This window comes from Nuphar pumila, chromosome 8, assembly GCF_984573655.1.
Source record: "Nuphar pumila chromosome 8, dmNupPumi1.hap1.1, whole genome shotgun sequence".
NCBI classification, from domain to species: domain Eukaryota; kingdom Viridiplantae; phylum Streptophyta; class Magnoliopsida; order Nymphaeales; family Nymphaeaceae; genus Nuphar; species Nuphar pumila.
Window position 1 is genome coordinate 25,488,557 of NC_143256.1, and position 72,089 is coordinate 25,560,645.

A 72,089-nucleotide genomic window follows, 5' to 3' on the forward strand; every position below is an offset into this window, starting at 1 on the left:
AGTGGTTCGCGGTTTTCTCTGTAATAGGGGCATATTACATTTTCCATGACGACATCGACACCAGAAAACTGGGTTGTTCTTTTTTTCAACTTGAATGGAAGGTGATGCATTATATATACTTATCACCTTTTTTTGATATATTCGCCAGTAAGCATTTAGATATGAGCTATGTGCCATGCTTAAAGTTTACCGATTTCATGATGCGGACCTTTGCTTGGAAATCATCATGCATATTTCCAGGTACACTTTCTTACAACTCTCTTTTGAATGAACATGTCGTTATATAGAAAAAAAAAAGATCTGGGAGAAAATATATGGTATGTTATAGTTGGAGTGAGATAAAAATGGATAAGGGATCAAGGGGGGAAAAATTGGATCTATGTCCAACAGATCACACCTACATTGTTGTTGTTGTGTTGTGTATGGAGATCTCAATCAACACACACATCTCCCAACATTTGCTTTCTTTGGCGTATAGGCCAAAGGATCAGTTATAAGTCTGATACGACGTAGTTGGGATCTGGTCGAGGAGTTTGTCAGATGGCAAACTTTTTATGGATGACTCAGGACATATCATTTGTGCGGGGATGTAGGCACGATCAGAGATCATAGATCGGATTGAGGAGCTCTAGTCTGTTGATCCAGATTTTGAGAAGTTATGCGTGAGTGCCCAGAAGCTAGATGCCGAATTTCATCATGAGGAGGGCAGGACCATCATGTTTGGAGACAGATGGTGGATCCCGAAGGTACTACAGGAGGAGCTGATGACTGAAGCCCATAGGTCTCGATATTCGGTTCACCCTGGTTCTACCAAAATGTTCAAGGATCTTAATAGGACTTATTGGTAGAATGGGATGAAGTGGGGTATCACTGAGTTCGTGTCTCGGTGTCTCACTTGTCATCAAGTGAAGATTGAGCACCAGAAACCTGGAGGACTTCTACAACCACTAAACATTACAAAGTGGAAGTGAGACGATATTTCGATGGATTTCATCGTAGGGTTGCCAAGGACCTGTAGACAACACAATGCCCTATGGGTGATAGTGGACAAACTAACGAAGAATGCCCACTTCCTGACGACCAGGATCAACCAGAGCTTAGTTGAGCTTTACGTGGATAAGATAGTCAGACTTCATGGAGTGCCACGATCTATATTGTCAGATCAAGACCCTCGATTTATGTCTCGATTCTTGCACCAATTGCAGAAAGCCCTTGGTACTGCGTTGAAGTTTAGCATGATGTTTCATCCATAGACTGACGGACAGTCGGAGCGTACGATACAGACACTCGAAGACATGTTAAGAGAGTGCGCTTTGGATTGGACAGGAGACTAGGACAAACATGTGAAGATGGTAGAGTTCTTGTACAACAATAGCTATCATGCTAGTATTAGCATGGCCCCGTACGAAGTTCTGTATGGCAGACCATGCAGATCCTCAATGTGCTGGGATGAGGTTGGAGTAAGAAAGGTAGAGTCTTCAGAGGTCATCCAACACTACATTGATAAGGTGCGTTTGATCCAACATAAGTTGGTTGCAGCGCAGAATAGGCAGAAGAGCTATGCTGACCAGCGGTGTAGGGAGCTCAACTTTGATGTCGGCGATCACATGTTTGTATGAATCTCGCCTATGAAGAGTGTCTTGAGGTTCAAAAAGAAGGGGAAGTTGAGTCCTTAGTATGTGGGACTCTTTGAGATCCTTGAGTGTGTTGGGGAGACCGTATACCGAGTAACACTTCCTCCTCAGTTTTCGCAGATCCATAATGTCTTTCATATCTTGATGTTAAGGAAGTACGTGTCTGACCCTGTGAAAGTGACAGAGGAGAGACCGATGAAGATTGTGGACCACCAAGAGAGGGCACTATGCAATAGGACGATCCTGTTCATGAAAGTGCATTGGCAGCATCACGGGCTGGACGAGTGCATCTAGAAGCCAGAAGCGGATATGCGTCAACACTACCCACACTTATTCAGTACGTTCTAATTTCGTGGATGAAATTCTTTTAAGAGTGTAGGGGTGTAATATCTTGTATTCTTATACTTAGTTGAATTTGAGTTTTTTCAAAAATTTGGCTAAGTATAGAAGAAAAGTCAGGTAAACCTCGATAATAGGCCTATGTTCTTTGAGTTTGGAATCGACCCAGGTCTCATCGACAAGGTCTAAATGAGCCGATTAAAAGGTATGAAAAAGTTTTATTTCTGACCTTTAAATTCAAGCAAATTTCGAGCAAAATTTGGGTTAAATTTGGGTGAACTTAGGAAGAGAAATTCAAAGTATGTGCCATTGGATGCACTTGGAATCCTGAGTCCAACAATATTTTACTCTTCCCAATCCGAGCTACGGTTGGCCAGAAAATCATTTTTTTTCAAAAAGGGACTGCTTTGATGGGATGGGTCCAGATTTGGATTGGGTTTGATCCAATGTCTTTGATCCAAATTAACATGGATCTGGACTACGTCCAAGACCCATAATTAATTAGGATTTGATCCAACCCAAGATCCAAATGGGGTTTGGATATAGATTTAGATCTTGGATTCAGATCCAACCCATAACCAATAATGATATAGCTGCAAATTCATTTTTATATTAAATTTAAAGTTAAAAAGGCCCCCAGATGGATAAGATACGCTCTGTAAGCTTCTGGATGCGTATTTAGTAAGAAATAAGTCATAAATAATTGATTTATTAGTTAATAAGTATTAATTCCAAATTACAATACTTACCTTATGGTTATTCTTGAGAAGATTCTACCCTAACCATGGAATGAGGAGAGAAAAGGTAAGTAAAAATGGATAAAGAAGAGCAATTAGTGAAAAAGGAAAAGTAGTAAAAAAGGTTTGAAAAAGTTAACAAAAATGGTTGAGGAAAAACAGGGAAGGTGGGATTTGGAGATAGAGTGAGACTCTATTTCTAGCCCACCATATGGGGAAACCCTAGAGGGGTGTCACCTCTAGGGGCTTCCTCAATAAAAAGAAAAAAAGGGAAAAGAAAGAGAGGGAGAGAGAGAGAGAGAAGAAAAAGAAGAAGAGAGAAAGAAGAAAGTGGGATTTTTTCACATCTCGAAAAAGGTACGGGTCCTTCTCTCTTCTCAAATGAGAAAACGAAGATGTAAATCAGATTCTACGAAGTATAAATCCGATTCATTCTCCTTTAATATCTCGTTATAGATTCCTATTTCATGAAAGTAAAATCTGAAAAAAAAGAAATTTGAATATATGAAATTGTATGCAGATCTATCCACTTTTACAAGAAAACAGATTTGCACAGATCAACCATACGTAGTGTGGGCCAATCTGGACTGGTCTGACATACATACGCATGATGCAGTTTGAAACAAATCGACCATGGCTGCCATACGTAGATCTGGCCCAGATCTACTGTAGGGTAAGATTAATATAAAAAAATGTGTGTATAATGAATCTGTAATTTATAGAAATAATATGCAATGCATAGTGAATGCTAACTTGATACATTACAAAGTTCTCATTCAATGTATAATGAATCTGTAATTTTCTAGAGTTTATGTGCAATGCATAGTGAATGCTAAATGGGTAATTTGTAGGATTGTCATTGAATACAAAATAAATTTATTATTTCTAATGTTGTGGTTCAATGCATAACAAACGTTAAATTTGGGATTTATATATACTGAGATGTATCATACTGCCATAGTTCAACTCTTTACATATTTCTATTTTTGTGCAAGTTTAGATCATGGGATGTCAAAGCATATCGCATGCAAGTTCATGTATTAAAAACAAATTCTTTTTCTTTTATGATATATATTTTTTATCAGGCCCAACCGAACCCTGAGTTTTGGCTAGGCATATGCATGCGACTGGATCCTGCCTACTGTATTGGCTGGGTAAGTCTTAGCAGGGCACAGACCGAGCCGAACTGGATTCGGATAGGCCAGGTGCATGCAAGTAAAAAAAACCACATATACGTGATAAAAGATATTCTTGGTTATCATATAGCATTTTTTCGCAACCCAACTGAACTGGGTTCAACTGGGGAACTGCTGAGCCTGTTAGGTCCAGTTGAACCCAGTTCGGTTGGGAAGTTATAGGGCCTGTCAGGCCCAGCCAAACTCGGTTCAGCTGGGCCAGATGGTGATGGCTAGTTCGAGTCGAACCATTGTCAGCTGAGGCTGTTTGACATCCTATCAAGTCCAGCCAAATTGGGTTTGGCTGGAATCCTGTTAAAGAATATATATATATATATATATATATATATATATATATATATATATATATATATAGTGTTGAGAAACTCGGTTTTGATGTCACATAATATGATACACTGTCTTATTTGATTTTATATGATATGATAATATGTTCTCTTGAAATAATGTTATATTATGACTGAATATGTTTTGCCTTAAATCTAACGAGTATTTGATGCAAGGATATCTCACCCAATAAGGATGGAGACTTCCTGTTCAAGTACAACTATGGTGCAATCATACTCCTTGAAGAAAAAGCTTGATGAGCCATGCTTTCCTAAAGTTCAAATGAAGAAATCGGCTACCTCAAGATGAAGATTTTTTTCTTCTTTAGAGTCATATGTAACAGAACCTTCAGGAACTTGCATATTGCATATTACATACTCATTCATACATACTATATCATAAAAGTATACGATAGTTTCAAAAAGCTTCTTTTTTTGAAAACCAATAAGTGTACCTTCTTACAACCTTTTATGAAAAAGATATTTTGTCATATAATAATTGTACCTTCTTACAACCTTTTATGAAAAAGACATTTTGTCATTGTACCTTACACTATATACAAGACAACATGAAAAAGGAATGTAGGAAAAAGACAAAAACATAAAATCGGCTACATAAGAAAAACAAATAAAATATGTTTTTGAAAAGACTTTAGTTATCTTCTTTAATGAAATGTTTTTTTATAGGAAGAAGACAAAAACATAAAATCGACTACATAAGAAAAACAAATAAAATATGTTTTTGAAAAGACTTTAGTTATCTTCTTTAATGAAATATTTCTTAATACAAGAAGAAGACAAAAACATAAATCGGCTACACATAAGAAAAACAAATTAAATATGTTTTTAAAAGGACTCTAGTTACCTTTTTCTCATAACCATAGAATGTCGACTTACTTGAAGTCATCATTCTCTCTACAAAGCATTAAATGCCTTCTGTAACAAATCCTTTCTAAATATCCTTCCCAAAGAATGTCGACCTTCTTTTTGGTCCTCATTCTCTCTGGAGACTTTGAAATATACTACATAAAGAATACACTTGACATGACTATGTACAAATAAATATCTCAAAGCACTCATTTAAAGTAAAGAAGTACTAATGTACCTCAAATCATTAATTAGAATAAAGACAAAACTACAACCCAACGTTCAAATGTACTATTATAAGAAATAGACTTTTTACATAAAAATATGTTTTACCTAAAACAATACAACGACTAGTGTACCCTCTATTTCACCTTTATGGAAAAAGGCATTCTCGAACTTCTCTAAAAGATGGTTTTGAAATGACCTAACATTTCACATTTCAAAAAGTTACAATTCCAAAATGTAACGACTACTTTTTATAAGCTATATAAACACACACACATAAACTATTCAAACAAGAGGAATGGAATAGACGTGTGAGCTTACAAAGAGAAAAATTTCTATTCGTGATTTGAAAAGAGAGCCTTGAAAAAGAAAGAGAAAAAGAAAAAGGAATAAAAGAGAAAAAGTCAAGTCCAGCTCTTTGACAAAGAGTATCCTCTGAGTGACAAACAGAACATTCTTAGAATCCTTCATTCGTGCATTCATATCATTCTGAAGGTTCTATAGGAAGTATTGTAACTCTGTTATTCACTGTATTCCTTCTTTGTTTAAAGAAGTAGACCTCTGTGAAAGAGGGTGTTGCCCTTCTCTGTTGAGAGAAGAAGACCTCTTGGGAAGAGGGTGTGCCCCTTCTCTGTTGAGAGAAGAAGACCTCTTGGGAAGAGGGTGTTATACTATTTATCTGGTAACTCAGATGTTATAGTGGAATCTCAAGTGGTTTGCTTGGGGACTGGATGTAGGTCTGGATATTGACCGAACCAGTATAACTTCTGTGTTTTATGTGTTGTGCCTTATTGCTTAATTATTTTATTTTATCGTTTAAAATCATATTTCACTATTCACCCCCCCCCTCTAGTGGAATTTCATATAGGTATGTTACCTTTTTTGGCAAACAACGGACTTATCAAACCCAACCAAAAGGAGTTTCGGCTGGGCAAATATAGAGGCCTATTTAGGCCAAGCCAAACTGTGTTTGGCTGGGCTGAATAGGGTCTGTCAGGCCGTGCCAGCCGACCAAAGTTGGCTGGGCAGAACCATTTTAACAAAAAAAATATGTATATCTACATATTTGGCTGCCTGTTAATGTTTCCAGAGTTATGCATGTAAAAAAAAGTTCATATGCTGATTTTTGCAGGTTAAAACATTCAAATTTTCTTTGTTATATGTTTAGCTTTTTGATGTGATAAACACTCAGCTTGTGCACACAAATACACAAATTTAAGCATGTATAAGATTCTGCTTTAATGTATTATCATTGTCTAGATTTACACGTTACATATGCTTAGATTTTAGAGGTTCAAATTTACACACATAAGTTGGATGTTAGTTGTATACATGATTGATGTTTTATGTATTATGTCAGGCCGGTTGTTAGGTGACCAGAACACATATTTTCTTATAGATTAGGCATGCATATGTGTGATATGGTGACAAAAATTGTGATATATATGATGCAAGATTTAGGCTGACAGGCATGCTTCGATACATTCGCTATACATACCTTTGCATGCATACTCATGTGCCACAAAGTGTCATCATGCTTGTACATGGCTTAATGTCATATGAGACACTACATACGTGCAAAATTTTCATGGTATAAATATGCATAATTCTGATGGCTGAATTCTTGAAAGTAGCTTATGAAGCATTAACATAGGCATGCACAAGTTAGAATGAAATACACGACACAAATCCTGTGGAATAAGATGTGTATTTCCAAACCTATGATCATATGCTTATGAATTTATCTAAACATGTACCCTCTTAATGTGTATGAAAGTAAATGCATTTGTGAGCATGCATAATGGTTGCATAAATTACATGTTCACCATGGTTTTTGCATTTGATGCATCAGTGGTCAACAATGAACCACTGTACGTCGTGTGGGCCTTGAGCAGATGTTGCTTCATATTTAGTTTATGCATCAGAGAAATCAACTTAATATTTTAAACTAATTGTACTGTTTCATGTGATAATGGGCTGTGGTCCGTGATGAGTTTCACATGTTGAATTGCGAAATGAATGTTTGGCTTGTGCATGCTGAATTGCAAAACAAATAATTGAAATAAATTATTATTTAAATGAAAAGATAAATGAGAAAATAGTGTAATTAATGTTTTTCTGGATGTCTTTTTTTTCTAGTGTGGGAATCCTGGACTACAGTTTTGGGGAACCGTGAGGATACTAAAACCCTGTGTGCAATTATGCCCCTGAACTCAACTAGGTGGTTTACCTCCCGACTACGATTTTAAAGAGATTCTGTCACTTTGTTTGAGGGTGGTGTGTAGACATAACTGTAGTCATTGGTATACAAAGAATGTGACATTAATAGATGTTGATTTTCCTAATGTTCCGACATTAGATGTTGAATTCTAATGTTCTGATGAATGACGCTGAATCCTAAAGTCGGTCGAGGGCTAAGTAGGAAACCTAGTACTAAAATACCAATTTGTGTGTTAAGCTACAACTAAGGATCCAACTTAAACTCTGAAATTATTTACCCATTTTGAGTATCTGCAGGTTATGATAATAAAAAGAGAAACAAAAATGTGTGAATTAAATAGGGACATGCATACATAAAGAAAACTCTGACAATAACTTAATAAGTTATTCATGCATGTGCATTGAATCCATACATTTTACTGTTCTGTATTACATCATGCAACATTATTGTTTTTCTGAAATATGAGGTTCCTGATTACATAATTCTTGTTCTTAGAATGCATTAATGATCAATTGAAGCATGAGATAGTTGTTATATTTTATCTATTATACTACATAAATCTTATTTGTATTCTCTTATTCTTATTTGAGTTGATAGAGGGATTCATACTCTGGATCTTGCATTTCGACACCCTATTTTTTGTGTTTTTCACAGTTGCTGAAACTCAGTGATGAGAGTTGCTATTCTAGAAAGTTACGAGATTTACATAACTGCTAGACAATGTTCAGTTTGGATAGAGGGGCTCCACTTTTGAGACTATTTATTTTTGTTATTGTGATTGTTATTATTGCTCATGTTCGCGTCTCTAAACATTTCATATTTTATTGAATAAAATTAGATTGCTTTCGGTAATGGTAGTGTAAGATCCCTTGTGGTTGTAGATGTGGTTATGACTGTAAGGTCTCGGGTCTCTGGGATTGTTTCCATAATTGTTTAAAAAAATTTGTACCACTTTTTAACGAGTCGGAGTTTGGGTCGTTACAATCTACCCTCTCTAAGGTAGACCAACACTAGATGGGAATCCATTTCTTTTCTTTTTAATATAATTTATTCAGGTTACCTGTACAATCCTTTTTTGGACAAACCAGGGTTTCGAGAACCCAAGTACCACTCTGGGGTACACACAAAACTTGCTTGTAAGGAAAGAATACATACTACACAAAAGAGGTAGTCATGAACAATTATATTTTTATTTGGTACGTTCAGATCCCCCATCCTGTGAGCTCGTGGTACATTTAAACCAACGAGTACCGAAAGAATGCCCTAGTACGTTTAAACTGGCCAAGCATTTACTTAGGTTTATGCCCATGTAGTTATTTAATTGAATAATTTGGGTGTACACATTGTACCCCATTGGTCTTTTTCAACCCATATGCCCAGTCCTGGGTAAATGCACAAGTGTACGAAATAACCCACTGAACCATACTACAGAGTTTGTAATGCACACAAAATATCATAAGTGCTCGTGTGACACCTTAAAAGGTTTTGCGGAACCTCATGCTCATTTGTATGCCTTTCCTGTAACATATCCATCAAGAAATCATTGTAATAGAATATATAAAAATCATGTAACTAATAGAATAAGGTTTCTTTTACATGCAAAATAAAAAGTACAATTATCAATTTTATGTATTACGCAACACAACACAAATAATAAAGTATGCAACTTTTGTGAAAACATGTCCATGTACATATTTCCCATGAAATGGTGGCCAAAACAATGAAATAGGTGCATTTCAATGACTTGCTGAATAGAACAACATATTTCGGATCATGTGTAACTGAAATGTGCAAACTTAAGACCTTGGACATTGAATAATCATACTTAAGGGTTGGTGTTTCATGCACATTAAAAGTGTTGAGAATTGAATAAATAGTTTGGTTTGACGGCATATATATATATACAGACTGAGCTGTGACGAACCACCTTCGGTCAGACCGTGTGCCCGTTACGGATGGGAGGTACACTCACAATCATATTATATATATCTATATATTTTATTTTTCTGTTATCTCTTTCCCTCTCTCTCTCTCTCTCTCTCACACACACACACACACACACACACACATATATATATATATATATATATATATATATATATATATATATATTGAATGGGCTGCGGCAGACTCTATCAGGCCTGCAGCCCTCTACAGGCCGTGGTTGGCAGTGGACCAGCAGGGTGGCATGCCCTGCTGGTCACCCAGACAAAGAGGAGGACGGTTGGATCGGGCTGACCTCAGCCTGTCGCACCCAACAGGGTGCAGTGCTGCTGTGCGCCTCAAGAGCAGCAGCAGACTGGGGCTGGGCAGACCTCTATTTGCAGCATCCCAGCCGCACTCTGTTGCCCTGTTGATGCAGGGCAGGACCCGATTGGGCCCATCGTGCCACTCGATCCACCACATAGGGCAGATGAAGAACCCCGTGAATATGACTCACTTGCAGGGACGGAGCCACGACGCAGGGAGGTACCCTGCGCACCTACGTCAGGCGTGGTGGAGCTCGCACGCCCCAGAACCAGCTGCAAAGAGATACTGACCCGGGTCGTGGGTCGGATCCAAATCTGGACCCACGACCCAGTCCAGCAAACAGTCTTTAAGAAGCCCTGTCTAGGGTTGCGTGAAGGCAGAGAATATTGAAACTTCAGCCGTCTTCTATCTTCTGCAGTTTTCCTGTTTTTTTTCTTTCTGCCCATCGTCTTCTTTATTTTCATTCTTTAATTGTTATTGAAATTCCTTCTGTTAGTGAAATCTTTGTTGAGTTTAATAAAAAGGTCAGCCACTGTTTCACGGTGGCCATTGTTTCACGCCTTCTCCAATACGGCTGCATCAAAGTGGTATCAGAGCCGCACCCTTTTCTTCACCAGCGACATGGCTATTGAAGCAGGGACCGATCCGGTACGCAGCGAGGAACGTGAGGAGGCTCGCAACGAAGACCCGATGCTGCGTGTGATGGATGTACTTACAAAAATCCAAGAAAATGTGTTGCGGATGAGCAGGGATGTTGCCAGCCTATCGAAGAGAATGGATGGCTTCAATGATCGACTGGTGGCTCTTGAAGCATCCGAGCCGCAACCCCTAGTCGCAGGCACAGATCGGGTGGGTGGCGTAGCGACAGGCGTGAACCCTGTTCAGCCTTCGAACTGTCCGTCGACCCAACTCCAGCACAACACTGTTTCTTCGCTCCTAACGGCACCAATGCAGATCCCTAATCCGGGTACTTGCCAGCAACACCAGGGAGCCCCGATGAGCAGCAACCCCCTGTTAACAGCCCCATCGTCCAAGCCGCGCCCCCCTGCGTGGGGTTCACAGGTAGGACCGACCTTGCAGGACCCCAGCCGTGTGCAGGAGACACCTGCTGGGCCCAGCGAGTGGTCGCGCGTGCCTGGGGCTATGCTGCAGGTCGACCCAAGCCTGCAGGGTCCCAGCTTTACGCTGGGCCCACCTACAGGTCCAGACTCATGGCCGGGCACCACGCACGAGGCGCAGCACTTGAACCTGGGTCGATAGGGCCCCAGCGTCACGCTGGGCCCAGTTATAGACCCGGGTTCGTCTGTCCGAATCAGGGGAGAACCATTTCCCCCTCCCGATCCCGCACGGAGAAGCTCCGAAATGGTACCTCTACGAGCGGGAGCGGGCCAGACCCATTTGGAGGGACCTGATATCAGAGGGTCCAACTCGGGTTTTGTTCAAACAGGGCACAGGCCCGTTTCATTGGGACCGACCCTTGGGTCCCAAGGAGCGGGTTTGGGGCTAGGCCACCCGTACCCAACCTACCTAGTTGGTTTAGGTGCGCGGGCAACCCCGCACCAAAACCAACCCAATAATTTTGACCTACAAAGTAGATCTCATGCCGACCCTAGCCCATATCGGACCCGGACGGAGCTCCAGTTTGGATTTGAGCTGGGTCAAAACCAGACCCATAATCTATTGGATCGGGGATCGAGTTCAGACCAAGACTATTATCCCCAAAACTCGAACCTCGATCCTTCCCATCCATATCTGGGTCCGACGAGTAGTGTAGGAGTGGACCCGAACCACATCCCATCGGGCGAGTCAACCCATCCATATACCCATCAAGCCCCATACCCATACTCAAACCCAAACCAACCTGGTTACCCAAACTTGACCCAAAACCCAATCCAGTATCTGGCCCAACTCCATACTCCTAACCCACAACCATATCATACCAATTCTACCCGTCCGGAACCAGAACCTCAACCGAACCCTCCCCCAAACCTTGGACTTCCCGTCATTCCAGTACCACAATACCGGCCGCAGATGGTGCCCGCCCACGGGCAAACCCGACCGAGGCAATGTCAGCAGGAACCGGCGCGCCCCGACCGCCGACCCCCCATCGGGAGAGGTCGACAGCACCAGCATCCCGGCGAACAATACCGCCATACGGGCAATGAAGCAGCATGGGACGGCGACCTTTTCTGGAACGAGCATCCCGCAGGAATAGTGGAGCCGCGACAACAGAGACCACCAGACCATTCCTCCACCTATGGCGTGAAATTGGATCTTCCGGAGTTTGCGGGACGATTCGACACGGAACAGTTTTTCGACTGGTCTTATGCAGTACAGTTCTTCTTCGATTATCACACAGTTGCTGAACATCGCCGTGTCTCGTTAGCTTCTACACGATTGAGAGGCCTAGCACATACATGGTGGGTGGAGCTACAACGATCAAGGGAGCGGCAGGGATTAGAGCGCGTACAGTCGTGGGAGGAAATGCAAAGACTGATGCAGTCAAAGTTCGTGCCTTCGGATCACGCTGAGCGAGCCTACAAGGAATACCTGACCCTGCGCCAAGGTTCCCGAACTGTAGCCGAGTACACCGCGGAGTTCCATCATCTTTCCCTGCGTGTGCAGATCGAGGAAACGGCTCGTCAGCAGGTCACGAGGTACATTTCGGGTCTCCGCCCTGCTATCTCTGATGATTTTAGTTGTGTCACAGTCGAAACATTAGATCAAGCCAGCAGTTATGCCATGAACATCGAGGACAAGCTGAAGCGGAGGCAGGAATATCAGACAACCCGTAATGAGGCCTCCAGCCGACCCAAGCCCAGTTTCCCAACCCGGGGAGCAAGCTCCCCTAGTGATTCAAAACCTAGGACAGACCTTAGCAAACCTGACCAGTCAGGTCCAGCTTTCCACACCCGGTCCAAAGCCAAACCTACTGAGTTGACCCTTCGTTGTTTTAGGTGTCAAGAGTTAGGACATGTCGCGTCCAAGTGTCCGACCATGAGCAAGAACACCCATCTGGTTGAAGGGATTGTCGAGTCTGCAAGTGAGAGTGATAGTGATGACAATTCATTAGTTGAGGTTGAGGATGAGAGGGGAGTTATAGAGTTCGACAGCAACGTCGAAAGTTTGTTGTCCATCCGTCATGTGTTGACCACACCCCGAGAATCGGCTCCATCCAAATGGCTAAGGAATAACATTTTTAGGACCCGGTGCAACTGTGAGGGTCACGCTTGTGATGTCATCATTGACACCGGAGCATGTGAGAACATGGTGTTTGAGAGTGTGGTGTCTACCTTGAAACTCAACACCGAAAAGTTGTCCCAACCCTATAAGATGGCCTGGTTCAAGAAAGGAAATGAGGTTCCCATCACTCAGCGTTGCTTAGTCCGGTTTGCCATGGGAGAACACTACCACGATGAGGTGTGGTGTGATGTGGCCCCTATGCATGCGTGTCACATTCTTTTGGGACGTCCCTGGCAGTTTGATCGCCAGACCATTCACGATGGCCGCAAGAACACTTACTCTTTCATCTTTAACGGCCATAAGATCGTCCTTCTCCCTATCCGGGAGACGGGTTTCCCCACAGTGGATAAACCTGAGCGAGTCCCCCGACTCGCAGGTCTCTCGTACCGGCTTTTCCTGGACCACTGCCAGGAAGATGGATATTGTTATGCCCTGGTGGCTAAGCCAGTGATGAGTTCGTCTGTGTCCATTCTCACGGACGTTGCCCCTCTTCTCGAGGAATTCCGCGACGTTATGCCAGATGACCTTCCTGATGGATTACCTTCAACAAGGGTGGTTCAGCATGCTATTGATTTTGTGCCCGGGTCGAGTCTACCCAATCTTCCCGCTTATCGCATGAACCCCTCCGAGCACACTGAGTTGTTAAGACAGGTTCAGGAACTACTGCAAAAGGGTTTCATTCGTGAGAGTGTTAGTCCTTGTGCCGTGCCTGCCTTACTCACTCCTAAGAAAGATAGGTCCATGCGCATGTGTGTCGATAGTCGTGTGATCAATCGCATCACAGTCAAATACCGTTTTCCCATTCCTCGTTTAGATGATATGTTTGATATGTTATCCGGTGCCTCCATTTTCTCTAAAATTGATTTAAAAAGCGGATATCATCAGATTCGTATACGCGAAGGAGACGAGTGGAAAACGACATTTAAGACACGTGATGGATTGTACGAGTGGTTAGTCATGCCGTTTGGGTTGTCTAATGCCCCCAGTACCTTCATGAACATGATGACCCAAGTCTTGCGTCCGTGTCTTGGGAAGTTTGTTGTCGTCTACTTTGACGACATCCTGGTCTATAGTTCTTCATTGTCTGATCATTTGAGTCACCTGCGTCAAGTCTTAGATATTTTGAGAAAGGAAAAATTGTATGCCAATGCCAAGAAGTGTGAGTTTATGACATCCAGTGTCGTGTTCTTAGGGTTTATTGTGTCTTCCGATGGCGTCAAGGCAGACCCTGCTAAAGTCCGAGCGATTGTCGATTAGCCTACCCCAAAGACTATAGGAGAAATCCGTAGTTTCCACGGGTTAGCCACCTTTTACCGATGTTTCGTGAGAAATTTTAGTACCCTTATGGCCCCCATCATGGAGTGCCTAAAAGGTACTAGCTTTCATTGGACGCCAGCGGCTAGCAAAGCCTTTACGATCATCAAGGACAAAATGACCAGTGCTCCTGTCTTAGCCCTCCCAGATTTTAGTGCAGTCTTTGAGGTTGAATGTGATGCCTCTAAAGTGGGGATTGGCGTCGTCTTGAGTCAGAATCGTAGGCCTGTCGCCTTCTTTAGCGAGAAACTCACTCAGGCCAGGTGCCAATACTCTACTTACGATGTCGAGTTCTATGCCGTTGTACAAGCCCTTCGTTATTGGAGGCATTATCTCATTTATAAGGAATTTGTCTTGTACACGGACCATGAGGCATTGAAGTACCTGAACAGTCAGAAAAAGTTGAGTGCTCGTCATGCCAAGTGGGTTAGCTTCTTGCAGGAGTACACCTTTTCGCTTCGGCATCAATCGGGTACCCTGAACAAGGTGGCTGACGCTCTTAGTAGGAAGAACAGCCTTCTGATGACTATGTCGGTGCAGGTCATTGGTTTTGAGCAATGCAAAGAGTTGTACCCTACGGACCCTGATTTTCACAAAGTCTGGGAAGGGTGCACCTCTTCAGATCGCAACCTCGACCCCCGTTTTTGTATTCATAATGGTTACCTCTTCCGTGGTAACCAATTATGTGTACCCAATTTCTCCCTTAGACTTCAGTTGATTTCTGAATTATATGAAGGAGGGTTAGCAGGGCATTTCGGGCATGATAAGACGTTCGCTCTATTAGATGAACGATACTTTTGGCCCAAAATGCGCAAAGATGTTGTCAAGTTTATCCAAGGCTGTCATGTGTGTCAAGTGTCCAAGGGTCATCGTCAGAATAGTGGTCTATACACCCCGTTACCCATTCCTGAACGACCGTGGGAGCATGTATCCATGGATTTTATCGTGGGCCTTCCCCGCACACCACGTCGTTTTGATTCCATTTTAGTAGTTGTTGACCGGTTCTCCAAAATGGCTATCTTTGTTCCATGCAAGCGCACCACCGATGCCTCTTTAGTCGCCTCATATTACTTCAAGGATGTTGCCCGTTTCCACGGTCTACCTCATACAATCACTTCCGATTGCGACACGCGTTTTATGAGCCACTTTTGGAAATCGTTATGGGCCCTGTTGAAAACTAAGCTTCAGTTCAGTAGTGCATATCATCCCCAGACTGATGGCCAAACCGAAGTCGTGAACCGCACATTAGGAAATTTGTTACGGAGTCTAGTGGGCGAAAATGTCAAAACTTGGGATCTCGTATTGCCCCAAGCCGAGTTCGCCTATAACAACTCTGTTAACCGTTCTACTGGTAAATCTCCGTTCCAAGTAGTGTATGGTCGGTCTCCCACCCATGTCGTTGACCTAGCCCCTGTATCAGATCTCTCAGCTCCAGCTCCGGATGCCTTTGATGCCGTTGAGTATATGTGTGACGTTCACAGACAAGTTCGGGCCAAACTTGTTGAAAGTTATGAGACCTACAAAGCTTTCATAGATCAGAGTCGTCGTGATGTCCAGTTCGAGGTCGGTCAACTCGTCTGGGTGTATCTGCGTCCAGAGCGTTTTCCTGTAGGCACCTATAGCAAATTAAGTCCTAAGAAGTATGGCCCTTTTAGGATCCTTCAACGATTGGGTTCGAATGCTTACCTCCTTGAGCTGCCCGATGATTGACATATTTTCCTTATTTTCAACGTGGCTGATCTATATGCTTACTGTGGCAACAACAAGTCGACAGAGCCGACTTCTTCCCAACCAGGGGAGAATGATGCAGGGCAGGACCCAATTGGGCCCATCGTGCCACTCGATCCACCACATAGGGCAGATGAAGGACCCCGTGAATATGACTCACTTGCAGGGACGGAGCCACGACGCAGGGAGGTACCCCTGCGCACCTGTGTCAGGCGTGGTGGAGCTCGCACGCCCCAGAACCAGCTGCAAAGAGATACTGACCCGGGTCGTGGGTCGGATCCAAATCTGGACCCACGACCCGGTCCAGCAAACAGTCTTTAAGAAGCCCTGTCTAGGGTTGCGTGAAGGCAGAGAATATTGAAACTCCAGCCGTCTTCTATCTTCTGCAGTTTTCTTGTTTTTTTTCTTTCTGCCCATCGTCTTCTTTATTTTCATTCTTTAATTGTTATTGAAATTCCTTCTGTTAGTGAAATCTTTGTTGAGTTTAATAAAAAGGTCAGCCACTGTTTCACGGTGGCCATTGTTTCACGCCTTCTCCAATACGGCTGCATCACCTGTTGTGCTCTTGTTATGTCCAGCTACGTGCTTTAACTCCTATTTAGTACCAATGTGGTTTAGCAGAGACCCATTACTCTCTCTCTCTCTCTCTCTATATATATATATATATATATATATATATATATATATACATATATAAAGTGGTAGTTGTGCAACCCTTAGGTGAGCAGCTATCAGGGAAAATACAGTGACCATCCATCGCAGCCTTGATGGACGGCAAAAAAGAAAAGCAAAAAAAGATGCTAAAATGCGCTTTTTCATGTTTTAGACCCTTTAGCAATAGTTTTGACTGTTACTAAAGGTTCCAGCGAAAAATGGGACCTTTAGTGGTGGTCAAAATACTGTCACTAAATGCCCCAGAGAAAAACTGGGCCTTTAGTGGCAGTATTTTGACCATCTCTAAAGGTTTCATTTTTCATTGGGACCTTTAGCGACAGTGTCAAAACATCGCTAAAGGGTCTGAAATGCAAAAAAAGAGCATTTTAACATTTTTTTGTCATCCATCAAGGCTGTGATGGATGGCCAGCAGAGTTCCCTAGGTAGCTGCGTACCTAAGGATTGTGTTTTTTCAATAAATAATATGATTTTTTAAGCCTTGAATATTTATGAAAATCTTAGACCGTTGCAGCTGCCACCTATGTATATTAGTAATGAGTAGGTGCTAATCGAAATATGCTAAATGATATGTGTTAAATGGGTTTTCCTGCTTTTTTCCGTAATTTTTTGCAGTTTCAACCCTATAAATGTGTTGGGCATAGTTGATTTACGAGGAATCTACACCTGGATCATGTGTTTTCGATGAAAAAAATGATATTTGGAGCCTTAAAAATTTACAAAGATTTCGGACCATTGATTTTTAGAACCTTATAAAAACTCACCCGAACACTTAAAAGAGCTGATTCCTATAAAATCAAAGTATATAGATCACATCTGTACGGTTAGAATTTAAAAATAAAACAAAAAAACCATTTAGCACCAACCCATTACTCTCTCTCTCTCTCTCTCTCTCTCTCTCTCTCTATATATATATATATATATATATATAAACATTTGTTTTTATCTTGTTAATATTGGGATAAAATATGGTACTTTCAAAATAGGTGACATGTAGAAAATGTCGCACTTTTTCAATAATGTGTGCCTTGGAAAATAACGAGATATGCTGATATTTTCAAAACATCACTAATATTTGTTGCATAGCTATATATATATATATCACTCCAAAAGTTCATATATTTGGCCTGGAAGCATTTCACACACTAGATACATGTACATGCATATACACGAACAAACTTCTTGGCATGTACATGCAACAGATAAAAACAAGCACACGAAAATCTAACACCAAAAAAAGGTATCAAACGCCACTGAATCACAGAAAAAGAAACCGTAGCAGCCTTGGATGTGGTAGGATTTATTAGAAATTTGATAAGGCAACATAAATATCACTAGGCTTGAACAGAAAAAAGCTTATTCAACTCTGTTTATTTATTCTGTTGCATAAAGTTGGAAACAAATACAAAAATGAGCTTCATCTACAACAACACGTGTTTGTGCTACTGAACAAACTGAATCTATAAATACATTTGCAGCCAGATGAGTTCCATGTCTGCATAAGAGTTCTATGTTTGCACAAGGAAACACACACCGACTAATCACAGAGTTGGTGGTACCCAGATATAGCCGCGAGTCTGCACGTAACCGGCCTTCTCAAGTTGCTTATCTGCTTCATCTGGACCCCGACTTCCCACTTTGTAAGGAATTGGCTTGAATTCCCCATTATCAATTCTATGCAGCAAAGGAGTAAATATCTCCCAGGCCGCCTGAAAGAGAAAACCCATTAGATTTGTCTGCTTCTGAACTAACCCTTCCTGAGAATCATTACCAAATCAAAATAAGAGCATAGATTACCTTTAACTCATCCCTGCGGACGAAATGTTGCTGGTCGCCTCTTATTCTGCAAGTATCACAATGAATTTCCACATCTCAACGTGAAGTCAAAGGCTTAAATAGCAATCTGACAAATATACTGAGCAAACACCGCCATCAAAGCATCTTAAATGCAGTACATTTCAAAACTTTTTTTTTAAGTAATATTGGTGTGAAGCACTAATAATGTTTGCTGGCATGCCTGCTCATTTTAAAATTCATGAATGTTAAGATATTCCTCTCATTCTTGTGTTCATGCACGTGTCTCTAAATTTAACATCACCCATGGTAAGTAGTTGAAAGAAAATGGAAGCAAACATGACAAACATATGCAAATGAAAGTATAATAAACATATAACTAGCACAGGATAATGACTGAACCATAATTACAATTCTTTATACAATAAAATAAGTTATTGCAGAACGGAAACACTGAACAGAAGATTATCATGAAAGTCCTCGCTAGTTTAAATTGTATATGGATATGATGGCTTGTGACCATATGCCTAACTAATATTAAGCCACCCAAAGAGGATGCAAGAGACAAGCTCATCACTTACTATCTTCTTAACCAAGGCAACCAGGTTGTTTAAAACTTGCAATCAGTTTGTACCATTTGATGCCCATAAAGGTTTGCAGCAGTAAATGTTCTATGGAAAATAAAATAAATATAGAAGTTTTGAGCATACGTGTCCAATATTAGCCTTTCATATGCCTCAGGAATTGCAACCTCCTGATAACGTTGCCTGTAAGATAAGTCCAACTCACTCTGACTAGTTGACATTTCCAGTCCAGGCTGCTTAACCTGCACAGACGGAACAGGCAGTCAAGATTGTATGACAAGCACAATTCTTGCCTTATCGCCACTTTCTGCAATCATCAACACAATTAAGATACCAAAGGCTTCAAATAATTTTGACAAGAAATGTTCAACACCCTGATCTGGACCTAGCATGTCAACATAAATCCATCAGTAAATGCAGTGAAATAGTTTCTAAACATTTCAAAGTTCTATTGCTAAAATCGTTTTTTTTAACTTATTAAAGTGTTTCAAGCGAGTACATCTACTTTATGATATGTATGATATAGAATTGGAAGAAAACAAAACCACAAAGTTCTAATTTGGACAGCCATAGAGATCAATAGCATCATCAAGCAATCACTAGAAGCTGTCATACATTGGATAAATAGGCCCATCCACAAGATTTTTCTGATCAAATGGGTAATTTTGTTAGTATGGCATTTTAACTTATCAAGTCCTTGTTTGAATGATACAAAAGTTGGTGGATGACTTAGAGTGGTAGATGGTACGAGATTCACGAATCAAAGTTTGAATATATTCTCATGTATACATGATCAGACAACAAGAATATAAAATAGCATATATCATTCAGGAGGTTTTCTAAAAATTATATAGAAGACATACAAGTGGTATGGATATTGGTCAATCAGCATTATTTTCTTAAAGTGTCAGACTTGAACCTGGATTAAAGGAACATCCAAACTAGGTAAAGTTTACTTGATGCAGCCTACATGTACAAATTCATAAATAAGGATGTATCAATTTGGAAGGATCCATCTATATTGATGACCTTGGCCCTGGTCCAGATTTTGTCCATATGAGGTTCGTTCAGATCCATAATAGGATCTGGTATGGATAATATGATTTGCATAAATACACCTGATCTTCCCTATTAACTAATTAATAAAGTTAAATGAAAAAGTAAATATGAGATACACAGGCACCTTCAAATTCAATATATGTTGAGCACAGTAAACTGAGAATTGGCAGGATTCTTTCTATAATAGTATACAGAGATTTATATATCATAGCAATTAAATGACATTATTCTAATAGATATATTATGAGACAGAGTTTGATAATGCAGCAGGTTGTCAATTATAAACAGAATAGAAGCCTTGGTTCCTAGCCAAAAAAAGTCATCCCTTCAATATTTCACATCCTAGAACACACGTATAACAGAAACATGAGCTCCAATATGATGCATGGTTTTGATACAATAATGAAACTTTCAGGATGAACAGCTTACTGTAAGTTTCATGTACATGGCCTCAGAAGGTTGGAGTCGGATGACAAACTCATTTCTATCTTGCTTTTTTCCTGCATCAGGCAAGCATCAATAAATAAAACGAAGAAGATAATTCCATAACCTGAATTATCAAGAATTTAAGACAAAATTGAATGAAATAAAAAAAATAGACTAAGGTTGCCAAATTCTAAAGGAAAACTCTGACCTGTTGTACATGCACAGAGTCAAAGATATGAAGGTCATGAACGAAGCTATGGAAGAAATTGCATTAGAACATAAGCAAATTGACAGTTAAGATAAAAATTCTGTTTATTGTCTCCAAAAGTGTTTATTCATAGCTGTGCTTGAGAGGAATAAATGTCCATTGCTCTTGGGTTGCAGTTTATCTGTTATGTTGCCCTTTGCAACTCTTCTAGTGCTAAGAAAAAAAATTAGTATTCACACTGTGCTTCTTCAGTGGGATCAAGACTGTCATGAAGTTCATTTAGTTTGTCTCATTCCCAGTTTCTTGTCTCATTTGGTGCCACATGACCAGATGAAGACAGTAAATACTATAAGCAATCCATCAAATTAAACTATGCAACCCTTCCCTCCCTCCCCTCCCCCAACGCCAAAAACCGAAAAAAGAACAAAGAAAAAACTGCAATCAGGATAGCTCTCCCTGTTCTTCCCTTTAGTCAATTTTAGGATTTTGTTGTTTTTGTGTTCAATACATTATTTCTTTGTGAGGCATGCTTTTTCAGGTTTTCTGATATGTTTCCATGTTCTAGTAGTTTTCACAAGAGATCGTTAGGTTTTTCTGAGTTGTCATCAGTTCCTTCTTGCAATCCTAGTGTTTGCACTTGATGTCACATAAATTATGAGAGAATGTGGGTCACAATGACATTTTAAACCTATTATCCACTATTTAAGGTTTTTACAAAATTTTTGGTGTTAAAATTCAGAGCCTACAACACTCATCTTACCAACAAGCATCTATATACATCATAAGTCATCCATACAGTAAGGGTGTTATATAGTATACTACAGATTACATTGATATGGGTGTGGTAACTATAGTTCCAATGTCTGTCCCCTGGACGGGGGATCCTTCTTCTCCCAATTCCTTCCATTCTCTCCTTTGTTAATAGAACATATTGATGTAGAACAGCTAAGCTTCTACATGTCTAGTAGATCCATTGGGTGTAGTGGGATGCAAGAAGCATTGATCTGTATAAACACACTTTAAGCATCATCAGAAACGACCTTATATCTATGCATAGTTCTTAATGGGTCATACACAGCCATAGACGTCCATTGATCAACTTGCCAACTCCATGAAAGTCATTCCCATCTCCTCACTTTCATAGTCTCCTCAACAAACTTCTCTTCATACCATCATCCTTAATAAATGTCAATTCATACGCTGATTTAGGACAGTGAGGGTGCATAGTTTTTTCACATGTCCCATGTCATGGGAGGTTCTTTATTGTTTTTTCCATAGTTTTGCACCATAGAATATATTCTTTACTCTTAACAGTAATTTTGTGTTCCCTGTTGGAAGCTAGAGCTATTCGATCTTCTTATGAATCTATTTATCATATTATGTATGATTAGTTCTACTCATGTTTTCTTCACTTCTCTTGTAAGACACTCTAACCAAAAAATATCTTTTTTATTTTATTTTTATAAATCAAGTTAAATTTGCACTAGATTGCCCCAACTTCGACTTTAGTAAGTGTTAGATTATGTTAGGCCGTCTTTTGATTTCCAGTCAAGGTCTAACCTGAGCTCAACCACAAACCAAAATTCACAGGAAGTTGGTCAGGTAACCTACTGCTCTAATAGTGAAAAATAATTGCATTGCAAAGGGAAAAAAATTGAGGCTACATCATTAACATGAAAAGTAGTCTGATGAAAGTTCTACTAACATAATTGTAAGTGGAATTAGGTGAAGATGCAATAGGTGAGGGAAGAACAAGGAAAGTTTAGACCATAGTCACAAATATCGGCGATATTTTCAAAATATCGCTATATTATAGTTGTAAATTCAGAAAACGATAATAATATAGGTAAAATATCGCGATATTATCACGAGAATATTTCGATATTCCCATAATATTATCAATTAGTTTTACTGTTTTTATTTATTTTTTACATTTTAAATATGTTTTTTCTTTATTTTACATTTTTTACTTATTTCTTTTATTATTTATGTATTTTTTGTCTAAACATGATATTTTCTTACTTATTAATTTTTATTTTTTATTTTTTTTAAGCCCCAAGATTTATCACCAAACCTATAATATCACGAGAAATAGCCTCGCCGAGATATAGCCACCAATATTTGTGACTATGGTTTAGACCTATAAGGCCACTCTCCACAGATGAAACTGGCATGATGGCTAAATTTCAATTTGAGGTACATGACTAGCAAAGAGTGTGCAACATTAAGCAAATTAAAGTGCCTAGAACTCATGCCAATTTCAATATTTTTAGCAAGGACTGATAAAAAATATGGATATAAAAGTCATACAGAATAATGATAAATCAGGATTAAAAGTCATATAAATGAATAAAGAATGATGAATATCATACTTCTGAATATGTTGCCAGGAACATCCTTGAATTGAATGCGGATTTCTGCTTTCCTTGAGTTTAACGCTTTTCCTGCCTTGAGTATAAAAGGTACACCTGCCAATAATCTAGATTAAGTTGAAAAACCTGGAAAGCTATGTCACACGGACTCTTCTAACATGGCACCGCACCCGGGTGGGTGTGACACTTGGACACAGCTTCCTTTGTGTTAGTTGAAGTCAACCGAGGTCCATTTCTATCCAAAAGTAGATTCGGTTAACCCTAATCAAGTCTATTTTTATTTATATATATATATATATATATAAATACATAAATTCACACAAATACACGTAGTGTTAACTTAAAACTGTTAAAAATTATATATATCCTCCCCGCACCCCCGCACCCAAGTTTTTTTAAAGAGAATGTAGATCACATCTGTAGAGATTTTTTGACCATCCAATCATTTGATTGGACAGTCCAGTATGGGTGCATGTAAGTGCACATCCACCAACATATATATAGGGCCACTAGAATATGAGAACTAGAGTGTGAAGCGAAATTTTCATGGGTTTCTCTTTTCTTAAATCTGTCCATACAGAAGTAATCTACATGATTGGTTTTAAAGGGGCCCTATGAAATCTACATAATTGTGATGCATAAGAAAAAAAATTTAAGGCTTGAAAATAGATGGCTTAGAATTTTTGTAAATATTCAAGCATCCAAAAATCACATTTCTTTGTCGAAAAAGCATGATCCAATAGTTGATGCCTAGCAAATGGATGACACCGAACACATCTGCAGGGTCGGATTTGCAAAAAAAGTGTTAGAAATGCCTAATTCACACTTCAGTTCACATGTTTCCAGTTGATCCACACACACAAATATCATTGAGATTTTGAAAATCTCGCGATATTATCGCGATATAAACAAGAACCGCGATAATCCTGATTATATCACGAGATTTTCAAAATCTCGCCTGACTTTAAATTTTCACGTTATATTCACGATTTTTATGGCAGCTATAAAGCAGCCTAACAAGCCAGAAATTTTTTCTTAAAGCAAGGGTATTTTTGTACCCTAATAGTATACAAAACCCAAGACTACTGCTCACATGGACCCCCACAAGTAGGGATGCACAACGAGCCGAGCTAGCTCGGGCTGGACCCATTTAAGCTCGGCTCAAACTCGTTCGAAAAAAATAAATGAGCCGAGCTTGAACAAGGGTTCAGGCTCGGTACACGTAAATGAGCCGAGCTTGAACAACCAGTCTAGCTCGGTAAGCCCGATTAAGGACTCACATAGATAAAGAAATTAGACTTTATATATGTATTATTTTGTTCATAATATGGTTATAAAGAAAGGTCCTACCTTAATGGGTAGGTTGTTGGTCTTTCTTGAAAGTGGCGTGAGTTCAAATACCCTTGTCTTCCCTTCTTTCAAAAAGGATTTTGACACAATTTTAAAAAACTTAAAAAAAATATATTAAAGGCAATCAGCTCGAGCCAAAACGAGCTTCAACAGCCAAAATTTAAGCTCGGCTCGTGTGCATCCCTACCCACAAGCATAGTTGTCCTTGTTGGGATGTGCAAAAGGGAAAGGCCAACCCTCTTAAATAGAGGTGGGAGAGATGGTTGCTCCCCCTTCCTCTTCGATATTGGACTATCCTTAGTTCCCCTTTTTCATACGGACTATCCTTAGTCCCCTTATGGCATATACTATAGTACTGCACCTCTCCCGGGCCGATCTTTCGGAATGAGGCATGTGCAGTGCGGAGCTCTATTGAGTGAAAAATGCATAGAGTGTAGGAATGCGCGGTATGCATTCGCTTGATCGGTGATGTGCGGTGGTAGCATGACATGCGATAGGCATCGGTATCGTCGTTAGTGCATCGCTGTGTGGCGGCAAAGACGTGAAGCGTTATTCGGTTAAGCAGTGCCAGCGGATCAGAGGATGTTGCCTTTGGAGATTTGGTTAAGAACCTCTCGGCTTGCAAGAGATTTCTCATGCGTAGCGGTTGGATGCACAGGGGTACGTGTGGGTTAGGGCTAATTCTCCCAGAAATCACCTTAGGTGATTTCAACCGAGTATGATGACTCGGAGTTAGGAGAGTGAATGCCTAGGCGCCGACGAATGAGTTTGGGTGGTGCTCTTCGCTATGGTGTTCAATCATCAACTGATTTTCGAACTAGGGGTCGCAAGGTCTTGTTCCTTCAGTGGTGAGGTTTTGCTATGTCGTGAGTATGGAGCTGCAAGATGCTTCATGGCACGCAAGACTAAGGCAAAGTTCGTGCCTCTTTCAGAAGTGATAGCTGATATGAGACAGTTATGCACTAAGCAGCATTGACTACATGGAATGCGCATTTGAAAATGTGCTTGATCAGCTTCCGTTAGGCAGCTGCGCACGGGGTGGTGCGCAGGGCCAATGAAAATGATTCAACACATGAAATGATGTTACGTGGCCTTTGGCCGTTAGGCTGACCAGCTTGGTGCATCGCGGGTTTGCGAAGCATTCTATGCCCGTGACAGAGCGATAAGTAGGCTTGCGACAGTAAGGAAGGACCGTCGCGCCACATTGGCTTATTGAAAAAAGTAAGCCCGTGACAAATTGGCATTAAAGCAGAAAGATTCACAGAGACCTTGTTCTTCATTGTGTGCGACACTGAAGAGGACAACGATGGTTTATCTTGGTTACGTAGTTTTGCGCAACTAAAGTGTGGTTGGTCGAGCACATAAGCAAGATGTTGGCAGGATAGTATGAGACATCTTGTCGATGAAAAGCAAAAGTGTAAGGTTGCTGTTCAGTTGGCTAAGAGAACGTAAATAAGCCAAAGATTCCTACCAGTTGTGTGTTAGGCTCACAGGTGGATCGTGCCGTTTGCCTTGTACATGCAGAGAATGCACGTTGGATTCGGCTGGATGGATTTGCACCTTTAAGTATGGGAGACTCAACAGAACTTCTAGATTCTCTCCCAAGATTGTGGGTTAGCGGAGTGCCCACGTTGAGCAAAAGGCTCATTGTTTTGGTCTCTTCAGTTGGCAGATCTTCAATAGATTGCGCGTGTAGAAAAAGTTGTTTATGGCTCGTTGGTTCCTGTGGAAACATTTTACTAACTCTAAGAGAGAGTACAATGTGCTGACTTCGGGAGGGCACTGCAGCATTAGGGCAAAGTGCCCTTGTGAGGAAGAGTGCCCAGAAAGACACTTTGAAGGACCGCATTGGAGTGTTACGTAAGAAGGCGTCCCCCACTTGAGGATTAGTTTGGACCAGTGGAAAACTGCAAGTTGGTGCTTAAGGGAGTTAATATCTTTGCGACACACATTGGTGATCGTCTTTCTCTGTGAAGACCACGAAGGGCTTGGACTTGCCCTTGTCGGGGTTGGAAGGCACCCCAGCCATGAGCATCAAGACGACAAGTTTGTCGTGCAGGCGAGGATGGCCTGCTTGTGTTTGAGACTGCACTGGGGTCTCACGAGCAGAGAATGCTCGATGTTGATAGAGCAGAAGACTGTTGTCTAAGTGATCGATGATGCGTTAAAGGTATGCAACTTGACGTGTTAATGGTTGTAGCGACGATGGATGTAATCCAGAACAAATTGAGTAGGCTGAAGAAAAAGAGTAAACCAAAGATAAGTACAAAGGGAAACTGACATATCAGTGAAGACTGTGTTCTTACCTGCACCAGCATTGTCGAGGACGACAATGGTTTTAGGTGGGGGAGAATGTCTCGGGCCGATCTTTCAGAATGGGGCATGTGCAATGTGAAGTTCTACTAAGTGAAAAATGCATCGAGTGTAGGAACGTGCGGTATGTGTTCGCTTGATCGGTGATGTGCGGTGGTAGCATGGCATGCGATAGGCATCGATATCGTCGTTAGTGCATCGCTGTGTGGCGGCACAGACGTGAAGCGTTATTCGGTTATGCAGTGCCAGCGGATCAGAGAATGTTGCCTTTGGAGATTTGGTTAAGGACCTCTCAGCTTGCAAGAGATTTCCTACGCGTAGCGGTTGGACGCACGGGGGTGCGTGTGAGTTATAGTTAATTTTCCCAGGAATCACCTACCAACCAGGTATGGTGACTCAAGGCTAGGCGAGTGAATGCCTAGGCACCAATGAATGAGTCTGGGTAGTGCTCTTCGCTATGGTGTTCAATCATCAACTGGTTTTCGGACTGGGGGCCACAAGGTCTTGTTTCTTCAGTGGTGAGGTTTTGCTATCTCGTGCGTATGGAGCTGCAAGACGCTTCATGGCACGCAAGGCTAAGGCAAAGTTCGTGCCTCTTTCGGAAGTGATAGCTGGTATGGGACGACTATGCACTAAGCGGCATGGACTACATGAAATGAGCATTTGGAAATGCGCTTGATCAACTTCCGCTAGACAACTGCGCACGGGGTGGTGCGCAGGGCCAATGAAAATGATTCAGCACGTGGAATGATGTTGTTACGCGGCCTTTGGCCGTTAGGCTGGCTAGCTTGGTGGGTCACGGGTTTGCGAAACATTCTATGCCCATGACAGAGCGATAAGTAGGCTTGAGGCGGTAAGGAAGGACCGTCGCACCACATTGGCTTATTAAAAAAAGTAAGCACGTGACAACACCACTATACTTAATAAACTACCCCAGGTTTCACTTAAATTTTGTTTTATTGATGTATATTTTTGTGTTTAGATTAATGTAATCTCTTATGTCCCACTTATCCAGTAATGCATTTTTTATGAGTTTTCACATTATTTCTTATATATAATTTTTACAATATTTTTTTGAAAACCGATATGTTCCTGATAAAAACAAAAACTTTCAAAATCTCCCAAGATATTTTGTCGACAAGAAATTGCTGAGAACAAAATTTGTAACTATGATATATATATATATATATATATATATATATATATATATATATATATATATATATATATATATATATAAGAGATAAAACATTTGCTTTTCTTTTTTTACTAGTTCACATTTTTTATAAACATTATTTCACCTTGAGCTTTGTATTTGTATATGTATATATATATATATATATAGATAAGAGATAAAAGATTTTCTTTTCTTTTTTGACTAGTTCAATTTTTTTATGAACATTATTTTACCTTGAGCTGCAAACTTGATTTTCCTATTGGTCTTTGTTAAGCTTATACAAGGAAGTCCCATAGGAGAAGATATCAAAGTTTCTCATGCAAGAAAATAATTTTGATGAAGGATAATATTTCATTTATTGCAACTTACACATAATTCACCAATTATTTGACTGAAAGATTTTTTGTTCTAATGAGAAACCGGAAAAATAGTCCAAATGTACATTTCTAAGGTTATCATTTTGTTCTTTCTGAAGATGAGTATAAACCTCAAGTATACCTGACAAATCAGAAAAGTTATTTTCCCTTACTCTTGGTTTTTTCCTTTCGGAAACCCTTATTGACAGACTGCACAGAACTGTCTATCTTGTAAAACACATGCATTACTTATAAGAAAACAATTTAGATAATAAATCCATACCTTCCCATCTTTCATTATGTATTTGGAGAATCAAACTTGCAAAAGTTGGGGTATTAGAATTTTTTGAAACTGTTGGATCATCCTTGTATCCCTCATACTGTCCAAGCACAACATCTTCATCCTCGATGGGCAAGACTGATCGAAGAACCTGGAATACATCAGGCCATCAGTTGGGGAATGCCTATAGCAAACTTCTTGGAACATACAGAGAAAATTTAGGCATGAAAGAGAAATAGAACCGTCTCAAACAGCTGATTAACTCCTTGAACAGAGGAAACAAGCACAGGCAACAAAGGTCTCATGATAAGAATATGGATTCATTGATAATATTTGGAGAAGATTACAAACCTTCACTTTCTCATCTCGAATATGCTCAGGTTTAAGTGATACAGGCTTCTCCATTGCAACTAAACAAAGAACCTGAAATAGCAGTGAATAAGTATAATAAATTCTAGTTTCCCTAATAAATATGAGAGAGTGTAGACAAACAAGGATAATGAGTTAGAAGCAACCTAGGCATGAAGAGCATGAACCCAATGATGAAACACCAGGAAATTTTGACGTAAAGAACCAATTCGCAACGTCAATGAAGTTTAACCATGGATAGGAAGTGGGCAGACCCATGGAGTTTTAACTACATATAACAGACATTGAAGCTCTACCAAAAGTTGCAGTTTAGCTTAATATTAGAAATATAGATATATTAATAGAGTCCTGTCTTAAATGTTAATGCAAAAAAACAAGAAGCCAAAAATCAAATGTATGATCAAAACCATTCAACAAAAGCAAATTATTCGGTTATGAGTGACAATGTGTAAAAGGGATATTTATATGAATTTTCTTTCTTATTTTGTGAAACTAGTTGCAAACCACCAAAATGAGAAAATAATAACAGTAATACTTGGACTAGTATTCAATCACAGAAGGGTATACTTAGAAATATCTAACATGTTATATCTGAAAACACCTGACCTGTGTTTCAAATATTGTTGTTTTCTTGCCCTTTATCCCAATAGCTGACACATGTTTGTCATTTTCCACACTATACATGAGATTTTATGCTTCAAATATTTGTTGACGTCATCTTTACCTATTTACCAGACATGCAAAAGAAGGAAATTGTGTATGCTTAGTGTTTGGGCTGTTATAGTCTGCTGTATGCAAATTAAAATGCTGCCCACAATAGGAGTACCGAGTTTTACATCATAAGTTAGTGATCCCCATCAGAAATTTCAAGCATAAAAATGTATAAGAAAGCCCACATTCCAAAAGTTTACAAGTTCATTGCCAAGTTTTCTACTAATCTTCCAACAATTTGGAGTTGTTGATCATATAATTGCTTATATGCATCACTGTGTACTTTCAAATGAGAAAGTTCATACCTGCAACAAATGATTTTGAATGATGTCGCGTATAATTCTGCACAAAATTCAAAGACACGAAGAAAGTTACTATTGGAAGGGGCCACTTATTATAACTATTTTAACAACTTCAACCACAAAAAATTTATGAAGTGAAAATATCTGATCAACAATAAAAAATTAACAACCCTCTTGAAATTATAGAGTGTGCATCCTAATACACAGAATTACTCTGCTATCAATAATACCAAGGTGATGAAAATCTTATGTTTGTTGACACAAATGGCATTGATCAGGCTGTAATAGCAGGAATGCAAATGTGATTGCACATTTACTGCTTGAAAAAATTTTAATCATAGCTTGAAAAATAGCTAGTTAAGAATTTTGAGTTTCCTTACTGTAACATTTTAAGAAAAAAAAAATACATTGTGAATCCAATCGCCCAATATTAAGAGTGCTCAGTGGCAAATGAACCATCACAACACACTTTGGACAATTATGTCAATGGCATTTGTTACAATATCTTGAAGTGTGTCATGTATGCATGTACACATGTATGTGGTTCAAGAAAAGAGATGTAATACACACCCATATTCATCAAAATATCCACCACGTCCTTCAGTTCCAAAGTCCTCTCTGAAGACAATCTGTGAAGACAAAAGGAAAAAAAGTTTGAAATATTCCATGAAAGCAAATGGTATTGTCTCCAGAATCAGACGAGATACTATAATTTGAGTGGAATAGTTATTCAATACCAAAATCTTTCATTAGGAGCTCAGTATTAATTTATCTCATATCCTATAAAAAATTAAAATAATTTGCAAAAGATACAACTAAATGCTTCTAACTCTCATCAAATACATGACTCCATTTAATCTGAACATTACAATGAACATCAACATCTGTTAGAAAAACATTTATATCAGAATAAGCAATATGATAAAACTGAGCTTTATTATATTAAGTGTAACAATGAAGCACAAACTGAAATATGCATTCACTCCGAGAATAAAATTAAACACATTAGAAACATGAGATCAGAGCCTAGTATCAGAAAAAATTACAATCAAAAGGATATAAAGCAGAGTTGTCAGTCGGGGAAGCGGGAGCGAGAAGCGATTCGGGAAGCCGAAGCAGGAAGCGAGGCACTTCCAAAATTTTAGGAAGCGGGAAGCGTGGGACAACTTAGAAGCGACCAAGGAAGCGAACCGAAAGTGAGAGGAAAGCGAGAAAAGACAAAAAAGAAAGAAAAACGAGAAGGAAAAAAGAGAGGGAAGCAAGCTTCCCATTAATGGGGAAGGGTGGTTCTCCTAAATGGGAAGCATGCTTCCCAATTTTTTTGGCTCTTCCAAGCACGTTTCGGAAGTGCCACATTTTGCCCTTTCGAAACGCGCTTCAAGGAAGCACGCTTCCCCTGGTCCTATGGCACTTCCGGTAACCCTGATATAAAGTCAATTATATAGAATAAAAAAGTAGCAAAAAATAAGAAGAAAAAGAGTTGATAGAAAATTGTTATACCTGTATGTTATCTATGTTATCACGATTCCAAAGTGGCAGAAATAGACGATTGGCAAAACGAAGAACCAACTGCCAATTTCAAGATGTAAAATGTGAAAATTTTAGGATAGTGGATAGAGTGCTATTGAATGCATTGAATTCTTGAGGTGTACATTACCAGGTTCTGCACCAATTCCTTTCCCAAGTAGTGATCAATACGATATAACTGTTGTTCGTCAAAGAGCTCGCCTAATTGAGAACTTAATTCCTCTGAACTGGCTAAATCTTTGCCAAAAGGCTTCTCAACAACCACTCTAGTCCAACTACCCTGATCAGCTGAAAGGGAAATAACAAAAATATTTTACACGAGTACCCTAATCATGCTTGAACTTCAAAATCCTTGTTCCAATTATGTCATATCTAATCTAAGTACCAATTGATCCATCATGAAAATGCAAGATACCATGATAGCAATTTAGAAATCAGCAGGAATGACAGATTAGCTTATCTAGCAAACATCCCACAGATTGCAAAAGGAGTTCTCTATATGCCCTCATGGGGCAGCCCTAGCTTCTAACTGCCAATCAATCCAATTAAAATCCTCAGAAGCAACAGCCAACTGGTTGTCCCATCAATATGTGTTTTTACTTTTTACACACACAAACATATGTATAAGTTGAACACATTTTTGGATTTAATAAATTTAGATTTAGACTTCCAGTTGTGGTTATATACACTTTCTCAAACTAAAAAGAACTAAATCTAACACTGTTAATTGTCCCCACTAGAATATTTAGGTAATTTCATGGAGTAAAACTTGCATTTATTTCTTATACTTTGGGAATGCAAGTTCTCTCAGATGCCCTTGGTAGTGATGGTTAATGCAGGAAATTACTACATCTATTATTGGGGGACAAAGATGAATTAGCAATGCTTACTAAACAGCCATGAACATTAATAATGCCTTAGCATGCATGGGCTAACGTGTGCACACATTCATACATATGCACCATACATTCATCTAGACATTTGGCCTTTTAAAATATCCCAACACCACTTGCATGGTAAAGCACTCCATCAATGGCATGGTCTAATTTAACATTCACACTACTAGCTTCTTGTTCTAACAGAGAAGTAACATAAAGTCTGGTTGCAGTTCCTTTAAAAGTGGATTCCTCTAGTGTAGAATTGCCAAAACACCCTTGACTGCCTAAAAAACACATTTGGAATAATGAAAAAAACAATATTAAGGAAGTGTGCATGAATGTCATGTCATGATAACTGCATAAAGAAAACCAAACATGAATGATGTTTATTCAGTTCTCTTACTTTGTCAACGACTGCTTTAAGAATGTAAACTATCAATTTTCAATGAAGGATGAAAATATAAGTAACATTAAAATCTGGATGGATGGAACGCTACAAAAGGAATAATTATGTAGTATCACACTGGAATCAATGAAACAAGTACAAAGGACCAAAGCAACTACTGGAGGCTCACATTGATTCATGCAAAAACGCCTTATCATTTTGCAGACAGGTGGATACACTGATGGTGGAAGTGCAAGATAAAAGAGCCTCTTAGAAGATCCTTCATCTCTCCTGTGAGCTTCATACTTAGATATTTCCTTATCTAAAAGGACAAAACCTGCCTCATCGTCATATGAACCAGAGACATATTTGATCTGCAGGCATTCAAGTCAAACACAGCTGTGAATCTTGACATCTGAACAGAAAAAAGGACAAAGTATAAAACCTACAATAGTCATTATATACCATTTTCAAAAACTTTGAAACAACTGAGGAACCAGATGAATCTTCACTTCCACTTTTAAGATATCTGTGCATTTAATAACAAGTATTACAAATCAAATCAGGACAACTCAATATGCACAGTTGAATGATGCTCACAAACCAGTATTGCAAGAAATTCTTAACTTGCACCAGGAAAACTGAATTCATATATAATGTAAATGCTAAAAATGGAAGTTTTCACCTTCCCTATCAATAATACAAGTGGCCCAAGAAAACAACAAAAACAAAAACAAGAACAATTGCAAGACCACTTGAACTGGAAAAACAATTCATATAAGGGAACACTATTTTTGGAGTTTATAGCTCATCATGGTTTCAAGGTCATCCTGCAACATGTTTTCACACCATGAATGACACAATCTCTATTGGGTTGTTGAGGTATATTTCACATAACCTCAGAATGAAAGAGAGATATGCAGAGCAGGACCTATAGCTTGAATGCATATGTATATGACCGTTCTTGCACATTTACTGTATGTTTATTCTGCAATTGCTGAAATCTTCTTAATTGTGTTCATGATTGGATTATGGCAGAGCTGCTACGATATGCATCATTTGGAATAGTTTATACAGATGCATTAAAAGAGGAAACATAGCCTGACCAGAGAGACTTGACGGCTGTCTTACCAATGCAAGAGAAGTGAAGTAATCGATTATGGCACACGTGAATCTTTATCTAACAAATAACTTAAATTCTGTGTTTCTATCTCTTTCTTTGAACCAATTAAAAATTCCAACCCAATTAAAAGCTCCAGCATCAGGAACACATACATATCACTATCAGAATGTTAAGAATTTTCTTTTCTCCATTTTTATGCAGAAATCATGATTTTGATCAAAGTCATATACAGTAAGATGTGCAGAAATTTGAGTGCATCTGGTCAAAGATTTGAGTGCATCATCATCATCATCATGATAATCGTAAACTCATAATTTGTAAGATCATTGAAACAAAAAAAATGATAGGCTTCATACTAGGAGGCAGTTAAAAAAAGATTGTTTTCTATACTTTGCAGAATTAATCATGAATCATGAAACAGGACCACAACTCTAACAATAAGGATATCTAAAGAACAGGGATGTGTGCATGCTACACAAATTATTGATGAATTTGCTAAACCACTTTCTAAATAGTTCGACACTTCTCAGGGTTCCATTTCTTTCAGCTGCAAACAAATAAAATGGAAATGGAAATCTTTTAAAGGCAAAACTCACCCACATATCCGGTTCCTTAATTCATCATCTGAGAGTTTTGACCTTGCATATCCAAAAATGTGAACTTCATTTTCTTGTAGGAATCCCTACAGAAAATTGGTCAGGGATCCTTAGAGGAACATGTAACTCAAATGACATGTATGAGTATTACAGCCAATACTTATTACATAGAAACTAGCCAATGCATAGTTAAAAAAATCCAACAGGAATAATTACATGAAATAAAACTTAACACAATGTCAAATGCAAGGTAACAAAGGGAAATGCCTGAAATTAACAAGATATTTGGATCAATGAGAACATAAACTGTACAGATTATGTAAAAGAGTTACCATGGAAACTGCATGTCCTGACATCAACAGTTAATGTAGCTGGATGTCCTAGTATGTTCGTCAATAGGATATGTACCATTGCATGCACAGACATGCACGCGCACACACACATGTAAACATGAACTTAGGGATGAAAATGGTTCAAGTTTGGACTGAATGTAGCCGATATCAGATCCACCTATTTGAATATTGCTAATTGGGTTCAGAGTTGGATTCGGGTTTGGAAGGACAAAGGGTATCTGGCCAATTACATGTACTTGAATTTGGAGATCCATCAGAACCAGATACCCCCACTGGATTCAGTTGTAAAATCCTAATCTGAATCTGATCATTAGTTGGAATTGATTTCCTATAGCAAATCTGACTAATCGAAATTGGATTCTGGTCAGATATCAGATAACATCCAATCTGTTGATATCCCTACAAAACTTATTGAAACTGCAAACATAAATGAACACATGTGAGGCATTTCCTTTATTTCCTCTAAATTTCTAATCATTGATGACTGCTAGGGTCACCAATAAGTCTGAATGATATGAACTTGATGCAGGGGGGCGTCGACTGTTGCGGTACTTGGATGCTGAATGGAAGAACTCGGCTCCCACGTCATGCAAGGCACAGAAATAGCAAACGACAACCACAGAAACGCTGTTGTATAGTTTTTATTCCAAGAACTTTCGGTTGAACAAAGAACTGAACCTTAATGAAGGGGGTTGAAAATGAATAACGACAGTACAAGAATCTAAATCAATGAAAAATACTGACAGAGGAAACAAAGAGAAGGAAAGCTGCTCAATAAAAAAAAAGGCTGCTGCGATTTTTCAATGTTCTCTGCCTTTCGCACGTAACCCTAGAGGGGTTTTTAAAATCCCTGCTGGATTCGGGTCTCGAGTCCGGTCCCGGACCCGAGGCAACATCCGTTTGCTGCTGGATCTGGGTCGTCTGGGCCTGCGTTCATCGTGCTCGTCAGGAGTGCTCCATTCTGGCGCCTTGGTACCACCATCTGGAACCCCCTGAAGTCATCAATGCAAAGTTAAGGTTGGAAGATGGAACACTCCTCGATGATCCTACTCCCTACCGTCAACTTGTTGGGTCTCTAACCTACTTATCCATCACTCGGTCAGACATAGCTCATGCTGTCCACTCAGTCAGTCAGTTTCAACATGCACCTACAACTGTGCACATGAGTGCAGTCTTAAGGATCGTCAGATACATCAAAAACACGATAACTAAGGGAGTTTTTCTTTCCTCCTCTTCATCATTTGATTTAATTGCTTATACTGATGCTGATTGGGGAGGAAATCCCAATGATAGAGTCTCAACTACTGGTTTTTGTGTTTTCTTAGGTGACTATGATTTCTTGGAGATGCAAGAAGCAGCACAAAGTATCATTGTCCTCAACAGAAGTAGAATATCGTGTTATGGCCACTACAACCATGGAGCTTGTGTGGCTAAGAAGTCTCCTAAGTGATATGGGCATAGTCATCTCTACTCCTTCGAACATGTGTTGTGACAACAAAAACGCAATCTATATCGCAAGCAATCACACCTTTCATGAGCATACTAAACACATCGAGATGGACTGCCACTACGTTCGTGATGAATACCTAAGAGGAACCATAGCACTGCCTTACGTTACTTCCGAGTACCAGTTGGCGGACTTCTTCACTAAAGCCCTTGCAGCTCCTCGTTTTATGTTCCTTCTCAGCAAGCTTTCAGTTATATCCCCGTAAAGCTTGAGAGAGGGTGTTAAAATACATGAAATCAATATATATATATTCTATCATACCCGATAGGGGTATTTTAATCATTTCACATGTACCCAATAGGGGTACTTGTTTTTCTCTTTTTATTTTTTGTATTTTTTTTATTTTCGTTTTTATTTTTCCCTTTTTTACCCACTTAAAGGGGCCCCACCATTGAATCGTTGGGCCCCCCAACAGTCACATTTGTGATCGTTGGGGGCTCCCAACGACTCAATAAGAGCCCCCTTTGTGGCTCTTCTTTTGAGGCCTCTTGGCCTCCCCCCTCTCTCATTTTTCTTGTATAAATAGGGGTGACCCCCTTTGTATATTTTCACTCTTGAGAACTCTCTCTTTTTCAATAAGAGACATTTATATTTTATGTTGTGTTGTCCCTTGTGAACTTGGGTATCTTCTTTTTTGTTTGTCCATTGGTGGACATTGTAAGTGCTTATAGCACTCTTTGTATTTCCGCATATCTCATTACAGCTGGTGCCTTGACGCAGGGTCTGGTATTCCTTGTAGGCCCTCTCGGCATGATCTGACGGCACAAATTTGGACTGCATCAATCTCTGCATCTCTTCCTACGACTGCACATGCTCTAGTCCTTGCCGCTCCCTCGACCTTTGCATCTCAACCCACCATGTCTGTGTTAGGCCTCTCAACCGAGTAGAGGCTAGGGAGACACGACGGTGCTCAGCTACATCGTGGTAGTCAAAGAAGAACTGGACGACATAGGACCAGTCGAAGAATTGCTCCGCATCAAACCGACCTGCGAACTTTGGAAGATCCAACTTCACCCCGTACGTGGAGGGGCGCCCTGGTGCTCTCTGCTGACGGCCCTCCACCATGCCTGCGGGGTACTCGTTCCAGAAGGTATCTTCGTCCCACACTGCTTCATCATCGCGGTTCTGCTCGCCTGGCTGCTGGTGTTGACGTACTCCGACGGGCGGTCGACGCTCAGGTCGTGCCGGTCCCTACTGAGTCTACCTTGGTTTAGCTTGCCCGTGGGCGGTAGGGATGGCAGTGGGGCGGGGCGGGGGACAAGGTTTCCACCCCCGCCCCGCCTCAAAATTTTATCCTCCACCCCCGCCTCCATCCCCGTTTCATACCCTTCATCCCCTGTCCAAACGGGGATGAGGCGGGGCGGGGCGGGGATATTGCGGGGAAAAGTGGTCGGGGCGGGGATCGTGGCGGGGACGGGGCAGGGCGGGGCGGGGAAAAGTGCACGTCCACCCCCGCTCCGCCTCCGCGACGGGGATGGATTTTATCCTCCACCCCCGCCTCCATCCCCGTTTCATACCCTTCATCCCCGGTCCAAACGGGGCGAGGAGGGGCGGGGCCCCGCTTTCCCCCGGTCCACTGCCATCCCTAGTGGGCGGGAGCCATCTGTGGCCGACGTTGTGGCACTAGTATGACAGAAGGTTCAAAGTAAGGGGGATGGGGCTGTTAAAATGTATCTCCAAAACCATTGTTGTAAGTATATATATATATACGTTTTTTATTTTCTTATACCCGAAAAGGGTATTCTTATAATTTCACATCTTGCGCATATTCCACTTGGAATATGTTGTAATTTCTTTTTATTTTTTTTATTTTTTATTTTTTCCCTTTTCATAAAGGTGCATTGGGGGTCCCCCCAATAGAGTCGTTGGGGACCCCCAACGGTCACAAATGTGACCGTTGGGGGCTCCCCAATGACTCCTTTGGGAGCCCCCCTTGTACCCCTTTGCTTTTGTATAAATAGGGGTGTTCTCCCTTGTTATTCCTTGAGCTTGAGAGTTTCAAGCATTTGCTCTTTTCTATAAAATACATGCCTTAGGGTATGTTTGCTACTTTTACGCTTTTGTGCGCATTTTGTTCAAGTGTTGTGTGAGTGCATTCGTGCACATCTTTCATAAAGTATTTGTGCTAGTATACGTATTGTCTCTTCATAGACAATTTTATATGGTATCAGAGCGAAGTTGGTGATAGAGGATCGTGGGATTCTTCTTTTTTTGAGTGCCTCGAAAAGTGTGCCTACGGATCTTTGAAGTTTGAAGTGGTGGATCTTGCTTCTCAAATATTTTAGAAGAATCTTGTGCAAGTCAGATTTTGAAATCTTGTGTTGGTACGCATTTTCTCTCTTCCTCTTTACTCCTTAATGGGTGAAAAAGAGTCACATTTTGCTCTCGGCTTCAAACTAAATGGGTCCAACTATCATGTTTGGGCCGGGAACATGGAGGCTCATGTAAAAGTAAATGGGTTATGGGGTTATATGCAAGGGACAATTCCGGAATCGGAACCCAAAATTACCGTGGTAAACGGAAATGAAATCAAGATTCTTGAGGGAGAAGAAAGAATCAAAGCCCTTGAAGAGTATTCTAAGAAGCACGATGAATGAGAAATGAAAAATTTCAAGATTATTTCTTGGTTTTTCTCATCCGTTGAAACTAAGATTAATGCCAACATTATTAAATTCAAGAAAGCATCAGAAGCTTGGCATTATCTTGATAAAATGTATACGTCAAGGGACTTATCTCATAAGTATTATCTTCAAAAGAAGGCTCTCACTCTTACTCAAGGTGAAATGACTATTAGGGAATATTTTGCCGATCTTTCTTCCATTTGGGACGAGCTTTCCATGCTTGAACAAAAATGGAGTGGAGAGGCGATTGAACTCCGTCACAAGCAACTTGAAGAAGATCGGTTCTTCAACTTTTTGAATGGGCTAAGGCCCGAATTCGAGCAAATAAGGTCATCTCTTCTATCATCGTTTACTCCTCCCTCTCTTGAAGATGTACTCACCAAATTAAGTGGTGAGGAGACTCGTATGGGTTTATGTAAACAATGATCAAATGTTCTTGCGGTTCCTTGTAATTATGAAGAAAACAATGTGGTCAATGCCGTATCAAGACCCAAAAACAATGTAAAAACCTATCGTCCTCCTCACTTTAAACCACAAAATCAAAGTGAAAATGGTGGGCAAAGAGGGAAAAAAGACTATAGCAAAATTATTTGTCATTTCTGTAAAGAATCGGGGCATATCAAACCCATATGTCCCAAATGGAAGAAGCTTCTCGCAATGGCTACCACCGGTGTACCGCAAAAAGAGGAGGCATCTTCAAGTAGATCTCTCTCTCTAAGTCAAATAATGGAAGCCCTTCAACCTCTCCTCAAGGGAGCTGCCTCCGGTGCCGTCGTGTCTACTCCTTCCTCTCCAGGTAAAGTCTCTTGGCTTTTGGATTCCAGTGCATCTTTTCACATGTCCCCAAACATATTTTCGCTTTCCGATTACTTAAAAAATGTTTCTCCATCATTTGTTTTCACTGCGGATGGAACCTCTCTTGAAATTGAAGGCATAAGTAATTTTGAAACTCAAGACTTTTTTATTCCAAAAATTAGATTTATACCTAAACTAAACTTAAACCTTCTCTCTGTTTCTCAACTCTCGAACCATGGTTGCGATATTAAATTCTCTTATGATAAATGTTTAATACAGGATCGCCAGTCTGGGAAATTGATTGGAGAAGGCTTTAGAAATGGAGACTTATATTATATGAACTCTCTTCAAGTTCCAATTTTTTTTTTGTAATGTTGCCCAACACAAAGATATAAATGTGTGGCACAAAAGATTTGGTCATCCTAATATCACCAAGTTATTTTATTTACACTTCACAAAAGACCTATGTAAAAGTTCATTTTCTTGTAATGATTGTATTCTCGAAAAAATGCGGAGTTTGCCTTTTGAGCAAAAAACTATGTTCTCTTCTAAAACTTTTGAAATTGTTCATTCAGATGTTTGGGGACCCGCACCTGTTGCTTCAAAAGGAGGCTTTTCTTATTATGTAATTTTTGTTGATGACTTTTCCAGATATTCGTAGATCTATTTTCTTAAGTTCAAACATGAAGTATTTTCGTATTTCAAAACTTTTCATACAATGATCAAGAATCAATTCAACACTAACATAAAGATTTTTAGAAGTGATTCTGGAGGAAAATATCTCTCCAATCAATTTAAGGAGTACCTTGAGGATAACAAAATTGTTCACCAAAGGTCTTGTCCTAAAACTCCTCAACAAAATGGGTTAGCCGAAAGGAAACATAGGCACATCATTGAGACCACTAGGGTCCTTCTTATATCCCAAAACATTCCTAAAAAACAGCTCTTGCTTCTGTTTATCTGATAAATCGCTTACCATCTAGGATAATGGGAAAAATATCTCCTTTTGAGGTATTACATAAGCTTGAACCTGATTATAATAGGTTACGAGTCTTTGGGTATAAGTGTTTTATACTTACTGATAAAAATGATAAGCTCTCTCCCAAGGCTATTCCTTGTGCCTTTCTCGAATATTCTGAAACTCAAAAAGGATTTCGTTGTTATGACCTTAGAGATGATAAGTTATATGTCTCAAGAAATGTAACATTCTTAGAAAATGAAAGCGGCTTTGAAAAAAATGTTTCTCAACAAAAAAATATTGATTACTCCTTATTTGACTTATTGTCTAGTAATGATGACATATCTAATGATGATGATGTATCATCAAACCATGATGGGGAAAATGATGGTGATGTTGGTGAGTATAACTCACCCAATGAACAAGAAGGTAGAATTTCAAGTGATCCAATAACCTATTCTCGAAGAAACCAAGATACCTTTAGAAGTGCTATTGATCAATATAGTGAGTTTGTTCTTAATCTCAACCACTGAAGATCTGAAAGGAATAGGAGACCTCCAACTCGTTTTGTCTCGTTTGATTCATTTTCACCCCGATATAGGGCTTGTCTTAGTGCTATTCACTCTTATTTTGAACCTAGAAATTTTGAAGAAGCTAAAAAATGTATAGAGTGGCAAGAAGCTATGCAAAAAGAACTTAACGCTCTTAGGAAGGCTGAAACCTAGGATCTCCAAACTCTACCCATAGGAAAGAAAACTATAGGTTGTCGATGGATTTTTAAGGTTAAGACTAAGAATGATGGATCACTGGAAAGGTATAAAGCTCGCCTAGTCGCAAAAGGATATGGACAAGAGTATGAAATTGATTATGATGAAACTTTTGCTCTTGTAGCCTGAATGGTTACAATTAGATGTCTTATTACTATTGCATCTATTAAAAATTGAAACATTTTTCAAATGGATGTGAAAAATGCTTTTTTTGAATTGTGATCTTAACGAAGAAGTTTATATGGATGCTCCACCAGGCATGAAGATTCCTAAAGATAAAGTTCTTCGTCTTCGAAAGGCTCTCTATGGTTTGAAACAGGCCCCCAAAGCCTGGTATGATAGATTCACCAGTGTAATGCTGAAAATTGGTTTTTCCTCCTGTTATACTGATACTGCTTTGTTTACTAGAAAATCTGATGCAGGAATTGTGATACTATTGCTCTATGTTGATGACATGTTAATTACAAGTGATGATATTCAATGAGTCCAGGGTATTAAGTCCGTCTTGACTTCAAAATTTGAGATGTCAGACTTGGGTTTTCTGACATACTTTCTTGGAATTGAGGTTGCCTATTCTCAACGTGGTTACTTCCTATCTCAGTCTAAACTTGCTTGTGAGATTATTGACACGTCAGGGATTTCTGATGACAAAGTCTGCGAAACTCCTGAAGTCGTGGGATAAAAAATGAAGATTGATGACAGTGTTCTTCTAACCGATCCTACTCCTTACAGGCAGTTGGTAGGCTCTTTAATGTACCTTAGAATTATTCGACCTGATTTGTCACATGCTATTCACATCGCCAGTAAGTTTCAGCACGCTCTTACAACAGTTCATATGAGTGTTGTTCTTCGCATCATCAGATATTTAAAGGGAACAATGAATAATGGAGTATTTCTATCTTCCTCTTCTAAATTAAAATTACTTGCTTATACTGAGTCAGATTGGGGAGGTGACCCTAATAACCGTCACTCCACTACTGGCTTTTGTGTTTTCTTAGGAGAGTCTTTGATTTCATGACGATGTAAAAAACAACAGAAGGTCTCTCTGTCATCCACTGAAGCAGAATATAGAGCCATGACATCCACTACCATGAAAAGTGTATGGATTCAACGCCTTTTGGAAGATATGGGAGTGCTTATCAGAGAACCAACAAAGCTATGCTGCAACAACAAAAGTGCAATTTATATTGCCAATAATTACACCTTTCACGAGCGAACAAAGCATATAGAGATGGACTGCCATTATGTCAGGGAGGAATACTTGAAGAAGGTCATTGATCTACCGTACGTGACGTCTGAGTATCAACTTGCTGACTTCTTCACAAAAGCTCTTTGTTCGCCCAAATTTCATTTCCTTCTTGACAAACTTGCGGTTATCGCACCGTAAGTTTGAGGGGGGGGTGTTAAAATGTATCTCCAAAACCATTGTTGTAAGTATAAATATATATATATATACATTTTTTATTTTCTTATACCCGAAAAGGGTATTTTGTAATTTCACATCTTGCGCATATTCCACTTGAAATATGTTGTAATTTCTTTTTATTTTTTTGTATTTCCTTCTTTGTATTTTTTATTTTTTTCCCTTTTCATAAAGGTGCATTGGGGGTCCCCCCAATAGAGTCGTTGGGGACCCCCAACGGTCACAAATGTGACCATTGGGGGCTCCCCAATGACTCCTTTGGGAGCCCCCCATGTACCCCTTTGCTTTTGTATAAATAGGGGTGTTCCCCCTTGTTATTCCTTAAGCTTGAGAGTCTCTTTTCTATAAAATACATGCCTTAGTGCATGTTTGCTACTTTTATGCTTTTGTGCGTATTTTGTTCAAGTGTTGTGTGAGTGCCTTCGTGCACATCTTTCATAAAGTATTTGTGCTTATATGCGTATTGTCTCTTCGTAGACAATTTTACAGGGGCTACCGGGTCTTGGGCTCTAGGTGGGTAGGATCAGGATAGTATAGGTCTGGGTTATGGGTTGGATTAGGATGGGGGCAGTGGATTGGGTTTGGTATGGGATTCTGGATCGGGGTTGGGTTAAAGGCTTGGGTCTGGTAAGGGTATTGGGTTTGGGTAGTGTAGTACTGGGATGAATCACCCGATTGGATCTGGATCGGGTCAAATCCTAAACTATTCGTCGGACCCAAATTTGGATAGGTCGGATCGGGGATCGAGTTGTGGGGATAAGAGGGTCGATTTGAACTCGATCCATATGATTATGGGTCTAGTTTTGACTTGGCTCAAATTCAAACTGGGGCTCCGTCCGGGTCCGATATGGGTTTGGGTCGGCACTGAAGCCATTTTGTAGGTCAAAGCTAAAGGGTTAGATTTGGTTCGGGAGGAACCGTGAACCAAACCCAACTGGGTAGGTCGGGTGGGTAGTTTCAGGACTCGGACCTGCTCCCAGGGACCCAAAGGATGGTCCTCGAGATCTGGGCCCGGGCCATATTCTCGCGAACTTGGGTCTGGACCCTCTCAGGTCCAAACCTGTCCACACGGGTCCCACTGCTCCCACTCGTGGGTTTACGGTATTATGGTTCCCACGTGCGGGCTCAAGGAGGAAAATCACCGCCTTCCCGGGTCGGACCGAGGAACCTGGGTCCCCAGCATGTCTCGGTGGGACGCCAGGACCCAGCGTGGGGTGTGATACCCAGGGTGCGTGACCACGAGCCGGGACCCTGTAGGTCCGACCCAGCCTGAGGTGCGGCACCCAGGGTGCGTGACCATGAGCCCAGGCCTGGGACATGACCCAGTGCAACGCTGTGGCCCTGCAACTCAGGCTCGGCCCGCGACGCAGTCGCAGGGATCCGCTGCGCACCTTGGCGGTTCAGTTGGAGGGTACCCGGACACGGGTAACCCACTGTCGCTGTAGACTCAAGTTGGGAGGGGGTGTACCCGATGGGGAGGGCTGCCGCAACCTGCATCCCTGTGCAGGGTTTCTTCAACGACTTCACGTCGCGATGTTTGCTGGAGCGTCACCGGGGCTGGGTCATTGGCAGTAGCATCAAGAGGATGGATCGCGTGCATGCCTAACAGATTCAGTTGCACCGTGTGCGCGTCCACCTTGGACTCAAGCGCTCCCAACCGTGCCTCGACCCCGTCCATTCTCTTCGACAGGCCGACGACGTCTTTACTTACTCGCGTCATACCCTCTTGAACATTAGTCATCATGGCCATCAGCTGCGCCATTTGATCTTCCCTGCCGATGTCCTCCCGCTCCTTTCCGGTTATTGAATCGTTCCTCACATTTGGTGGCATGCTGTCGGCGATGGAGGATAGCCGGGGCTCTGATACCATTTGATATAGGGGGACGTCGACTGTTGCGGCACTTGGATGCTGAATGGAAGAACTCGGCTCCCACGTCGTGCAAGGCACAAAAATAGCAAACGACAACCACATAAACGCTGTTGTATAGTTTCTATTCCAAGAACTTTCAGTTGAACAAAGAACTGAACCTTAATGAAGGGGGTTGAAAATGAATAACGACAGTACAAGAATCTAAATCAATGAAAAATACTGACAGAGGAAACAAAGAGAAGGAAAGCTGCTCAATAAAAAAATAAAAGGCTGCTGCGATTTTTCAATGTTCTCTGCCTTCCGCACGTAACCCTAGAGGGGTTTTTAAAAGCCCTGCTGGATCTGGGTCTCGGGTCCAGTCCCGGACCCGAGGCAACATCCGTTTGCTGCTGGATCTGGGCCGTCTGGGCCTGCGTTCCTCGTGCTCGTCAGGAGTGCCCCATTCTGGCGCCTTGGTACCACCATCTGGATCGGATCCACCACCTGGATCCGATCGTCAATCCCCATGTGCAGACCCGGTCCCTTGCCTGGGTCATTTGGTGTAAGCTGGACCCAGTCCTGCTCTGCATCAGAACTACATACTATCCTTAGAATCATCTCTTTGTCTATCCTATTCCTTTTTTCTGCCTTCTGTCGAGATTGTGTTTCGGATTTTAAGGAAAATTTCCGAGTAAAGAGTATAAATGGATATAGTTCAACAATTAACACAAACTACTGTTATAAGATACTAGCATGACATAGCAGCCCATCTGTATGGCTGGGCTGTATATAAATTAGGTTTATGTCAAAATTGTTATTATAATAAAAGTAAAATTAATGAAGTATATAAATAGGTGCATATTTAAAAGAAGGGTTACACAGGAAAGCACGAAGACATGTGCATTCACCGTGAAAAAACAAGCCAAAGTGCTTCATGAGATTCTAATTTCATCAATTCTGTAAACAAAAATCCATTGTTAATTTGCTGAGTCCCCAACCAACCTAAGCCATTGTTAGTGAGGCTACAAACATGCCTATTCCAACACGAGCTCAGTTGTTCAAGCTCTACTGGGTTCATGTGAACCATGCTTCACTCACTCGATTTGAACAAAGTATAAAAGTACTCTCACTGAGATTTCTTTTTCTTTGCATTTAAAAAAAAAATAGAAAAAGAAACATTCAAATGGAAATAATTGAAAGAAGGAGACCCTAATCGATAGTGAGAGAAGAGAAGAGAGGGAGAGAGAGATTCCAGATGAAGGAGGGTTCAGTTCATCGTGACTGCCCTCTCATTCTATTTAAAATAAAATGTAAAACACTAGGGTACGAAAATACCCCTTTACAAAATGTTATTTTACAACACATGGACTGGATCTGGATCGGGTCAGACATACACAATGAAGATAACGATGCCTTCTTTTCAGCCTCCCTCAAGTTGTGCATGGTGTTGGACCATGAACAACTTGTTCTTCAAAAACCAAAATCTATCCTTTGTCAACCCTTTAGTGAGGATATCAGCAACTTGTTCTTTAGTTGACACATACATGGGCTCAATCTCTTTGTCTTCAACCTTTTTCCTAATAAAATGTTGATCTATTTCAATGTGCTTTGCTCGACTATGGTGAATGGGATTGAATGACATGTTGATGGCACTTTGATTGTCACACAGCAACAGTGACCGAGCAATCGACTCTCCCATTTCAGTCAGAAGATGTCTTATCCACGTACCCTCGGCCGTGGCAGTGACCATTGATCTGTATTCAGCCTCAGTGCTCGATCTAGCAACCGCCTTTTGTTTTCTACTGCTCCAGGATACCAAGTTTGGCCCAATGAAGCTGCAGTAACCGGATACTGATCGTTGTTCGTCTGGATCACCCGCCCAATCAACATCAGCATAAGTAACAATCTCATGGCCCCCGCCTGGATCTAATTCTTCCTTGCCTTTGTATACCAGCCCATCACCCACTGTACCCTTTAGGTAGCGAAGTATACGTTTGACTGCCTCCATATGTGACACACGAGGTTCATGCATAAACTGGGATACCTGATTAACTGAATATACTATGTCGGGTCTAGTAAAAGTCAGGTATTGCAACATGCCAACTAAACTGCGATACTTAGTGGGATCTCCATATATATCCCCTTCTTGTGAACTCAATTTCTGATGAATGACACTTGGAGTTGTTAACGGCTTACAATCTGTCATGCCTGCTCTGCCGAGAATGTCCAGCGTATATTTGTGTTGAGTAAGGGTAAGTGTATCATTCTTGTTATCAACTTCTACCCCAAGAAAATATCGCAGCTCTCCCAAATCTTTCATCTTAAATCTCTGATTTAATAACTTCTTCACCTGCTCAATGTGGCTTTTACAATTCCCTGTGATGATGATATCATCAACATATATCAACAGAAGAGTAGTAACTCCTTGTTCATTGTGAATGAATAATGAGTGATCCAGAAGAGACCTAGAGAAGCCATGCCGTTGTATTTCTAGAGAAAAACTGTCGAACCAGGAACGAGAAGCTTGTTTCAAACCATAGAGTGCTCTCTTTAATTTGCATACATATTTTTTGGCGTCTCGTTCTGCATATCCAGTGGGTTGTTCCATGTAGACCTCTTCTTTTAAATCCCTGTGCAAAAAAGCATTTTTTACATCCAGCTGGCTCAATGTCCATCCATGTTTAATGGCTAGACTCAACACAATACGAATAGTCCCCATCTTGACTACAGGACTAAAAGTTTCATCAAAGTCTTGGCCTTCCTCTTGTGTGAATCCCTTGGCTACCAGTCGAGCCTTGTACCTTTCGATGCTCCCATCTGGTTTATATTTTATCTTGTACACCCATTTTGACCCAACGACATTTCTGTTCAGTGGTCTAGGCACAATCTCCCATGTGCCACATTCATGTAAGGCCTCCATTTCTTCATTCATTGCTTCTACCCATCTTCTAGAGCTCGCAGCTTGATAGAACATAAGAGGCTCATCCTCTTTACTTATGGATGTCAAGAATAACTGAAAATCCATTGAAAATTTTTTATAACTTACCCACCTGTCAAGTGGATGTCGAATCCGTGAAGATCTTCTGATATCCATTTGCTGCGAAACGGATGATCCAGATGGATCCGTGTTCGAACAAGAAATGAATGAGGGCTCTTTCTCTCGCCGAGTGTACACAATTCTCTTATACCTTGTTGGCTCCAAGTCATATGTGACAGTTTCCTCCGTTTGAGTCTCATTGGCTGAATCCTCATGTGGCTCATTCTGACTGCAATTTTCTGGACATTCTACTGTACCATTGGAGAAGAGTTCTGAATTTAACCATGGGTAGTATACCTCAATGCTGGAGCTTGAGTTATCAGTATCCACCATAGTTGAATTATTATCCTGATCAGCAAAGTTCATTTCATCGAAAATAACATTCCTTGATACTTTGACACGCTTACTCAGGGGATCATAACACCTGTACCCTTTGTAATCTTCGGCATATCCTATAAAACTGCATTTCAAAGCTTTATCTTGGAACTTGTGCCTGAGTGAGCTATCAATGTGCACATAACAAACAGACCCAAACACACGTAATTCATGATAATCAGGTTGTATGCCAAAAAGAGAGAAGTATGGTGACTTATTTTTTAAGATATTCATGGGCAAGCGATTTATCACATGAACTGTGGAGTGGAAGGCCTCAGTCCATAATGATGTAGGGAGATTGCTCCCGTGCATCATGCTCATTGCAGTCTCAACAATATGTCGATGCTTCCTCTCAGCAATCCCATTTTGTTGAGGTGTATGAGGGCAAGACACTCTTCTCTTTATCCCATTATGTTGAAGAAAATTAACAAAATCACTCGAGGAGAATTCACCTCATCCATCACACTGAAAATTAAGAATGTTGGTAGAGAAATGATTTTGAACGAAAGAGTGGAATTTCTGGAACAATCCAAAAACTTCTGATTTGTTCTTCATAAAGAATATCCAAGTATAACGTGAATAACTATCAACGAAAATAAGATAGTATTTACTGTCATAAAAGGAAGTAATTGGAGCAGGACCCCAGACATCTGAACAAATGACCTCAAATGGCCTTGAAGCTCTTTTATTAATGGAAGCAAAAGGTAAGACATGACTCTTACATAGATGACAGCTAGAACATTTTGTATCAACGACTTCTGAACTCAGACTGGACTTAGGAATAAGATTATTCATGACAAGTTTTTCAATAAAATGGCGACCACAATGGCCAAGACGACTATGCCAAAGTCTTGGCTTATTACTTTCAGAAACATTAAATAAAAAATCAGAATAAAAAACTTGGTGAGGCTTCAAGGATGAATAGTTGGGATGAATGAAGGAAGGATCTTCTTGGAAGATGTACATGTTGCCCCATCGTTTTCCTTCAGCGAATGTCCTCCTCGTGCGAAGATCCTTGACATAAACAGAAGAGGGAGTAAATTCAACTGAAGCATTTGCATCATCAACAAGCTTTGAGACAGAAACAATGTTCTTTTGAATATTAGGAGCATGGATGACACTTGGAAGTTTAAGAGAGGACTTTGACATGTGTATAATGGCATTTCCAGTATGTGAGATGGCATGATGTGATCCATCTCCTGTGACAATGCTATTCTTTCCAACATAAGGTGTAAGAGTCAAGAGTTTACCTACATCACCTGTAACATGAGTAGCTGCTCCAGAGTCGACATACCAAGTTCCTTTGTCATTTTGTTTCATATTCAATCCTGCCAAGGCTGCCAACAACAACTCTTTTACTTCTCCATCCTTTCTAGCCTCTGCTTGTGGAGCTTTCCCTTTGTTTTGAGGATTAAACCAACAGTTCGCTTTAATGTGCCCTTTCTTGTTGCATAGGAAACAGGTGGGAATGGGTCTTTGTCCCTGAACATTGGGTGTTGGAAGTATGCCACGACCTCCATAGTTATTTCTCCCTTGTCCTCCTTTTTCTCGAAAAGAACTTTCTCTACCTCGACCATAACTCATTCCCATAGCCAGCACATCTTGTGTTCCGGAATTCCCATGAAAGGCTTCAGAGGAACCTTTCAGATTCATCTCATATTGCAACAGTTTTGCACGAAGATCTTCAAACTTTGGAAGTTCTGGTAAGCATAGTAAGGTTGTCATCATAACATGATAATCTGGCCCCAATCCACTCAAGGTTTGTTGTACTTTATCTTTTTCACTGACAAGACACCCAATAACCGCCAACTGATCTGTGATGCCTTTCATTTTATTCAGGTATTCCATAATAGACATGGAATCTTTCTTCAGCATTTGAAATTCTCGCTTAAGAAACATAATTCTTGCCTCAGAAATTTGTGAATATGTTTGAACTAACATATCCCACAGTTCCTTTGCCGAACAATCATCAGGAAGAGCAATAAGGACCTCCTGTGAAAGAGTTGAAGTGATATATGCCACTAGCGATTGATCTCTCTTCATCCAAGCAACATATTCTGGATTCCTGTGAAGAACAACAGATTGTTGGCCTTTATCGTCCACTTTTTCTTGCGAGAGAAATTCTGGAGGCGGTGGGACCGATCCATCCAGATGACCAGAAAGGTCCTGACTTTTTATAAACGGAATAATCTGTCTTTTCCAGGTCAAGAAATTACAGTTATTCAATTTTTCAGAGACTAGTTGACCAAGAAAACTTGAGGACATGCATGATTGCCCGTGAGTAAATTCCATTTGATGAATATGCTTGAACTGACACTTAGGTATGAAGAACAAAGAACTCGGCTAATAGAAAAAGACAGATAAGATATGACAGATGGCTAACAATGATTAGCAGTGATTAGCAGAAAAAAACAGCAGAAAGGAAATCACAGATCAAGAGATTAAATGTAGGAAAAACAGCAGGGATTAAACCACGGATCGAAAGAGGATCGAATTTTCACAAAGGAAAGGGGGAACCTGATTTCACAAAGAAAGGTATAAGCACACTGATGAAAGAAATCACAGATTGATGCTGTGATTCTTTGAGATTCACGGCTGATGCTGTGGTTTTTCTTCACACAGATTTTCTTCACAGAGATTTTCTTCACACAGATGCACGCTAGATATTTGAGGGTCACAGTACCACAAACACTGATGAAAGAAATCACAGATTGATGCTGTGATTCTTTGAGATTCACGGTTGATGCTGTGGTTTTTCTTCACACAGATTTTCTTCACAGAGATTTTCTTCACACAGATGCACGCTAGATATTTGAGGGTCACAATACCACACAGATTCACGCTGGGATTCACGGCTGAGTATTTGCTCCCAGATTTTTGGCTCACGCAGATTCACGGCTGGGATTTGCTCTGCTGACGCTGATGGATTCACGCTGGGATTTGCTCCCAGATTTTTGGCTCACGCAAACTCAGGCTGGGTTTTCTTCACGCAGACTAGGCTTTCACGCAGATTCAGGCTGGGTTTTCTTCACGCAGACTAGGCTTTCACGCAGATTCACGCAGATGGGCTTTCTTCACGCAGGCTGGGCTTTCTTTCTTCACGCAGGCTGGGCTTTCTTCACGCAGATCACGCTGGGCTTTGATACCATGAAAGAAGGAGACCCTAAACGATAGTGAGAGAAGAGAAGAGAGGGAGAGAGAGATTCCAGATGAAGGAGGGTTCAGCTCATCGTGACTGCCCTCTCATTCTATTTAAAATAAAATGTAAAACACTAGGGTACGAAAATACCCCTTTATAAAATGTTATTTTACAACACATGGACTGGATCTGGACCCGATCCATTACATAAATGGATCGGGTCAGACATACACAATGAAGATAACGATGCCTTCTTTTCAATAATTGCATGAAGACTGTCTCAAGTTGTGAAAGTTGAATAAACAACGATCTTTAAGGTTTTAACCAATATGATGGCAAGAAATCAAGATGAATCAGAAAAAAAAGCAAACAAACAAACGACTACAGATGATTAATCACAAATCAATATGATGGCAAGAAATCATGATGAATCAGAGAGAAAAAAAGATTAGTATTAGGGGTAGGCATCGGGCTGGGCTGGCCTGCTAATGGACCGGGTTTTAGCCTGATTCTTAACGGGCTCGGGTTTGAAGTGAAGCCCATGTCCCAACCCATTGGCCCAATGGCCCAATGGCCCAATGTGATGCGGGCCGGGTCCGGCCCTGCCAAGCCTAGCCCAATCTTAAAATGCATAAATGCTTGACTGAAATTATGTGTTAATGAGAGAATAGCAAGTTCCCATGCAACTAATTAGGTAAATAGTAATAATTAACACATAGCAAGTTCTCATGCAACTAATTAGGTAAATAATAATAGTTATCTAAGTTACTATATAATAGTTAATTTTTAAAAATTTTATATTATTAAAAAATTAATAAACAACTCAGGTCCATCGGGTTGGCCCGAGCCCGGCCCACATATATAACGGGCCAGGTTTCGGTCCGGGCCTAAAATCATGGCCCAAACCCGGCCCATGGCAGACCGGGTTGGCTTGGCCGGGCCGGTTGCCCACCCCTAATTAGTATAGATAATTAATCACATAAGAATTGAAAATTTTTCATAAGATTCACCAAATTAAATTAAAAGTTTGAAACTTGAGGGAGGAGAGATGAGATTACATGGTCTTGGATGATAATTGAGTACCTAATTAGAGGAGGTGAGGGAGAGGGAGAAGTGGATAGGGTTTAGGACACTGAGAGAGAGAGAGAGAGAGAGTCCATTAAAGTTGAGAAATGGTACTTTCATATTTCCAAAAATTTACAGAAGTGCCATGTAAGTAACATTTTTTTAAAAGAAAAAAATACAAATTCCCAAACAAATTTCTAATTACATTCTCAAAACGCATGGTGTAAAGGTCCTTCAGAAAAAAGTAACGCTCAAAATTTTTGCACTCATGTAAACTGAATACCCATCAGGGATATTTCAGTTATTTCACGTGTAATAGGGTTGGCCTAGTAGGTGCTGCTTTGTAATTTTATATTTTCTGTTTTTTATTTTATTTTTTTATTGTATTATGGCTGTTGGACTGGTTACAATGGCTAGATTTTGGACCAGCCCCCTTGTGTGTTCCCTTGTCTATTTAAGGGGGTTCTCCCTCATTGTTTGTACCAGGGTTACCGGAAGCGCCTAGCTAAAAGGGGAAGCGCGCTTCGGAAGCGCTAAACGTCGCGCTTCCGAAGCGTGGGGGGAAGCGTCCCCCTTTTTTGGGAAGCGCGCTTCCCATTAATGGGGGACGCGTTTCCCTTTAATGGGGGACACACTTCCCTTTAATGGGAAGCGCGCTTCCCATCACGCTTCCCCCACGCTTCCCCCTCGCTTCCCTTGTTTTTTTTAATTTTTTTGTATTTTTTATTTTTTATTTTTATTTTTCTCGCTTCCGAGACGCTTCCTAGGTCGCTTCCGAGACGCTTCCTAGGTCGCTTCCGAGACACTTCCCGAATCGCTCCTAAGTGGTCCCACGCTTCCTAAAATTTTGAAAGTGCCTCACTTCCCGCTCCCGCTTCCCGTATCGCTTCCCGCTCCCGCTTCCTCAACTGGCAACCATGGTTTGTACTAAGCTTTCTAAGCTTTTTTAGTGTTCTAATACAAATTTTTTTTTATCTTTGTTATCTCTTGTGAGTGTTCTTCATTATGAGGATTGTTCTAGGCCCATAAGTGGCCCTATTTGTATTTGTGTTCTCTTGTAGCCCTTAGTGGAACCCTTTTGTATTCTCTTGGTGCCCTCATTACATGGTATCAGGGCTTTAGAAGATTGACTATTGAGGACAAGTTGCTCGTGTGGACGTGAGTTTGTGGACAAGTTGATTGTGGGGCTCGTGGTGTTCTTAAGAGCATTATTCTTCTTGTCTCTCTCACTCTTTATCTTCTTCTTGACCATCACCATGGAAGAAGAACGAGAGACTGTTGTCACCATTCCCGTGAGACTAAATGACTTCAACTATGTGATGTGGGCATCAATTGTGAAACATCAAATTTGGATCAAGGGTCTATGTGGTTTGGTGGATCGAACCGAGAAAGAACCTAAGCTCATGCTTCTCAAGATCGACAATGGAAAAGATGTGGCATTCCAAGGAGATGACATGACCAAAGCCATTGCCGAATATTAGAAGAGATGGAAGTAATGGAAGATGGGGCATTCTAAGATCATAGCATGACTCATAAATAGTGTGAACATAAAGAAATATGCGAGCTTAGCTAAGTTTAATTATGCTAGTGATGCTTGGAAATATCTCCAAGATATGTATACTCATGTATGTAACCTCCTAAATAAAGTTAGAACTATAACCCAAGGAGATGTGAGCATAAGAAAATACTACAATGCTATATCTCTACTTTAGAATGAGTTCTCTCTTGGAGCCAAAATGGCATTGTCCTATAGACATTGAACTTTGTCAAAAACAAATTGATATGAAGCATTTCTATCAATTTGTAAATGGACTTAGACCCGAATTTCAGGGAACTAAATCCAATTTTTTATATAAAGGAGGTGTTATTTTCATAGTTGAAACACTTGAAGAATTAACTATGGAAGAAAATAGGTTGAAGGAGCCCACCTCTTCCAAGGTTGAGGATTCCGTTCTTGCCATGTCAAGATCCAAAAAAAATACCAAAACCTATAGGACTCCCAATTTTAGAAGAACCTCCAATGATTATGAATACAAAAAGAAGATTGTATGTCATTTTTGTAATGAGCCGGCTACATCAAACCTTTTTGCCCGAAGAGGAGAAAAGAAGAGGCTTCTTTAAGAAGGATGAACATAAGAAGTAGAACTAAACTATAGATAAATCCAAATGCACAGAAGTGCACAAAAAATATAAAATTGTGCACATGAATGAGCTCAAGGATAGAGAAATAAATAAAGATATGGCTCCAATGCTGATAAAGAGTAAAGAGGCAAGAAAATATATTTAAAGGAATCTTTGAGATTTTTGGGGTGATCATCATTTTCTTTTTCTTTTTAATTTCTTTAGGGAAACTTTGAATTTCCATGCAAACAGATTCTTATTCTCCAAATACTGTAAGCCTCTGTTTGGAAACTGGCAGCTGGGATGGGAGCTTATGAATTTGGTAGACACATGGTCAAACTACCATGGTGGTGAGTGTTTGGAAACTGGTAGCAGGGATGGGAGTTTACGCATTTGGGAGAGGAAGTGAGACTGTCTCCCCTTTATATTGCACGCACAAGTTCTCTTCCATTAGGGGGTCATAAAAGAACAATATAAAAAAATTGCTAGAAATGCAAAAGGATAAGGCAATAAATCATACTAAAATCTCTCTTGAAGATATACCCAGAAATAAGAAATAAGAGGCGCTAAAGGGAATATCTACTGCAATCACTGCACAGGGTTACCGCAATGGAATCTTAGAAGAAAATACAAGCCTGGAAAGACATATAGTCATGCTTATATTCCAACTTTTTTGTTTCCTTTCATTAGTTAAAGAAATTGTTGAAAACAAAGAAATTAAATCCTAAATTATCTGCCTTTGATATAAAAAACTGCACACATCATGCAAGTGCTGTAACCATATAGGAAAGGACAGACAACTTGATCACCAAACAATCAGAAATTAGAGCATGCATCACTCATGATCAATTATATTATTTTGTGAAGGTGTCATAGAATACCTGCTTGAAAAGATTGAAAAGAGCAGGAAATGTCTTTTTCTTGGCAAGGTCTCCTGAAGCACCAAGGACAACAATGGAAAGGCATCCATTTTCTGATATGCTTTCAGGTTCTGTTCTCTCAGAAACAGGTTCACTCCTCACAGAGTCCTCATCTGAGAAGGAATCTCTTGCAAACACAGATGAAGCACTGGATCCCATGGGAACAGTGGAATGGTTCCGAGACTACTCGTGAACTCAGAAACAACTCTGTCTGATCTGAACTTCAAAAATTTGAAATAAGACATGTTACATGATATATTGAAGCAGAGTAAGCAACAGACTGGTGAATTATATATTGAAAAACAACCTCATGAAAGAAAGCAGAAAAATACAAATATACTGCTGGCCACACTTGTTGAGCAAAAGAAACATGCCTCACTAGCAGTATCTTCTTGATGTTTAAAGATTCCCACCACATAGCAGTATGTATCAATAGCATAGTTACCATGGTCGCCCCTATATTTTGACTCGTAATATTTTTCTGATAAATTCAAAAATCTTAGCCAAAGATTAGTGAAACGAGAAATTCAAACAAAGTTATTTGAATTTCTCACGATATTTTTGGAAACTTTCCCGGATACTTTTACATTTTTTTTAAAGTCAAGATAGGGTATATCCCTATGGGATTCGAACCTGAGACCCCTCGGTTATGGTAGTGCGACTCTAACCATCCAATTATCTCATTCAACGCTGATGCTTTTGCAATATTAGCATGATAATTTTAGAGGACGTTGGTGCTTAACAAACTTTCAGATTTTCTTTTCTTCTCATTTTTTCCTATATTTTTTGAAATCTTCCAAGAAAGCTTACGGTCTCTGTTTCCATTTCCATAAAAGTGCATTCAATAGAGTAGGCTATGAAGCTAATTTAACTCTAGCAATCTCACACACCAAATTTCCGAATTAGCACCAACCAACCACCACCAAATTACATAAAAAAAACATTGAGAAGAAAAAACCCAAAAAAGAAACCTAAAAACAAATGGAAAACAGACAACTGCTAAACTAAAACTAAATTCCAAGAACACCATCAAACACGAAGGCCACAAAAAATCAAAGACAATTCAATTACACCGATTAACTCACAAAAGAGAGCCCGTCAGGGAGCAAAGCGACCGATTCTCTCTTTTATGCTATCCCTGGCCAAATCCCAATAGAGGATTGGACGTCACCAATCATCTATTGATAAACAAACACAACTCAAACAATCAAGTTAGGGAGTGAAGCTACCGATCAACACAGCAAGATGACGAAGGTGCGATCCCTGAGTCAGCGATTAAGGGGCTCGCTGCTTCGGGATTAATGAATCAATCCCTCCTCAGCTTGTTATAATCGCCAAAACTTCACAAAATAATATCAGATCTATGAATTACATATTGACGTCATACATAAACTGAATATTGGATTACCAAAGAAAACACCAACAATTCAAACAGAAACACCAACGATCTACGATCCCAGCGAACAACCGAATACACCACCAAGTCAAACCATGAAGTGAAAAACCGAATTCTCACCAGAAAAACAAAAGAAAGAAATGGGTTTTCCTTTACCTAAAAAAAGACCCAGATGGGTATTCTCCTTTCTTTCCTTTATCCTTCCTTACTGCAAAAAATGGGAGAGTATCGTATTTATAGATTCATCGGAAGAGAAACAAATTATTGTCATTTTCTTCCATCTAGCCGCCGTGCTTGAACGTTACCATCTAGCAGGAAAAATCTCAACATAATGGACAGATACGGCCCTATATCCTTCCACAATAGCGATTGTGTCCCCCTTTCTTTGTATAAATATGGCAATTTTTAAACACCACCAAACTTTTTGACCAAAATCAATGAACCCACCACAGTTTTCACACTTCTCACGTAGGCCCAAAGTTCGTCGGATTGCATCGTCTTTAAGGCTATGTCTGGCACTTGGTCGGTGAAAAAGTGAATTCAACAATGATCATGGATTGGTTGGGAGAACTCCTTATAATTAATCTACTACGGATTCCTCGCTTCTGCATTTATCTGCTTTAACCAATGTTGTCATTATCGGTATCAGCCCTGAATCGTTTGGTTAACGATTCAGGTGAATTCGACCGATACCGATTCTCAAGTGAATCGTTTTAGAAAATAATTAAAAAATATTTTGTGTCAATCAAAACGTGGCAATTGTTAAAACTATTAAAATAATATAAAAAAATAAATTTAAACATTTTTTATATTTATTAAAAAATACCCGATTCAGGTTAGTACCATATCGATTTTCTGCCAATACCATCGATGGATGGCACCGATACTGACAACATTGGTTTTAACCCTAAAAATGAACTAAGAAGGTCAAGTCACTTCGGTGTGACGACCATTGGAACTGTAACTAGTATAGGATTGGAAGTGTAACTGGTATGTCTCACCTTTTTTGGGTGGTGAATAGGAGTGCGGGTCAGGTTTGGTTCGGACTCAGGTGTAATCAGATTTGGACCCAATTTTTGGGTATGGTATCGGGTCTGGACCCAGTTTTAATCAGGTCCATTGTAAGAAAAATCATACTCCCGATAAGAACTATATGAACCAGACCCTGACCATACTCGATAAAATCATATTTTGTACCATTTTTACATTGAAAAATTATGGATCTTAATCAAAACTTGAGTCTTGTTGGAGTCTGGTATAAAATTTCACAAACTATATCTGGGTCCATAAAATTAGGTTAGCCACTTGGAACATAGGGTCTTTAACTGGTAAGTTGGTAGAGTTAGTAGATGTTATGTGTAGGAGAAAGATTGATATTTTATGTCTTCAAGAGACCAAATGGGTAGGTGAGAAAGCTAAAGTGATAGAACCTTGGGGATATAAGATTTGGTATACAGGAATAAATAGGAATAGGAATGGAGTATGGATTGTTATGAGTCGTCAGTTTATAGATAATGTAGTTGAGGTCCGTAGGAAGGGTGATAGAATTTTACTTATTAAATTAGTATTAGGTACGGATATTATTAATATTATTAGTGTTTATGCACCTCAAGTAGGTTTAGATGATTCCATTAAGCATCAATTTTGGAAAGATTTAGATGGAGTAGTACAAGAGACATCTTATGGAGAAAAGCTTTTCATCGGCGGTGACCTTAATGGACATGTAGGCATTAGTAGAGATGGATTTGAGAATATCCATGAAGGCTATGGTATAGGAGAAAGAAATGAAAGTGGAGAAAGGATTTTAGATTTTTGTTTGTCCTATGATATGATCTTAGCAAACACTTGGTTTAGGAAGAGGGAGTCTCACCTAGTAACATTTAAAAGTGGGGTTAATACGAGTCAGATAGATTTTTTCCTACTTAGAAAGAGAGATAGGGGTTGTTGCATCGATTGTAAGGTTATACCAGGAGAAAGTGTAGCTACACAACATAGAGTCTTAATTTTAGATCTTAGAATTAGACAATGCCGCAAAAGGGATAGACATAGGATAGATCCTAGAATTAAGTGGTGGGCACTGAAAGGAGCTAAACAAGGAATGTTTGTAGAGCAGGTAGTTAAGGAAGTTGATTGGTGTCTCGAGGAGGATTCAGAATCAATGTGGAATAAGATAGCGGGTGGTATGAGAAAAGTAGCTAAGGAGGTATTGGGTGAGTCTAAAGGCGGTGCACCACTAGGTAAGGATACATCATGGTGGAACGAGGATGTCAAATTAGCTATTAAGGTTAAAAGAGAGTGTTATAGAAATCTAAGTAAGAGTCGTGATAATGAGAATTTGGAGAAGTATATGATAGCAAAGAAGGAAGCTAAAAAAGTTGTTCGAAACGCGAGGGCTAAGGTATATAAGGAGGTTTATGACAAGTTGGATACCAAAGAAGGCGAGAAGGATATTTATAGGCTTGCAAAGATGAGAGATAGGAAATCGAAGGATTTGGGTATGGTTAGATGTATCAAAGATGAAACGCAAAGGGTTTTAGTCAAAGATGAGGAGATTAAGGAGAGATGGAAAGATTATTTTGATAAGCTATTTAATGATAGTCATGCTCAAGATCTTGGAGACTTCTCCATTCCTTTTCATGAGATAAATCGTGACTTCATGCGCAAGATTCAAAAGAAAGAAATTGCAGAGGCTTTGAAGAAAATGAAATCAAGAAGGGCAGTTGGCCCAGATGGTATACCTATCGAGGCTTGGAAATGCTTGGGAGAGAAAGGTTTAGAATGGTTGACAAATCTTTTTAACTTGATTTGGCGAACAAATAAGATGCCTAATGAGTAGAGGAAGAGTACTTTGGTGCCTTTATATAAGAATAAGGGTGATATACAAGATTGCACAAACTATCGTGGTATAAAACTCATGAGTCATACTATGAAACTTTGGGAGAGGGTGATTGAGTCTAGGTTGAGGAAGGTTGTCATGATATCGGAGAATCAATTTGGTTTTATGCCTGGAAGATCAACTATGGAAGCTATACATCTTCTTAGACAACTTATTGAAAGATATAGAGAGAGGAACAAAGATTTGCATATGGTTTTTATTGATTTAGAGAAGGCATACGATAGAGTACCTAGGGACGTTCTCTGGTGGACAATGATGAAGAAAGGTGTTTCTCTCAAGTACATTAGTATAATTAAAGATATGTATGAAGGAGTAGTAACCAATGTCCGCACTTGTGGAGGGGTGACAACCAATTTTTAGATAACGGTTGGGTTACATCAAGGATCTGCTTTAAGCCCTTTCCTATTTGCGATAGTGATGGATGAGCTTACGAGATCAATTCAAGAAAATGTACCGTGGTGTATGTTGTTTGCTGATGATATTGTTTTGATTGATGAGTCTAGAGCTGGGGTTAATGCTAAGTTAGAATTATGGAGACAGACATTGGAAGCTAGAGGTTTTAAGTTGAGTAAGAGTAAGACTGAATATATGGAATGTCGGTTTAGTAAGCAACGAAGTAGTGATGGGAGTGTAGTGAAGCTTGGTGAGCAAGATATACCGGTGAATGATTATTTCAAATATTTGGGATCCATCATTCAAAAGTATGGAGAAATTGATGGAGATGTAAATCATAGGATAAAGGTTGGGTGGATGAAATGGAAAAGTGCTACTGGAGTGCTGTGCGATCGTAGAATGCCATTGCGGTTGAAGGGAAAGTTTTATAGGACGACTATTAGACCCGCTTTACTATATGGTACGGAATGTTGGGCTGCCAAGAGACATCATATTCAAAAAATGAGTGTAGCTGAGATGCGGATGCTTAGATGGATGTGTGGAAATACAATAAAAGATAAGATTCGGAACGAAGAGATACGTAAGAAGGTAGGTGTTGCACCCATTGAAAATAAGATGCGAGAGAATCGTTTACGGTGGTTTGGACATATTCGGCGAAGGCCTAATGATGCTCCAGTTAGAAGGTTGGAGAAATGGGAAAATATATTAGTTAAAAGAGGTCGGGGTAGGCCTAGGAAGACTTGGATGGAGATGATAGGAAAGGATATGAATGCTTTGAACCTCACCGAGGACATGGCGTTGGATAGAAATGATTGGAGGAAAAGGATTCATGTGGAAGACCCAAAATGAATTTCTTTTTTGGTTCATATCGCTGACCCCAATTGTTTTGGGATGAAGGCGTAGTTGTTGTTGTTGTTTGTTGTATATCTGGGTCCATGTATTAATCAGACATTCAAGTCCGGACCCGGTCTTCTTGTTCATCATCATACTTGAACCTATTGGGTTTGGTTCAGGTAAACCCGACCCGTTGACACCCCGGCGGTGATTGTCTTGTTTGGTCTTAAAATTATGCCATGTTTTTCTGCTACTCATTGAAAAAGGTTTTCCTTTTTGGGTTTATGCATAGAATGCACTATGGATGTCAGACTATCTTAAAATTGTATTTAGCCCCAAGGCGTTTGGTTAGGGCTGGTAAACTAGTCGAATGAAATGAACCACACAGGGCATGCTTGAGCTGGGTTGTTTACTAGTGGATTGAGCTTGTGGTTTGGCTCTAGTTCATGTTTAGTCGAACTGAGCTCAAGCTCAGTTCGTCCTTGAATGAGACATGTAATATTGTGTATTTTCATACTTAGTTAAAATTTAGAGATTGTTAAAATTTGGCAAGTGTTGTAAAAATATAGGTAAATTCTCGATATTAGGATGTGATGATTGAGTCTGGGCGTGGCCTAGGTCTCATTGACAAGACCGAAAGGAGCCAAGGAGCCAAACAGAAGGTGATAAAAAATTTTATTTTTAATTTTTAAAATCAAACAAAAGTTAAGTTAAATTCACACAAATTTCAAAGGCGAAATTTGATTTATATACCATTAGATGCGCTTAAAAAATATGAGTTCAATGGTATTTTACTTTTTCGAATTCGGGCTACAATTGACCCAAAAATCACATTTTTTCAAAAAATGTCTATTTCGTTGGGATCAGGTCTGGATTGGATCGAACCGAATCTGACCCATGTGATCCAAGTTAATATGGACCTGGACTCAGTCTAAGGACTATATTAGTTAGGATCTAATCCAGCATAGGATCCATATAAATTTTAGATATAGATTTGGATCTTAGATCCAGTTTCAGATCCAACAAAATTAAAACTTTAAATTCAATCAACAAGGTCAAATTAAAGGATTCTTAAAGTTAAAAAGAGTCCTAGAGGGACAAGGTACCTCGGAAAGCTTCTAAATATTTATTTATTAATAAATAATTAAATTAATATTAAATATTATTTAATTTCAAATTTCAAAAGTTGCTAAATGGTGGGGACTCTAGAAAAGTCCATAATAGTTATGAGAAGGGCATAAAGTAGGAGAATGAAAGAACTCTAATAGAGTTGAAAAAAAGAAAAAAATTAGAAAAGTAAAAAAAAAAAGTTTTAAAAATCAAGAAAGAAGAGTTGGAGATGGACTCTGAGAAATATAGTTCATAATTTATGTATAATTTTCATGCAACTTTCTCTTTATATTTACATTATATGCATTCTTCTCTTTATATATTATACTAAAACATATATTTACACACAATATATTTATTTTTTATCTATATGAGCTCACCCGAGCTGAACAGCCAGCATTTCAGGCTCAACTCGTTTAAGCTGAACTTGTTGTCGGTGGCTGGGATCGCTAATTATAAAAACAGATCGTGAACAAGTTCGTGACGAGCCGAACCGAGCCAGGTCACAAGCTGCTTGGTTCGTTTACCAGCGATAGTTATGACACATAAAATTGTTATTTTATAAATTTTAATTATATTTTTATAACAAATATACTTTTGAATATTAAAATATTAAAAATGATCTCAGCTATTTAAGCAATTTAAAATCTGCATTGCTCCTTTCCTAGTTTTCAAACAAAATTCCTGGATTTTCTGGGTTGTCACAAAGTATAGTGACAAAATATCGGCCTTTTCATTTTCAAACAAACGCAGAAAAATTTTCGAAGAGTTCATTTTCAAATTCTCCTCCATGGTCACTACGGATTTTAACAATAGAACAAGATTTTTCGTTTTGTAATTTTTTACATAAGATTTCAAACTGACAAAACGTGTCACTTTTGTTTTTCAAAAATATTACCCAAGTAAATCTTGAGTAATCATCTACAATGACAAAAGCATATCTATTATGATTAAGGCTAGCTACCCTAGAAGGACCAAAAAGGTCCAGGTGGAGAAGCTCTAAAGGTCTTTTACTTGAAATGACATTTTTTGATTTGAAAGAAGATTTTGACAATTTTCCTAATTGACATGCATCACAAAAATAATCCTTTTTAAAAGATATGTTGGGTAACCCACGTACTAACTTATCTTTAGCTAGTTTAGACATGTATTTAGAATTGACATGACCCATTCTCATGTGCCATATATGTTGAGTGTCATTATTAGCTATGAGGCAATGTTCTGTGATGTTTTCTAGGTATAGTTCATATATATTATTCTTTCTTATACCTTTTAAGATGATGTTTTCATTGGTGTCAGCTATGAGGCATGCATCATGATTAAAACTAACATTATAACCTGTGTCACACATTTGACTGATACTTAGTAGGTTATGTTTTAAGCCTTTAACAAGGAGAACGTCTTTGATAAGAGGTTTGTCTATGTTACCAATATTTCCAATACCAATTATCAAACCTTTATTGTTGTCTCCAAAGGTGACAGTTCTTCCTTCTTTATGATGAAGAACAACAAAAAGGTCTGGATGTCCTGTCATGTGCTTTGAACATCCACTATCTAGTATCCATCTGTTCTTCTTCTTTGGAGCCTGCAAAACATTAAGTAAATCTCCTTTTTGGTACCCAATCAGGTCCTTTTTTGTTAGACTTTGGAACCCATATCCATTTGGATTTGGGTTTGTCTATCTCTTTAGAGGAGTTAAAAAGATTATCATTATAATACTCCTTATTTGGTTCAGATGAACTTTTCACAAACGTGGTCTTTTGATTTATACAAGAAGGTTTTTTGAAATGAGAATAGCCAATACCATTCTTGTAAAAAGAGACCTTCTGAGAGGATAAGAGTTTATCCAAGTTCTCTTTACCTTTAGTAAACTTGAAAACCGTTTTCATGAGGTTCTCAGTTTTACTTTTTAGCTCTGAAATCTCTATTTGCATATTTTTAGTTTTGGAGCTAGTAGAAGAAATTTCAGACATAAGCAAAAGATTTTTCTTTTTCAACTCAAAATTTTCACTGCTGAGTTTTTCATTCTCTTGAGAAAGCTTTAAATTTTCAGATTTTAAAACTTTATTTTTGAAACTCAATTTTCTAGATTCTTCAAATAGTTCTTGAAAAGCATCTAGAAGTTCTTCAAAGGAAAAATCAGAGATTTCACTTACCGAATTTTTGTTTGCCATGAAGCACATATTTGCAGTTTCGGCTTCATCATCACTTGACTCTTCACTAGTGGATGGTTCTGAATCATCCCATTGAGCATGCAGAGCCTTTTTCTTGAAGAACCTCTTCTTTGGTTCCTCAGTTTTGGACTTTCTTTTGAGAATGGGACAATCACGTTTTAAGTGGCCTGGCTTATTACACTGAAAGCACATGGGATCTTCTTTAAGATCTTTTCTTTCCTTGTGCCTGTTTGGAAGCCGGTTCCTTCTCATGAAGCGCTGAAATTTTCTGGTAAGTAGCGCAATTTCTGATTCTTTATCTGAGTCTTCATTCTCAGATAGGGCTGGGAAAGCTAGAGTTTTCTTTACTGGTTGCTCTTCTTCCCTTCTTTCTTTCATGTGGACTTCATAGGCCATAAGATTGCCTATTAAGTCATCCAATGTAAGTTTAGATAAATCTTGAGCTTCTTCAATAGCAATAATCTTTTTCTCCCAATCAGTTGTGAGAGATCTCAAGATTTTCTTCACCTTTTCAGTCTGGGAATATGTTACACCCAGAGATTTCAGATCATTGGTGATGTTGGTGAATCTGGTAAACATCTCTGTGATGGGTTCATCTTTGTTCATTTTGAACAACTCATATTTTCTAACAAGAGATGATATTTTGACTTCTTTTACTTTGTTGGTTCCTTCATGAATAACCTCCAAAGAATGCCAAATGTCATATGCAGATTCACATATAGATATTCTGTTGAATTCATTCTGATCAATGGCACAATATAAGGCATTCATAGCCTTTGCATTTAGGTTTGCCATTTTCTTTTCTTCATCAGACCATAAGTTATAGTCTGCGGATGGAGATGTGTATGGATGCTCAACAATTTTCCATACAGCAAAGTCTATGGATTTGAGAAAGATAGCCATTCTGCACTTCCAATATCCATAGTTGGAGCCATTGAAGAAAGGAGGACGAGATGCGTGTTGACCTTCAATATCATGAGCATAAGAGGTAGATGCCATTTGTGCTGGAAGACTTGTTACGTCGAAACCAGCAAACCTGCTCTGATACCAAATGAAATTCCACTAGAGGGGGGGTGAATAGTGAAATATGATAATGATTGATAAAATAAAATAATTAAGCAATAAGGCACAACACATAAAACACAGAAGTTATACTGGTTCGGTCAATATCCAGACCTACATCCAGTCCCCAAGCAAACCACTTGAGATTCCACTATAACATCCGAGTTACCGGATAAATAGTACAACACCCTCTTCCCAAGAGGTCTTCTTCTCTCAACAGAGAAGGGGCACACCCTCTTCCCAAGAGGTCTTCTTCTCTCAACAGAGAAGGGCAACACCCTCTTTCACAGAGGTCTACTTCTTTAAACAAAGAAGGAATACAGTGAATAACAGAGTTACAATACTTCCTATAGAACCTTCAAAATGATATGAATGCACGAATGAAGGATTCTAAGAATGTTCTGTTTGTCACTCAGAGGATACTCTTTGTCAAAGAGCTGGACTTGACTTTTTCTCTTTTCGTTCTTTTTCTTTTTCTCTTTCTTTTTCAAGGCTCTCTTTTCAAATCACGAATAGAAATTTTTCTCTTTGTAAGCTCACACGTCTATTTCATTCCATTGTTTGAATAGTTTATTTGTGTGTGTTTATATAGCTTATAAAAAGTAGTCGTTACATTTTGGAATTGTAACTTTTTGAAATGTGAAATGTTAGGTCATTTCAAAAACATCTTTTAGAGAAGTTCGAGAATGCCTTTTTCCATAAAGGTGAAATAGAGGGTACACTAGTCGTTGTAATATTTTAGGTAATACATATTTTATGTAAAAAGTCTATTTCTTACAATAGTACATTGAACGTTGGGTTGTAGTTTTGTCTTTATTCTAATTAATGATTTGAGGTACATTAGTACTTCTTTACTTTAAATGAGTGTAAGTACTATGAGTGCTTTGAGATATTTATTTGTACATAGTCATGTCAAGTGTTTTCTTTATGTTGTGTATTTCAAAGTCTCCAGAGAGAATGAGGACCAAAAAGAAGGTCAACATTCTTTGAGAAGGATATTTAACAAAGATTTGTTACAGAAGGCATTTAATGCTTTGTAGAGAGAATGATGACTTCAAGTAAGTCGACATTCTATGGTTATGAAAAAAGGTAACTAGAGTCCTTTTAAAAACATATTTTATTTGTTTTTCTTATGTGTAGCCGATTTATGTTTTTGTCTTCTTCTTGTATTAAGAAACATTTCATTAAAGAAGATAACTAAAGTCTTTTCAAAAACATATTTTATTTGTTTTTCTTATGTAGTCGATTTTATGTTTTTGTCTTCTTCTTATAAAAAATATTTCTTTAAAGAGGGAAACTAGAGTCTTTTCAAAAACATATTTTATTTGTTTTCTCCATGTAGTCGATGTTATGTTTTTGTCTTTTTCCTATATTCCTTTTTTCATGTTGTCTTGTATATAGTGTAAGGTACAATGACAAAATGTCTTTTTCATAAAAGGTTGTAAGAAGGTACAATTATTATATGACAAAATATCTTTTTCATAAAAGGTTGTAAGAAGGTACACTTATTGGTTTTCAAAAAGGAGCTTTTTGAAACTATCGTATACTTTTATGATATAGTGTTTATGAATGAGTATGTAATATGCAATATGCAAGTTCCTGAAAGTTCTGTTACATATGACTCTAAAGATGAAAAAAATCTTCATCTTGAGGTAGCCGATCTCTTCATTTGAACTTTAGAAAAACATGGCTCATCAAGCTTTTTCTTCAAGGAGTATGATTGTACCATAGTTGTACTTGAACAGGAAGTCTCCATCCTTATTGGGTGAGATATCCTTGCATCAAATACTCGTTAGATTTATGGCAAAACATATTCAGTCATAATATAACATTATTTCAAGAGAACATATTATCATATCATATAAAATCAAATGAGACAGTGTATCATATTATGTGACATCAAAACCGAGTTTCTCAACACTTACATTTTACCCTACAAATGTGATCTAGATGCTTGGTTTTATAGAAACAAGCTCTTGGATCATCAGATTACAATGCATAAGAAAGATCTTTTAAGGCTTTTAAATCAACAACTCAAGATTTTGGTAAATATTCAAACATCCAAAAAACATATTTTTTCATTGAAAGTACATGGTCCAACAACCGATTCCTAGCAAATGGACCACACGGAATGCATTTGCAAGGTTGGATTTGCAAAAAAAGTGTCAGAAATTCTTAGTTCACACTCCAGTTCATATATTTCTAGTTAACATATATATTATATAGGAAAAGTGGTACTTGCCTACTTCCTTTTTAGCCTACCCCCAACCAAACACCAGCAAATAGGTATTTTTGAGTTGTTTTTTGCAAATCTAATTCTGCAGATGGGGTCAGCATAATAGATTTGCTAGGGATAGACACTTGGATCATGCTTATTTATAAAAAAACATAATCTTTTAAGCATTGAATATTTATGAAAATTGTAGACCATCAATTTTTAAAACCTAAAAAAACCTATTTGCATGTCAAAATTGGAAGATCCAAGAGTCAATTCCTCTAAAATCAAGCATGTAGATTACATCTTTATGGTCAGATTTGAAAAAAAAAAACACCTTCAAAGTAGGCAGGCAAGAGATTTAAAAAAAAAAAATTAAGCTTATATGGTACATGCACTCATATAAATTATATGGATCCAAGCCACACCTAAAAATAGAAACATCAATGTTTTGATGAGGTAAGAGTTGGGCATCCTTTGAGTTGCCTATATAATTACTTTCTTTCTTTGTTTCCTAAAAGTTAAAACATAGTTTCCTAAAAGCTAAAACATAGTTTCCTAAAAGCTTACATGTCTCATTTACCTTTTTTGATGTTTTCTTGTTCATGCATAGTTTAAAAACGTGTCCTTGATCTTCCCACTGGATCAAAAAATGTGTTAAACTCAGTTTTTACAAAACTTGAATGAGTCATGGGCTGACTCGGCTGCATATATATATATATACATATATATATATATACATATATATATTTTATATATAATTACATATATTATATGAAATATAAATTATATATTATATATAAAAATATGGTTATACATGTATTAATAAAATCATACATTAAATGTAAAGTAATGTATTTCTCCTGGAGTACCTACTGCAACATAATAAAAATTATGGTTGTAGGTTGTATCTTCTCAATCAAACCTTACGGATGTACTCAACATAGTTTATTTGATAGGAATCATGTTTTGGATCATATCTTTTGGACATAAAAAAATGAATTTTTAAGCCATGAGATTTTGATACATTGCGAGCCGTTGAATTTTAAAGGTCTTAAAAAACATACATATATGCTATAATCACATGATCCAAAACTTGTTTTCTACTAAATAATGCTTATAAATCATATCTATTGGGTCTTATCAACAAAAAAAGTAAAAAGAAAAATTTGAAAATCTAAAGCTTCTATTAAGTGGGAGTAGGTACTCCGGGATCACTCAAGAATGAGCCGATTAACCTGTTTTCAAAAGATGCGTCCATGTACCATTTTCATTTCCTAAAACATTAAAACCTTTACCTTCTTCATTGCCTTGTCCATGTGCAATGCTATATATATTTGAGCTTGTGAAGAGGGTAAGCATGGATGCAAGCTGCATCTCCTTGCGTCACCCCTGACCATCCTAACAAATTAGAAATCATATACATGGATTGCGTTGACCCAATTGGATCTCATAGTCATATTTAACATAATCCTAATGCTAGGAACTGGTTTTTGGATTATATTTTTGGATAAAAAAATACATGATTTTTTGAGCTGAGGAAATATTGCACATCCTGATCAGCCATTGATTTTTTAAAACTCATAAAATCGTGTTTACGAGTCATAATTAGATGATTCACAAATCGATTTCTACTAATCAAACCATTTAAATCACATCTGCAAGTTTAGTTTTATCAAAACCAATAAATTTTTTTTTAAATGAACAAATCATTCGTATATGACAATCTGGCCAAATATTTACATGAGCGCCCGCATTGTAACTGGCCTCTCCTATAATTTTTTTTTTAATCTGCCCCCGTACATATTCCAACTGAAGTGGAGAATCTAGTGGAATAAAAGAGGTGGAGGCCTTCTTGCTCAGATCAAATTCTTTGATTAAAGAGTCATACTTTCTTCTCCAAAGTCTATCATCAATTGATACATCCTATCAAGCAACAACGGAATTGCAGTTTGCTTGTTTTTGTTTGTTGGTTTACTTAGATTTGGATACATTGATTCTAATTGGATCCAAGTACATCTTAAAATAGATCTTTCTAATTTAACTCATATCTCGGGCATCAACCGCTCCATCCAGTCGTCATTCTGCACTTGCTTGAATATTTTTTGGATCGGATTTCATCAGTGATACTGGATCTGCATTTGCAAGAAGTTGCAATGGATTGTTATTTCTTACAGGTGGAGTGAAACTAGAAGAAATGAAAACGTACCAGACTCAAGGCCAAGCCTTTCTCCAACCCGAGAAGAATGATGTAGGAGCGGAGCAATGTTCAATCAACGTTCATAAAATACCCATTTTGATTCAGTTTAGTTTATTTAATGCAATGGATCTATCTCAAATCTGAATTAGACTTGGAGTTTCCCGTGTTCACCTATAAATGCTCATTTAAGGGGTTTCTGGGGACGAGTTGATAGACTGAATTATTGTTTCTGTTTTTTAAATTTTAGCTTATTTTTGCATTGATCTTGCATTTTTGGTAGCGTAATTCGTAGTAGTAGTGTAACTTAGCTGCTGCTTCGCGAATCTGGTATATCTGATTTGCATCAAGACGTCATTTTCTTGAGGCAGTAAAGACAATATATTTGACAACACAAAATTGTATTCTCACCCGTGACTTAATGAAAGCTCTAAACTTCTCCTTTCCCAGCAAATGCAATTTGTGCAAACAAGAGGGAGAGGATAGTATGCATCTTTTCATTTCGATGCCATATAAGGGGAAATAGATTTGACAAGTGGTGGGACCATTCGATACCCCTCACAGGAAGAATTATTGAAATGACACTCCACCTGGTTCAAGCAAAAATATATACAAAGATACTTGGATGGTATACATTCGGCCAGAGTTGAAGAAGCAGGAGCAGGAAGCGGTATGACAAGCGAGGTATTTTTAAAATTTTAGGAAAAGAAAAGTGTGGAATGACTTAAAAGCGAATAAGGAATTGTCTCATAAGCGACCTAATAAGCAAACCGAAAGCAACCTAAGAAGTGAAGGGAAAGCAAAAAAAGAGAAAAAAAAAATAAAAATAAAAAAAGGAAAAAGCGATCGGGAAACATGCTTCCCAAAAATGAAAAACGTGCTTTCCAAAAAAAAATTGTGCTTTCAACGACGTTTCGCGCTTCCAAAATGTGCTTTCTCAGTGCCTTTGGCATTTCCGGTAGCTATGATTAATTGGGCAATTGTTGGCCACAACTTTGGATAGATCTCGAGGTTTTTTTTGTGAAATTTTTGCAGACAGTATAACAGTATACCTCACATGCTAGCACATCTAGCTCTCATAGATGAGGAAGGTCAATGGATTTAGCATCCTATAGCTCGAAGTAGGTTATATGTCCCCCCCCCCCCCAACAGGGCCGGTAGCTCTATCTCATGTTCGAGGGTTCCCAAAGAGCACCACGTATTTAAGCCTGTGCATCTCGTATCCCCATGTTTGTTAGCATTAATTAGCATTGGAGTTTGATGCGATTACAAAGACTTAAGTACCCTCTCCTCCATTGGTGCAAAAAAAAATATCAATTCTAGAAAAGGAGTGATTGTAAAGACTTAAGTGCCCCGAAGATGATTATTTAAGACCCAGTCTCTGCACTGCAGGATTATCCGAGAAAGAAATCTCTCCTGGAGTAGGCCATGAACATCAACCCTCTCACTCTCTCTCTCTCCCTTCTCTTTCTGCTTCTGTGCACATCCAGCAGAAGATCCTACATTGCTCCATCAAGCATCGACTGACCTGCACATTGACTGTTGTGGAGCCTGATTCAGAGTTTTTACCCTTACAAGAGGAGGGTTTGGAGGCTCCTCCCAGCGTGGGTAGCATCATTCAACTAAATGAGTTGTAGATCCTGATTCAGAGTTTTTACCCTTACAGGAGAGGGGTCTAGGGGTTTCTCCCAGCGTGGGTAGCATCATTCAACTTGAAGAGTTATGGAGTCTGATTCAGAGTTTTTACCCTTACAGAAGGGGGGTCTGAGGGCTCCTCCCAGCGTGGGTAGCATCATTCAACTTGATGAGTTGTGGAACTTGATTTAGAGTTTTTGCCCTTATAGGAGGAGAGTTTGGGGGCTCCTCCCAACGTGGATAACATCGTTCGACTTGATTCGTTGTGGAGTCTGATTCAGAGTTTTTGCCCTTACAGGAGGGGGGTTTGGGGGCTCCTCCTAGCGTGGGTAGCATCGTTCAACTTGATTCGTTGTGGAGTCTGATTTAGAGTTTTTGCCCTTACAGGAGGGGGGTCCGGAGGCTCCCTCAGCACGAATCCCGGGTGTCGTGGTAAAAAAATGCACAAGGTGTCGTGGTGAGAAAGACATATGTTTGTTCCAAGCAAGGTTGAAAGAAATCAATGGAAAATCCAACAAGAAGCATGCCAGAATCAAGATGTGGATGTCAAGCGAGAATGGTGTTGTGCAACTCAAATAACACAAAATAATAGGGGTCTGGTTTTTAGTTAAAATGGGGAATTAAATGATAATAGAAATCTTTGAAAATTTACAAAAATAAACTAGATTCAATAACAAAGACACCACTT

General features: G+C 39.1%; 1 protein-coding gene across 2 annotated transcripts; it reads right to left on the minus strand.

The window, feature by feature from the left end:
- Positions 1–18,089: 18,089 nt before the first annotated feature.
- Positions 18,090–57,249, minus strand: LOC149829832 (glucose-6-phosphate 1-dehydrogenase, cytoplasmic isoform-like). Of its 2 annotated transcripts, none has more exons than XM_090016109.1 (16): positions 57,042–57,249; positions 55,451–55,710; positions 34,560–34,645; positions 33,306–33,369; positions 33,031–33,214; positions 31,708–31,865; positions 31,551–31,619; positions 30,621–30,679; positions 30,054–30,090; positions 29,020–29,091; positions 28,672–28,819; positions 23,193–23,288; positions 20,616–20,686; positions 19,254–19,369; positions 18,547–18,592; positions 18,090–18,458 (listed from the first exon to the last, which is right to left on the minus strand). In XM_090016109.1, exons 2-16 carry the CDS (start codon positions 55,646–55,648, stop codon positions 18,291–18,293), a joined length of 1,572 nt encoding a protein of 523 aa, XP_089872235.1. In that variant the 5' UTR covers positions 55,649–55,710; positions 57,042–57,249; the 3' UTR covers positions 18,090–18,290. The 2 variants fall into 2 exon arrangements, with proteins under 2 accessions (XP_089872235.1, XP_089872234.1); XM_090016108.1 differs by having other exon boundaries at positions 55,451–55,705; positions 57,042–57,124.
- Positions 57,250–72,089: the final 14,840 nt, after the last annotated feature.

Bases quoted from the DNA above. Each gene is read 5' to 3' on its own strand.
- LOC149829832 (XM_090016109.1), bottom strand. From the start codon at position 55,648: ATGGGATCCAGTGCTTCATCTGTGTTTGCAAGAGATTCCTTCTCAGAT. The intron at 31,866-33,030 runs GTGAGCCTCCAG...TTTCCCTTTCAG, and splicing joins GCGTTTTTGCATGAATCAAT to CTGATCAGGGTAGTTGGACT. The intron at 19,370-20,615 runs GTAAGCTGTTCA...CCGTCTGTGCAG, and splicing joins CCATGTACATGAAACTTACA to GTTAAGCAGCCTGGACTGGA.